The sequence below is a fragment of the Spermophilus citellus genome (assembly GCF_964194105.1).
Source record: "Spermophilus citellus genome assembly, chromosome: 14".
In the NCBI taxonomy this organism is placed as follows: Eukaryota; Metazoa; Chordata; class Mammalia; order Rodentia; family Sciuridae; genus Spermophilus; species Spermophilus citellus.
In genome coordinates this window covers 4,426,943-4,499,031 of record NC_138194.1, presented here as the reverse complement: position 1 = coordinate 4,499,031, position 72,089 = coordinate 4,426,943, and the positions used below count along the sequence as shown (strand labels likewise).

Genomic DNA, 72,089 nt, shown 5'->3' with positions numbered 1-72,089 from the left:
TTTCATTTTTGTTTTTTGATAGTTATTTTAATGGGGGCAAGTTGATATTTATTTCATTGTGGTTTTGATTTTGCATTTCCCTGATGATTAGTGATATTGTGTATTTTTTCATGTACTTGTTGGCCATTGTGCGCATTCTTTCAAAAAATGTATATTCAGATCATTTTTCCCCATTTAAATTGGATTATTTACATTTTTGTTATTCAAGTTCCTTGTATATTCTGGATATTAATCACTTCCAGGTAAGTAGTTTGCAAATATTTTCTTATTCTACTGGTTGTCTCTTCACTATGTTGCTTCCTTTGCTGTGCAAAAGCTTCTTACTTTGATATAATCCCTTTTGTCTATTTTTGCTTTTGTTGCCTGAGGTTTTAGGATCTTGACCAAAAAAAAAAATCTTTGTATACATGTAATCTAGTGTTATCCCTATGTTTTCTCTAGTAGTTTCAATATTTCAGGTCTTACATGCTGGTTATTAATCCATTTTGTATTGATTTTTTCTTGTGATAAAAGGTTAAGAATCTAGTCTGTGTATCCAGTTTTCCTAGCACCACTTACTGAAGAGCCTGTCTTTTCTCCAATATATGTTCTTTACATCTTAATAAAAAATCATTTTGCTGTGTGTGCATGGAGTGATTTCTGAGCTCTGTATTCTATTTCATTGGTCTACACGATGGTTTTTAAGACTTTACTTGCTGCTTTGGTTACTGTGGCTCTGAGGTATGCTTTCATGCCTCCAGCCATTGTTTTTCCTCAGGATGCTTTGGCTATTCTGGGACTTTTGTGGGTCCATGTGAATGTTTGAGATTTTTGCTTTTTATTTCCATGAAGAATGAGTTTGGAATTTGGAAGGAGGTTGTATTGAATCTGTAGATTGCTTAGGATGGTGTGGTATTTCACTAATATAAGTTCTTCCAATCTTCGGATATGACTATCTTCCCCTTTTTGTGTGTCCTTTTGACTATTATTTCATTGGAGTTTTATAATTTTCATTGTAGAGGTCTTCCATTTCCTTATTTAAATTTATTCCTAGATATATAATGTTTTTGTAGTTGAATGAATAGGATTGCTTTCTTGGTTTCTTTTTCAAGAAAGCTCACTTTTGCTAAGCCATAAACCCAGTAATCTGCCAGGCTACTTACCCTGGTTTCTTAGGCCCCAAGAATGTTCTCTTGCCTTTCTCTCCATCCGGACTTCATTCCCCACTGATTTTTCATATCTAAACCCAAGTTTTTTGGGGGAGGTACAGTCATCTGCCACTCCACACATGTGTACTTGGTTTTCCCCAAGGCTATTTCTAGCCCTATATAGTGTTTTGAAAGTATCTATCATGGTGTATCCTGTGGAAAATGCGGGAGCCATTGACTTCACTGCATTATGCTCCTCGAGGGCACACATCATGTATGATTCTCACTCAAACCCAACAGCACCTCTTCCAATCAATGTCAAAAATTGAGATGAAGACGAGTTGAGAAAAATATTTGCTAAGTAAATGGACACATGGGTTCTTGATAATATAACACACTGAATCCTAACCAAATAAATAAGTCTTTAAAGGAAGAACTTGAGAAACAATTTCAAAATGTGAGTATGTAGGGGAGGAGAGAGAGTGAAAGACTAAAAATAGAGACCCCACCCAGGAGATGATCTCTACCAAATGAGTACCTCTTTATATATCCAAGTCACAGTCAGATGACATATATTTTGTGTGTGTGTGTATATGTATGTGTGTGTATATATATATATATATCTATATATAATATATATAGATATTTGTTATATATATATATATATATATATATATATATATATATATATATAAATAAAACAAACAGCCTAATGATTTTAAAAGACATCACTTCTAGTCACACCTGAACCATTTACTAGCTTTATGAACTTGGGCAAATCATGGAATTTCTGAGTTTCAATTTCTTTGTAAAATGAGAATAATAGCACTGATCTTTTACCCACCCAGGGATGCACAGACCAAGATAATAATGTCCTGCATGAATATAAATTATTTTCTATTGTGAGTTGATCCTCTATGTAACTTAATTGTAACTACTCCTTCATAAACATTTAGAAATGCAAATATAAAATGTAGTAGATATTTACTGAGTATGTGATACACTCAATATGATTTTTTTCTTATTCATTTATTTATTTTGTTGAAGCTTTAAAGCTACACGCAGTAGTTGGACTCATCCCAACAAACTCATAGATGCTTGGAAACTGATTTCAGTTCATGATCCCAGCCTTTCCCTCCTATCCTCCCTCACCTCTCCCCTCTCCCCTTCTCCTTCCTCTACTCTACTATATTTCCTTTTGCTCATCAATTAATTTGTATTTGATTTGTTCTTTATGTTTTTCTACCTTTCCATCCCCCTTTCCTTTATTTTATTCTAGCTCCTGCATAGGAGAGAAACATTCATCCTTTGAATTTCTGAGTTCGGCTACTCAATATAGTTCTTACACCACCATGATTGCAAAGAGTTGAGGGTCAAGGCAAAACGAGAGAAAAAGCAAAAGAGCATAACTAACAAAATAGCCAAACGAAGTCCTAGCAGCCAAATAAACAAACAGTGTGTTCTCCCGGAATGTTTAGAGATCTTGGAGAGCAACCATGTACAGAGCCCTGAAGCGGTTCTAACTTGCCACATCAAGCTTCTGCGACTGATTCACCCAGCCTTGTTCTGGGTCAGAAGGATGGATAGGTCACTTTTTTTTTCTTAATGGACAAACTGTTCTTGAACAATTCATAAGACATAAACAAGCTATTGTGACATACAAATTAAAGAGACTAGTTTTGTCCTCAAAATCCAGTGACATAGACAAGCAAAAACAAACAATCACAACCAGGCAATCAGATGAGCAAACATACCTCAGTGCCCTTTACTTAGTTTGCAAGGGTTTTTCTTTGCCCCATACCCCCACATCTAAAAGAGTTAAGTCCCACATTAATAGGAAGGCTTAAGAGGCCTCAAAAATCCACTGGATGCTCTGTCAACAAAGAATTCAAGTTAAAATTAAAAATTTCAAAAAGTAAGAGTTCTCTTGAAAAATCAGGTTTTGTCCCTAAGGAGGCTCTCCAAGAAAAATGTCATTCCTTGTATTTCATTCACTTTGCTTCCTTCATTTCCTCAGATTAGGAGGCTGTGATGGAAGGCAATCCCAAATTGCACAGACTGGTGACGTTCTGGGCAGAAGTTCAGGCACCTTGCTATTTTAGTAGACCTGATTTGCCTGCCCGGAGTCATAATTTAGCTGAGTGAAGAACCCATTCCCTCCTCCTGCTTCATTTGGTCGGCTGCCTCTGAAGGTCTTTCATTTCTGAGCACAATAGATTTATTGCCCCCTTGTACTCCTCCAATGGAAGTTCCAGTCCTCTGAGTTTCAAGTTCAGTGAGCTCAGCCTTGGCATTAAAGGATTTCCTTATGTCTCATCCTTAATAGCATTTGTCCTGGGCCCATTTGCCAAGGACATGGTGGCAGTTTCCTTCCTGGCACTTGAGTCTGTGATATTATGCTGATTGCTATAAAGAGACCCATCCTATCAGTGGAGCTACCTCTCCAAGTCCTACTGGCACTTCCTTGGCTTAGCTGACACTAATGGTACAACTTCCTAAATTCACAGAATAATCAGCTCAGAAGGAAACTAGAACAGAAGAGGAGGGTTCACCAAATCAAAGGACAGCAAACGCTGACCAATGGACCAAACGCATTCACCTTCTCTTGTAAGTAAAGTTTAATTAGAACACAGCCGTGGTCATTCATTTACTTATGTCTATGTCTATTTTCATGTTCCAATGAGCAAATGGAGTGGCTGTGACAAACACGTGGCCTTCAAAGCCAAAGATTATTACTTTTGGGACTTACAGAAAAGTTTGCTGAACTTGATATAGTCCACAAAATCATTACACAGATAAGAAAAATAAGCTTCAGTAAGTCTGTACATTATTCTTACGGAGTAAGAAAATTTTTTGAAGAAAAGTGCCTTGAGTAATGTAGAGCATTCAGTGCTATACACAGTAAGTACTAGTTCTCTCTAGTATTTGACAGGAAATCTTACATTCCTGTCATTTGTAACTGTGCTGAAATGATTTTTTTTCCAAAGACAATATTGTCATCCTTGAGGAATTCATTTTCTAAAAGGGAGAACAGATATATAAACAAATACTTTCAACATAACATCATGTGTGTTAGTTTTTCTACTGTTATTGAAGCAAATTACCACAAACATCATTGTTTAAAAACAATGCCAATTTATTATCTTACAATTCTATAATTTAGAAGTCTGTCATGGGTATCAGTGGAATAAAATCATATCTTCAGGGATGACTTCCTTTCTGGTGTTTCTACAAGAATCCCTTTCCTTGCTATACTCAGCTTCTTAAGGTAGTCCTCATTCCTTGGCTTGTGGCCCCATCCCCCATTTTCTAAGCAAGACAAAGCTTCACTGAGTTTGTTTCTCATCTCTCCAGACTCCCTCCCTTTCTCCCACTTCTACTTTTAAGATGCTTGTGATAACACTGCCCACCCGCTATACTCCAGGATAATCTCCCTACCCTTGGTTGGCTGACTCACAGCCTTAATTCCACCTGTTCAATAAATCTCTCCCTCCCATGTACCTAACATGTTTACAGGCTGCAGAGATTAGGGCACAGCATCTTTGCAGGCCATTATTATGCCTGCTACAAAGTGCCATAAAGGAAGGAAGTCTTCACAAAGTGCTAGAAGGTTCAGAGGAGGAAGAATTCATGAGTGTGGGGCTAAGAAACTCTTCATACTTCAGCATATTTATCTAAATTTAAGCCTATTCCTTAAAATAGTTTCATTTTGTACTAAACATATTGTTCTTTTCTTTTTATAACTATCATCTTCCTACCACAATCAGGGGGGAAAATCTCTATTAGATATTAGGTTCAGGAATTTCAGCAAGCAAGTTTGACTTGGTATTTTAACTAAGCTAGTTACGAACTCTCCCCATGGGATTAATTTTCTTAGCTCCACTTTATGGATAAGGAAAATAAGACTCAAAAAGATTAGGAGGCTGTCCATGATGGCCTACACTAGAGCTAAGGCCTGGAGAAAGTGCATGTCTTTGAACCTTATAAAGAGAACTACAAATGCTAGTCCAGGGCTCATGTGATGATTTACATAGCAAGACCTTAAAAAGAAAGGTGATATAATCTATTATATTGAAAAACATGAACGTCAGGCTTTAGCATAAAAGGGTAGTGCTCTACACAGCATATGCCTGAGATGACAGAAATCATTTGAAATTTATTTAGCTCTTCAGACAAAAATATAACTGATGTTAAAAGATAGAAAGTTATGAGCCTCTACAGTTATGATACACAAAGAAAATTAAATATTGTTTGGAAAACTATAAAAGTTTCACAGAAACATATTAACAGAGGCATATCACTAGAGTATAACTTCATTTACAAATCCTCAGGCTTAACAGTGAAAACACAATAAAAATTACCTGATTTGAAAATCTGAGAGTGCCAAGTAACTGGAAGTATTCAAGTAGAGGCAAGAAGATTACTTCATATGAATATTATAAAAGAGATTCAAGCTTTATATATGCAAAGAACCCATTTAATGGCCTTAAAAGGCCCTTTCAACACCAATGGTTTATGATTCTATGACTCAAAGTACAAGAGACAATTAATGGCTATAGGAGGCTCAGAATTATTTTTAATGCGAATAGTCAGAAAATACCCCCAGATGCCATGACAGGGCAGTTACCCTAACTGCAACAGGCACTTACTGGATTTTAACACAAAAAAAAAATAATTCTCTAGGCAAGATCAGGCAAAGGGCAACCTAAAATGTAGACAGTATCAATAACTGACCCTGACTCCCACATCTTGCTGCCACATTGAAAACTGAGCTATTAATATTCAGAAATTCCAAAAGAATGACATTCTAACTGCTATGGCTATAATTCTCCCCAGGTCAAATGAATGTTCACACAGCAGTCTAAAGGGGAGTACCTAGAATTTGAACCCTTGCAAATTCCCCCAGGAATCCCTAAACTTGCTACATGGAAGTTGACTTACAGGGTATACAAAGGCCTTGTAGGAAGGTCTGAAAACAAGTGAGAATTGTCTGACCCCACCATTGTTAACTCAGATGGACATGATGCAATGATATTTCTGAAATGAAAGGTGTACACATTTCCACCCTTTACAATAAAAACCAAGTAGAATACCAAATTACCAAGACGGAAAATTCCCACTGTAAACAACCAGAGCTATGCAGAAGAGAAAAACAAGACATCTAGTCACAGGAGCTCCAAGCCCTCCTATTAAAAGAAAATATACACACATTCCCAGGCAGAACCCTTTCCTTCTGAATAGAGCTAAAGGTGCAGGAAATAGTTTGATAGAGACATTATATTACTTAGACAAAACTGAACTAGATTATCTGTTTGTTTATTAGCTTATGGCTTTAGGCACATTGTTCTAAATTAAGAGCTCTTGACATGAGCCAACACACACATTCTTTGGAATGAAGGCTTTTGTGATAGTATTTTATGGTACTTAGGCTCTTGAAAAGGCTTGTGAAAGCAGCCACACAGGAGGATTAAACCCAATCTTTGGGGCAACCTCATTAAGAGGGTCCGGTTTATTTCACACAGACTGAGCTAGGACATGTGAGCTTTTTTGCACATACCAAATGGCCCCAACTTATTCATTGTGGGATTTCTCATATTAACCCCCCACCCACTCATCTTAGTCACATGCCAAATACCAGATCCTGGGTGCCAATGGATGAAAATGAAATTGGGTACTCTAGAAATGGAATTCAACTAGGTTTCACTTCTGTCTGAACATTCTCCTGGCTTTATTTCCATTTAAATCTTGGTTAGGGACATTCTTAAAATAATGTTCCCAGAGCTTATCACACCATGATTCCATATTATACTAATTCAGTAGAAGCTTACCACATCTACTTGGGTACTAGTTTTCTGTTTTATCTTTTTTTCCTCTGAAATTAGACCAGTCTGTGTAACTCAGTCTCACCTTAAGCTTTCCTAATTTTTAAAGACTCTGTATCTCAATTTATAACAAACCAATATGGATATAAATATGGAAAGACCACACATTTTTAGAAAGAACTCCCCAACAACTCATCCAAGTACTTAACAGCCCTTGTTTCTCTGATATTTAAGGTATGGAACTATAGAATGCCTCTTAATCCTATCATTAATGAAACAGGTATAATAAGTATTGATATATCCTTTTAGTCAATAAGCGTATGTTGATTAATGCCCACATAATCATTTAAAACCTTGGTACCTCAATGTTTCATCAATTATCAATGTTTTAAAGGAAAGATTCTTTGCACTCAAACTTATAGAAACCAATGAGGCACACTTCAATACTTCATCTTTTTTTCTAAATCACTTTTAGAATTATTTAGATCAACAATGTACAGTAGAAAATTTGCAATTTTGAAAATGTTCTGTACTGTCCCAATATTTGCAATGTATGGCTATTGAACAATTGAAATGTAGCCAGTGAATGACAGGCTAACTTTTATTGTTTTATTAAATTTTAATTGATTTAGATACAAATTCAAGCAGTCATACATGGCGACTACCATATAAGATCTCACAGATTTAGTCATGTTACATACATATGATAATTCATTCCACCGCATTCCCCAAAAATAATTCTGCTATAAAAGCCAGAGATCCAACTTCATCTCTTTTTAAAGAATTCAATAAAAAAATAAACTTGATAAAGATTTTAGATTAAAAGCTGCAGGACTGGGGCTGTAGCTCATCAGAAGTGTACTTCCTGGCATGCATGAGGCACTGGGTTCGATTCTCAGCACCACATATTTTTAAAAAAATTAAATAAATAAAAATCTATCAACAACTTAAAAATACATGAAAAAAACTGCAAACATAATTATATAAATATATTTCCTTTTGCTAAAATTGAATAATGTCTTTTACTTAAATAGAATAATGTCTCTGGGGTAAAGAACCAGGCCTACTTACTCTCAAAGCCCCAAATCAAATACAGTTGTAGAACCCATTTAATACAAGGGACAGTAATTACGACAATTTTCTTGGTATAAAGTGTAATAATGTAAGGAAAAAAGTAACACATTAAAAAGCCCCAAGTGCCCTGTATGGGTGTCCTAAGGACCAAAATACGTGAAAGCTGCAAAGGTAGCTCAGGAGAGCCTGGTACAGAACAGGCGATGAACAAAGCTGGCTAAATTTCCATTCTCAATGCCACCCAAAGGGAGAACACCCAAAGGGGCTGTAGAGGTGGGAACAGTTCTTCTCAAGTCCTGGCGTTGCCACGACTAGACAGCATAACAACATTTAATACAATTAAATAAGGCATATTGAACCCCTATGCATCCTCTTTCTTTTTTAAAGTTATTGCAAAGATGGCCAAGAAAATATTAAAAGAAACTCGCAGAGGAAGTATCAGACATTAATGGAACAAAACATACACGCATACATACTAAACACACAGCAACAGAGATAGCACAAATTAATGAGTAAATGTAAGCATATTCATTAAGTGGAATTGGAAAAACTGATTACTCATTTAAAAATCAATTTAGATCTTCACCTTTGACAAAATGAGTTCCAGTTTGATTAAAAGTTGAATAATTTGAAAACGAATTGAAACTAACTTGTATATGTGTTTAAATTAAAACAAACTTAAAAATAAATACCTCTGAAAATAATAATCTCACACACACATGATATAAGAAGCATATATAAATTGGCCAAACATGCTAACACAACAATATACAAAGAATTAAAAAGAAAAGATTGAACAAAAAAATAATATGCCTGTGAGAAGCAAGAGAGGGTCAGATTAAAGGGTGTGGAAATGGAAGAAAACCCAAAGATGACAGTAAACAGCTCTAGTGCATTGCACCTAATTATGTTACTTTGTTTCTGTTCATCAGTTTCCTCATCTGAAACATAATGATGACAATTACAATTATAATTACAATAAAATTACAATAAAACAATACATTTTAAAAGTCAGTTTTAAAAAGTTAAAAAATGAAATATTTAAAGAGAATTTAGCACAGTGACTGACAATATGTACCAAATATATAACTGTTTTGTGAATATATGAAAAAAAATGTTGCCACATTAAAGGTTCAAGAAAAATAGATTCTTATAAAATTAGCACTTATTTTCCAGGTGCTTTGGTGCAGGCTTATAATCCCAGTGGCTCAGAAGGTTGAGGAAGGAGGATCACAAGTTTGAAGCCAGTATCAGTAATTTAGCAAGACCCTGTCCTTAAGGAACAAATTTAAAAGGGGTAGAGATGTGGCTCAGTGGTTAAACACTGCCCCCACAATGCAAAAAAAAATTCATTATGATACATATATGAAAATATAATATGTTCAATAAAGAACATAGCTATTTAAGTCTGGCTCAAAAAAATGAAAGCTATAAATTAAAAATATCTGATAAACTGCAACGTTTGTTGGTGCACATCTGTAATCCAATTAACTTGGGAGGCCGAGGCGGAAGCATCACAAGTTTGAGGCCAGCTGCAGCAACTTCAGAAGATCCTGCCTCAAAATTTTAAAAATGTACAAACTGAGGGATGTAACTTAGTGGTAAGGTTCCCCTGCATTCAACCCCCAGTACTCCCCCCCAAATAATAATAATATTATATGGATCCTTTTATATAAAGTACAAAACAGACAAAACTAATCTAAGCTCTCAGAATTCATGGCTTTTGCAGGGGAAAGGAAAGACTCTGGATGACTGATAAATTTATGTTTCTTAGTATGAGATGAGTGTGTTTTACACTTAAGTGTTAAACATGAAAAAAAATGAATTAACTGTATACTTATAACATGCATATTTCTATGTTTATTTCATAAAAGGTTTTTAGAAAATACTGAAATTGTAACAATTATCAAATGATGAGAGTATATCTTATATTTTCTTTAATCCAATGTCCTGTTTTTCCTTTATACTTCTATATTTTTGGGTTTTATTAGTGCATTATTGTTGAACATAATAGTGAGGCTCACAAACACAGAGAACATAATCTGCTCCATTTCAATCCCAGTACTTCCCCTTTTATGATTGTTTTAAAGGACTATGAGAAGTAAGGAATGAGAGGCAGCTCATCAAAATGCCTTGGGTTGCAAGTAAGGTCATCTAGTAAAACCACAAACTGACCTTTGGACATCTTGGCATTCTCAGAAGTCACTAGGCTAAGGCTAAAAAATCCTCTAATGGAAGTGAGGATCAAGTGGGAGAGAGGAGGGGAGGAAAATGGGAAAACTGGGGAATGAGGTTATCCACATTTTGCTACGGGCATGTATGAATCGACCACAGTTCATTCCAATTTTATATATAACTATAATGCACCAATTTAAAAAAAAATCAATAAATAAATACAAGGAAGACCAGTAGAATAGAGGAAGGCAATCAGGGGAAAGAAGGAGAAGAGGGAAAAAGGAAGTGGTGGGCATTGAGATGAAACAAACTAGGCTAGTATCATCTACAACTATAATGCACTAATAAAATTTTTTAAAACACTCTAATGGGAACAAGCTCACATTTCCTAAGGTAACTCATTCTGTCCTCCTGTCACTTTGTCATGAACTGCTTTCATACATTAAATGGAAGCTGATCTCTTCTTGAGTTCTGGTTTACTTCTGTTCTTTGGAGTCCTGCAAAGCTTACTCTGGTACCCCTGGTTACATCTTTCTAATGTCACATCATAAGAGATCTTTGTAAGATACATCTCTCTCCATCTTTCCTGGCCTTCCCCATTAACCACATCTCTTTTACAGTGAAGTGGCCAGAACTGACCACCATTTATCCTAGTTGAAGTGCAACTAGGAGAAAGGAAACTTAGACATGAGGCTAAAATGCATTCCATTAATGGACACTCCTAGCTCTATATTGCTCATATCAAGTTCACCCAAAGAAAATATAACTAAGCAATTTCAATACCACCGACTGGCTCTTTATCATCTTAATAATGTTACTTATTTACAACACGTCACCAATGTTCCTTCAAAGTATAGATGTGAAGAAATAAACCTATATAGGTGGCTTCAGAAATTAAGTACACATTTCCTGAACTGTTACCCTGTTTTATAAGTCCTAAATGAAGAAGCTGAAACTCTACTCTCTTGCCCTAGGAATAAAATCAATGTTGATCATGAGGACAAAGGACTAAGGAACACCTGTTTTACAAAGGCAGCAACCGACGCCCAAGGTCTCATCGCTGATTAATGTAAAGACTTTCAACTGGGTCTCCATTCTCCACAAGGTCTTCATTCAGCTACTGAGTAAAAACCCAGAAGAAAAAGGCTAGCAGACAACTGAGTAGTGAGTACTGAGTAGTGAGTGCTGAGTCCTGGGAGCTGAAGGGACTGCATTTTTCTTGAATAAATCTGTCACCTTGAGAGTCTCCCTTGACCTCTTGCCCCAGTTACCAGAGGGAAAGAAATGCCGGGCACTGCGGAAATAGGAAATGTGACTCGTCTGGTACATTGTCTTTGGCAAATGGATTACAGGAAACATTGATGATTTCTGATGTTGTTTCAGCCCCGTTTGGGGACAGTCTAGAATTGTGGGGTGGACCTTGGAATATTACATGTGTATCAGAGTTCAGAGGTTTATTTGTTCTTGTGGAGATTCCAAATACTCTTGAATGTGGCACAGAAAATGAATTAAGAGGGAACAGGGCAGCTACAGGTACTCAGAGACGTGAGGAGACTAAATAAAGCTTCTGTTGAGATGAAAGGACCTCAAACTCCATCAAGGGTATCCTTGGGAAAACACATCAACACACACACACACACACACACACCCCTCACCTGTGCACTTGCAAAGCAGGACACCCTGAAATGGCTGTCACTGGAGCAATTCACTCCAAAGACTTTGCACCTAATTGAAATTAATGTTGCCTCTGGCAGCCTAGATGGAGTCCCCAGACCTCCCACCTACACAAATGCAACTGGCCAGACTGCTTAGCTCAGAAATTTGGTTTTTACCTGGCTTCTGAAGTTTAGCATTTAGCTTCTCTGCTTATCCACATTAGAGTATCTTCCATAGAGAAATCAAATTTACTGTTAAGAATATCTGCATGAGATAAGACAGGACCAGACCCCAGGAAAATTGGGAAATTCCCTGAACTTATATTTGGCTAAGCCACCTGTTTCTCTTCTAAGGGTACGATTTCTGAACTGAAATATATTTTTGTTTGTTCACATTTTTACAACTGACAGGTGCAAGAGATAGTCTGGAAGATGTATATATATATATATATATATATATTTTAAAGCAACATATATTTATTTAATCATAGAAACATGGAGCTGGAAAAAAAAGAGCCCCTTATTTGGAACATATAAAAATTATATTAGCATCAATTATTTTAATCATTTTTTGTTAAAATTTATCTTTCTCAATTTCAGTTCATTGGTATTATAAACCAGTATCTCTTTTAGTCTCATATTCGTTCATTAATATTCATTGAAAGTATCTGCTACTTCAATAAACCCAGACTAACTTTTTATAACATATTCATAAGTATTACTTTTAAAGATTTTGAGCTACTTTCACCTTCAGTGAAAATAATAATTGGTGCTATATAGTAATTCATGTGACTACTCAGAGATGGGCTAAAGCAATGATTACAGATGCACTTCAGCTCATCTTAGCAAAGACCTACACCTCTGCATTTTGCTGAGGAACAGTCCATTGTCCTTTATTGATCAAAATCTTCTTGACTGAGGGAGGTCCAAGAATTAATCCCAGACCTACTTGACTCCAAAGCAAGGTTTCCTAATACAGCATCCTTGGAAAAGCTTCAGAAATTTTGAGAATTGCTTACAGTAGTACTCAAGATTTGGGGTGCAGGAAGATAGAAGCATGCATTCAGGTGAGGAAGTCCACAGTTTTTCTCATATTGTCAAAGGAAGCTTAGATGATGGTAGTAGTGGTAATGATAAGAATTTTAAACCCCTAGACTAGGAAATGATATTTTGTCTGGATTTGTTTCAAAGGGTAGAAAGAGGCAGTTTGTAGGAGCTGATAATTGTTAAAAAATCATTTAGTGAGTATATGGAGGCTCATTTTTCCATAGAAGAAAGTTTTTAAGAGTCAATAAATAAATGCCACCTGAGTCCTGATTCACCCATCTCCTGTGCTTGTGAGACTCAGTCACAAGGCTTCCAAAGCCAACTGGTAGACCTCTAGTTAAAAGGAGAAAAGAGAGAGAATAAACACTACTCAAAACATGACCGAAAATGTTCTGCAATAGTTCTGGACTATCACTCAGAATAGTCAAATGTAGCCCAATGGTGCCTCACATACACACAAGTGAACTCAGGCATTTAAGGCTTTCTGTCCCCTCTCCAAACAAAGTAGGCAGTCATGCAAGTCAGTTTAAGAAACTCTTGAACCACAGATGACCCAGACTTCCTGCTATGATTTGAATATAATCCAAGCATGTTCCCCAAGTTTTCACATATTGAAATTTAATTCCTACTGGGAGGTAGTAAGAAGGTAGAAACAGCTGAGTGTGGTGTTGCAAGCTATAATCCCAATGACTCTAGAGGCTGGGGCAGGAGGATTGTAGGTTTGAGGCCAGCCTCAGCAACTCACCAAGACTCTGTCTCAAAATAAAAAAATAAAAAGGGCTGGGCATATAGCTCAGTGGTAAAGCACCCCTGGGTTGAATTTTCAGTACCAAAAAATAGGTAGAAACAATAAAATCATAATATTTTAAGGGGGGAGGTGATAGGATTAGATAAAGTCATCGAGGAGCACACTCATGATTGGATACTGACAGAAGAGGGACAGAGATCAGAAGAGACACATATATACAGGCATGATCCCTGTCCTTTGCCATGTGCTGCCCTGTAGCACCTGGCAATTCTTCCAGCAAGAAGGTCATCACTAGATGCAGCCTCTTGACCTTGAACCTCCAGAACCATGAGCCAAAATAAACCTCTTTTTATTGAAGCTTGCACAGTCTGTGGTATTAAGTTCTTGACAACAGAAAATGGACTAATCCATGGTCTCTTTTCAACTCACTAGAGGGGCCCAGGATGCTCTAAGGCTTGGATCAAGCTGCCTAATGGAATACCCACAAATAAACCCTACAGCTTTCCTGTAGAATGTGAAACTGCCAACACAAAAACCTCTGTGGCAACTGGCCAGGATGCTGCCTTCACTTTGTCCTTCTTGCATCTGATGTACCAACCTTGTCCCTATTCACCACCACCTTCTAGCTCTGGGTTGGTTCCCTGTCTACAGTGTCACCTTTATAGTTAGTTTTTCTGCTCCATTTTCATTTGGGCAGTCACTTATTTATTTGCTTAGCAAATGCTGACCATTCCCTAGAAAGCCCTGTCTAGAAGCTGTTGCAATTATAAAGAAAAGCAACAATCCCTTTCATCTACGAGGCTCATGCTCCAGGCTCTACATCCCTGAATATTTATATATCAGGCCAGCCTTAAAAGAGCCCACAACTCCTGAAAACATTGTCATAAAATTAGCCTTAACTCTAAAGGTCTTCCCAAAAGGAGAGTCACAGCCCCAGCAGCATCACACTCCTGATCCCAACCTATCTGAGAACAAGTCAATATCTCCATAAAGGACCGCTTCATTTTTCTAAAATGCATCACTTGTAGACAAAGACATAGACTTAAAGATCATCAGTATATTTTTTTAACACCTACAGAGCATGAGGTCAAATGCCTCAACCCTACACAACTCATTTAATCCTCAGAAAATCTCTAAGAAATATTAATTTCTTCTTTGGGTTGGCAGTACCAGGGATGGAACTCAGGGGCACTGGACCACTGAGCCACATCCCCAGCCCTCTTTTGTATTTTACTTAGAAATAGGGTCTCACTTAGTAGCTTAGTGCCTTGCTTTTGCTGAGGCTGGCTTTGAACCATTTCTTCTTTTTTGAGACATGAGGAATTTCACAAGGAAAGCAGGTGCAAAGTTAAGACTGGGCTTATGAGATTTGTTCTATGTGTCTTACAAAGTATTTTGTGAACATTATTTTTTTTCTGTAAAATTCTCTTAAGATATCTAGGTGAAATGCATATATGGGATTGAGCCTTTGGGATGTTCCAAACCATCTGCCCACCAAGCAATACTTTACTGTGACAGGTGGCAAGAGTTAGAGAAAAATACCAAGGAATATTTTTTTCAGAATTAATTTATTCATCCAATGCTATTGAACACCTACTATGGATCACAAGCTACTGAGAAACCAAGTGGAGATACCACCTTAGCTCTTCCCTCCAGTGTATGGAAAGGTGTTGGCAGGGGATAAACAAATGCTAGATTCCTATGCTTAAGTAGCCACATCAGGTGCCTCTTCTTCCTATGGTTTTTGGGTTTTACAAACTTGTTTTCAGGTACCAGGAGCTCAGGTACCTCCCTCTCCTCTCCCTGACCCATCAAAATCTATTTTAATGAAGACCTGCCATCAATCATTCACACTCCAGTAGGAATTGCTTCTCTGAAGGGCATCTCCCAAGGCTTTTGAAACTATAATTTTCAATGGGAAAAATAAATGAATTCCTTGTTAAAGACATTCCAAACATCAGCAAGCATGCCTGAAATTAGAAATAGCCAAACACCTTCTCAGAATCATATTTATTCCATGAAGAATGCACATTTGAGAAATGATCAATGAAAAATAATTATAACCCCAAACCCATGATTCAACCCTTTCCTTTATCTTGACTTCTCTATCTACTAGAACAAGCTGGCTTCTTTTGCAGACATATCCAGCACGATCTTTGCAAGATCATTATTTTAGGAATTTCACCTGCACACAATTCCTAGGATATTGATTCTCTCCCAAGAGCACATTTCCTTAAAAGGATGAATCAAACTCCCCATATAGGAGCTAGGAACAGCACATGGTTTGAGAAAACATAGTCAATAATATGTTTTATAGTGGAAAATAATAAACATATCATTATTTTCATACATGATAACTAAAGTCTAAAAAATACCCATAAGACACTGATCTGAAATTAGAGTGACAGGGAGGCAATGAAGAGTGAATCAAAATCTTGGCAGAATATTGGCCAAATTATATTGTTATATTGTGTGCATGTACAAATATGTAACAACAAATCCCACCATTGTGTACAACTATAATGAACCAATAAAAAAATTGGAAAAAATAAAAATAAATTTAAAATTAAAAAAAAAATCTTGGCAGGGAAGAGGAGAGTTTTAGTTATATAAAAATAAAGCAGAGGCTTTAAAATGCTGATAAACACTGACCTATTCCGTGCTCAATTTACATATTGAATGAATAAATAAATAAAATGTCTATGTAATTTACATACTCCTCTTGGTGGTTGCCTTGCCTTGAATGTTGTATCCCCACCCCCACCCCCAATACATATGTGGAAGCTCTAACCCCAGTGTGATGGCTCTGGTGGTGGGCCTTTGGGAAGTGGTTAGATCACAAGAGTGGAGTCCTCCTGAATGGGATTGGAGACATATCAGAAGGGATGCAGGAGATTATCTTTCCCCCTGCCATGTAAAAAAAAAAAAAAACCAGCAAGAAGCTAGCTGACTGCAAACCAGGAAGAGAGCCCTCACCAGAACGCAACCATGTGGTACACTGGTATTGGACTTCCAGCCTCTAGAACTGTAAGGAATAATGTCTGTTGTTAACATGACCCAGTTGATGGTGTTTGTTCTAGTGGTCCAAGCTAGTGAAGATAGTGGTTTTCATCTGTGTGTTGCAAACACAGAGCCCATCAATTAAATTCTCTGAATCTCTAGAGGAGTTAGCCACAGTGGCACTAATAATCATGGCTGAAGCTTGAACGTTTTAGGTCACTCAACATGTTTCACATTCTGCAGTATCCATCACCTCACACAGCAGTAAGGTGGTCCACAGTGTCCAATTCCAGGAGCTATGATGAATACAACCAATGCACCCCACTCCCTGAGTGGAGACCTGAAGCAATGACTTGAACCCATATGACCCAGGCACCCTGGAGCTGTGCCAAGAGTATATAAAAGAGGCTCCCTCTGCAGCCAGGCAGCTTCCACTATGAATAATTCTACAGAAAATGTGGGTGTCATGCCTATGACGTTTATGCTTCCATCTCCTCACACTGGGCTCTGAGTAAATACCTCTCCCAGCAACCCAGCCAAGCACTCCCCAGCAGCAAGGATGCCAGGCAAGAGCATCAGTGGCACCCAACAAATCTGGGTGATTTGTCACAAGAAGTGGAGGTGCCTGCTTCCTTAGTGGCTTCAGAGTGACACACTGTGGGAGTCAGATTCCATTCAGATGAGTGTGAACTGCTAAAACAATTCACAAAGAAGCAGAGGCTGAACATTATTGTTTCTATTATTGCATTTTGCCTTGTTTTTCATGAAGCCTGGAGACTTGGAGTGCTAAATGAATGGATATGATAAGCAAACAGCTAGGTTGGCTTGTGACTTCTCATGCAGGAGGAGACAGATCCCAGGAGGGGACTTATGAGTGGAAAGGCTGCACAGCTAGGTGCAGGTGAAGGGCCTCCCAGGACAGTAAGGTGAGTATAGTGAGCCCAGAGAAGGCAGCAGGATGTCAGGCTCAAAAAAAAAAAAAAAAAAAAAAACAGAACTTCTAGAATGAAGAGAAAAGAAATAAAATTTCCCTTCTGCATAGTTTCACCAAAGTTTGCTCCTCAAACTTGAAGGTGCATAATGATCACTTGGAGTCTTCTTAAAATATAGATTTTGATTCAGTAGGTTGCGGGGCTGAAACTCTGCATTCCTCAAAACTCTCAAGCCAGGCTGCTGCAGCTCCTAGGCCCTCTCTGGAGTAGCAGGGCAACATAACACACTCAGTTATCCAGATAGGTGCCCCTGAAGTGGTAGTTGGTGGAGAAGGAGGGAAGGAGAAGAGGCAGAAGAGGGTAAAAGTTTGCTTGATATTTATGCAACTGTATATTCTTCCCATTTTTTCCAGGGTGTCCTATCCTTGTGATTTTTAAAAAGTAAAATGCATAATTTGGGTTTTATTTATTTATTTATTTATTTATTGTAAGGAAAGAAAAAAATCAGTTACAAATATTTGCTGCAAAATCAGTATTTGCTCACACTCTGCCCAAGGGTGCTTCTACAGAATTCTGGGGTATGGCAACCTGACATTGCATGAATATGAAACTAGGAGGCTCTTTTTGAACAGAAGAGCCAAACACAGAATGGGCACCCCTCTGTGAGATCTGTGCTTCACAAAGCCCCAAGTTTGGGCAGTCACAGAACAAGTAGGTCTCCCTGGATATACATAGATTGGGATGGGGAGTGGTTAATATGCATAATTTAGCTAGTAAATAATTTAAAACTTCATATCAAAACAAACATGGATCTTTTATGTAACAGAATTCAGACATTAAACACATTTTTTTTCAGATAAAAGAGACACTTGAAAGAAACTTCCTTTTGCCCCCAGACCCAGCCTCTCCTGTGGCATAGACACATTTTGATAGAAAAGTTGGAGAAGTATTGACATGTGAGCCCCAGTGTGGCTGAGGCTAATGATTCCACAACTACCTTTAGGGGTACGGCCCCAGCAACAGGCACATTCCCCAAACCTACAAGACCCATTCAGTCACCTACCCTGACTCCTCTGAGTCACTCTTTAGCTCTACAATCTTACATTTCAACTGAATGAAATATCACTGACTACAATACATCTACAATTAAATTCATTTCAAAAACTCCTGGGCTCTACACCTCACTCCTTCCAGATTTGATCTTCTTCTCATGTTCTATTCATCTTCTCTCACCTCAACAGAAACTCTGAACATCCACATCTTTTTCTCTCCTTTACTTTCAATATCTAGTCTTTAAATCCTATCATTTCTGTTGAAGCCAATAACCACCCAAGTCCACTCCCCCACCCCAGGTTGGCCCAGCCCTCATCTTCCCTCACTGGACTATAGCCATGGCCTCCACATCAGTCCTCCGCTTTGGTTTTTCTCACCTCAATAGACTTTCTACACTATGGCTGGTGGAGTGGTCCCCCTGAAACATGAGCCCAGTCATGCCCTTCCATTTAAGGGCTTTAGCTGACTCCCATCCCTTCTCTCCATCCTTTCCAACCCTCCAACCAAGCTTTATAAAATCCCCAATGTGTTTATCCAACTGCTGCTCCAGCCTCATCTCTTGCACCCTTCCACAGTTCCTCTCCTACCCTGTCATTCTCCGACCATGGTGTCTCCCAGGACCACTACTTTGCACACAGCACTCCTCTGCCTAGAATGAGTCTTCACTTCTTCCATCAGAAGAATCCCCCATCCTCCAAAGCCCAGTTTAAATGTCACAACTTATAAAACACTGTGCAGATCACATGGCCAATCCAATCTCTCTTCCTCCTGGCTCCCACAAAGCTTGTACCTGCTGCTATGACTCCCCTTGTCTTAGCATCATGGTTGCTTGTTTATTGAGAGCCCCTCACACACAAGGGCCCTCTGCCATGCATTACTTTAGGACCAGAATCTAGCATATAAAAACCCTTTGATAAGTATATGAATGAGTGAAAGGATTCTTTTCTACCCAGTGTTCTGTTTTACTCCTTGCTTTCTTCCCCAAGCAGGAGTCCATTGACCAGTCTTGGGGAAAGGCAGGAGCAAGGGACCATGAATAATAATAATATTATTATTATTATTAGAAATGCCATGAACCACAGAGTCTTTTATGGAGACCTTGGCCCTGCTTGGGTTGGTTTCTTCCATCAATCCCAGTTGAGACTCTAGCAATGGGATGGGCACAGAGTGCAGATACATTTCTGGGCAAGAATTCAAAATAGGGAAATTGAATGCCTCCACCCTCCCTAAAATCAAGTTCTTGTCATTTTGAAACACTGTGAATGAATTCTCAGGATGTGAAAGTATTGAATTGAAAGTCTAAGTAAATTTGATTAGCATTGCCTATGCTAGGCCACATTAGGTCTCTATCCCTGATGTCAACAAAGTCCAGTTCTACCTTAAATTGAAATATCAATGATTCTGCTATATGACATAGCTTTCTAAACAAAGTATACTGTGAGCATAAACTATGTTTTTCCCTACACAGAGTTAACTTTCTGAACTTAATGCTATCCTTTTAATACAGGAGAATTTCAACGAATACTTAATGATCAAGACATATGTGTATGTCTACATACACAAAATTATTTTTTTCTCTCCTACTTCACCTACAACTTTCATTTAAAAACTGGAAAGAGATGGATCCAATCAGGTTTTACAAACAAAACAGAAATATGGGCCCGTATGGATACCTAAATGGGTTTTGCTCTTGGTCCTGCTAGAGGCAGAGGGATAGATTAGTTGACTCCTCCAGGGTTCTTCCAGCGCTGTAGATTTGCTCCACATTTTCTTCCTGCGAGAGTCTATGTAGCTGACTATATAACCAAATGCAGAAGCTTCACTATGGATTGGATCTGGCATCAAGAAACCGCACTGGTGAATCTTAAGTGTGTTAATATGGATAATTTAAACCTTATAAATATCTTTCCATAATGTGTTTCTTGCCTGAGGGGGTCTTTTGGTTGGAGTGCAGTACAATCAGGCTTGTATTTGCAACTTAAAAAGGGAAACAGAATATGAGAAGTATAAAATTTTATGTAGCTTTTTCTTTCATAAGTTCATGTTTATTGAAAGAGCTGGTGGTAAGTCAAGTGAAAATGGAGTTGTAAAGGAGACATTGTGAGGCCGTTTAAGCTCTCTGTGGGTTCTTCCTCATTAAATCGGTGTGGCTGCTAAATGAAAAATTCTAAGTTCTCTCACCTGAGGTGGGAAGCCTGTCTGTGCCATGATGGTTCACACTGGATCTTCAATGATCAGCAGGTGAAATTTGGCTGATAATATCTGCAGAATGAATGAGCAGGAAAAAATAGGTAAAATACTACGCTGCTCATAACCTAGGAACAAGCAAAAATATACACTGGGCTTTAAGTTCTAGTTTGATCATTATTTTCACTTCTCTTATTGTCTTTTAAAGTATATATCTTTATTACTTTCTAACAAGTACCAAGATTATAAAAGAAATTTTAATTCAGAATTGTTCTTGTATTTGCTGAGAATTTTTAGAAGCATAGAATTTTCTAGAGAAGTTTTACACCCAGGAGTCTTTGTGCAAAATGTTTGTGGTGGTCAGCAAACTTGGAGAGCCCTCTTGTGCTAGCTCAGGGAATATTAAGCAACTGACTACATTCTTAATTGGCAGTTCATTTCAGGCTATCAGAGAAATCAAATAGCATAATAATTCCATGCAATTATTTTTGAAATACTACTAAAGAGGTAGAATAACAATGTTTGAAATCACAGGTTCTAAATTCAAATGTTAAATCAAAACTATGCTTTACAGAGGTTATGGCCTTGAGCTTGTCTCTTTGTCTATAAAATGGGATCATAATAGTAGCAACTTCATATGGTAATTAGAGAATTAAATGGAAAAAAGTAAGTTCTTAAACATGGTAAGCTCTCACCAGTATTTATTTTAAATATGTGCTATGAGTGGTTCCAGAAACCTAATTCCCAAACAGTTTATTGTTCTTAAATTGAGTGAATTTACAAGACAGAGGGGTTGGACAAAAGGAATATCACTGCATCTAAAATTAATTCAAATATTTTATAATAAATTGCTTCGCTAAATCCCATGTTTTTAAACAAACCACATATATTATATATGTGTGTATTTGTATCTATGTTTATATATATATATATATATATATATATATATATATATATATATAGAGAGAGAGAGAGAGAGAGAGAGAGAGAGAGAGAGAGTTCATTTCAGGCTATCAGAGTGTATATATGTGTATACACACAAATAATGTATGTGAAAAACAATATATAAAGTGTGATTTTATTTGTACACATGAACCTTGTGAGCAGGACCCAAGATTTCCCTGGGAGACTTCTAGCCACCACCACCACCACCTACCCTCACCCCCTCCCTGTCAAGGCTAGATGTGGGTTCTTGTCTCTGACTCAACCCCATGGTGAACAAGAATTAGACTGAAAGGCAGAAAACTGGAGCCTGTCATTAAGTAGCCAAAAGATCTTGACAGAGTCACTTCTCTTCCCTCACCTTTAAAATGAGAAAAAAAAACTGAATGGCTCTCTCGTTTGTCATCTCTCAACTTTTATACTCCTACCCACTAACAACCAAGTACCCTAGTTGAATAACTGAATGTTCAATTTGCTTGATAAATAAGTACAATAGATGGATTGCAAATGCTCAAGAAAGAGGTGTTCATCAGTAGTGACTAGAGCTCACATTCAAAACAACACCATGCATGACGGACTCTTGTCTCAATTGTATATTTGCATCTGGTAGCACCAGAGGTTCATCATCAGAGAACCAAACCATAAGGCAATACTACCAAGCATATCTGCTTTCTTCTACATACAAAACAGGGAAAGTATCTGTCCAGCCTATCTCACAGGATCACCATTAGGATCAAAAGAGATAGCAAATATGAAAAGACATTGAAAAATAAAAGCCACCATACTGATATCATAAAGCGTTATTGTGCTCTGTCAAAGAAATGGGGTGAACTGTTAACTCAGCATGCTGGTTCTATGAGATAAGAAGACCCGCTGAGTGACTGGAGTATCTGAATTTTCCAACCAGATGTTCACTGCCCTGTTGATTCAGCCTAAGTGATTTTGAAGGCCATAAACAACAAAGACTCTCCACATTATTTAGATTCCTGGATTTTAATTACACACCAAATCTTGACCCATGAAAAGCAAAAAGGGGATGTGTAGAGAGAGAGAGAACCATCTTTCAAACCTACATTCTTACCATTCAGAAGAATCAGAAAGAGAGCTAAGCATTCTCAACGAGTCATCATCTATGAACAGGTACATGTATATGTGTGTACTTGAAAGGTTCTGGATCCTGATGTAACAAAGTATCTCATTCATTTTACTATAAAGCTTAGTATGACCACAGCTGAGTCTTCTTTCTGACTAGCCTGTTGCTACAGGCTTTATTGTATGACCATTTTCCTATCTTGATTTTTTTTAGCTAGAAGTAAGAAGCAGTATTTTGAGAGTGTTGTACACATTTCATAAAAAGGAGGCGGGGAAAGAAACATATCAGGAGATTCTTCTGTAATCCAGAAAAACAAATTAAATTTATGAGGACTGAACACCAGTGAAACAGCTGCAGCAATTAGTAAGGCCAATAGCATTGGACTTGTAATGGTCTAGGATCTGCAAAAGTGCCTTCTTGGGAGCATAGGCTCCTTTTCCTTTCTTAAGTTCATATCCAGGGTTTTGAGATCATTGTCAAACATTGAACTGGATTGACTCAATTGACTGGCTGGACTCTGAGAGCTCAAAACCCTTCTTAAGTATAAAGTTATTCAATTAACTCATTTTCAATTAGCACAGCCACTGCTAACCTGGTATAAATTAAGTCTCCTCAGACTCAAGGAAAGGAGAGAAAAGGAGGCCAATGGGACTGAGATTTCTGGTGTATATCTCATCCTGTTGGACGTTTCCAGTTCAGGTCAGACCCATAAGATAATGTACTTTTTGTGTTTAAGTGTTAACTGCAGCCAGGTGCTAAGAGAGTGCTGAATCAGCCCAGAAGAGGGGGAGGAAGGAAGAAGAAAGTTTGGTTTATAGGCTGAAGCCAGCAAAGGAAGCAGAGCCTGGCAAGAGTTATATATTGCTCAAGGCGGGCACAGGTGTATGGAACTGCAGGCCAGGTCAGAAAGAGAGAAAGATTTATGTTCTGTGCAAACAAAAGGGCAGAAGAAAAATCACCAATCCGGTTGGGCAGCACTGGAGTGAAGGAAACAGCTGTTCATACCGGGAAGGAATGGTCAGGTAAGACGGGCTGGAAATAGTAATCAGAAGGCCATCTGCTGACCTGGGACAGCACGCCCTCAAGGCACGGAACAAATCCTGTCCTCCAGGAGGCCATGCAAAGGGGCCATTGCTGGCCAGGCAAGTAAAGAGTGCCAGGACAAGGCATTAAAGTTACATGAGCCTCATGCAAGAAATTGCTCAGTAAGTTTCCTTTCAAATGTGAAGTCGACTGGAAACACAGTGTTTTCTTATTCAAAGACTTGGCAAGCCCACCCCACCCAGCCTCTCTGTGAGGCAAGAATGCAGAGAGGTAGTTTATCAAATGTCAAGGTTCATTGCCCATCACTTTATCCTGAGCCTGCTGCTCCGCCCCTCATGCAATGGGTGGGAATAGCCATCAGACTTGCAGTTGGGGCAGCTGCTGGTCTGGGGAATGTTTCCATAGGACCCGGAGAACTTGCAACCCAAGTGAAAGGAGAGTGAGAGAGGGTGGCCTGTGAGCATGGAAGGCAGTCCATCGGCAATAGAATGGGCAAGCCAGAAGGGGCACAGAGAGGAAGGAGGAAACAAGTGCAGGAACTGGCAATGACCTTGCATTAATGGACAGCACACCCACTGAAATAAAGACCCACGTGAGTGGAGTTTCGCTCTAAGGAAGCCAACAGCAGCTGGGTCCTACCAATACTAATGAGCGTCATTATATTCGTCGTACAAATGAGCCAAGTTTCAGACAAAAGGTGGGGGGGGGGAAGATTTATGTCATAATACAAAATACAAAATGTAAGACCAAATGTCACTAAAGAACCAACTGATAATTAGTGAGACAGCCATGGTGATCAAAAGAAAGCACTGACTGTCTAGAGCAGTGAGATGAATGAGTGAGGATTGTGACATTATTAGTGACCAAAATATAAAACTAAAGTCCAATCTCTTGTCCTCTCTCCCTTTTCTTTCCCTTACTCAAATATTACCCTATCTCTTTCCTCATGGTGTTATAATTTACATACACACAGAGAAAACATACAGACATAGATGGGAAGAGTGGAAGTAGAAACATTTATTGAATAGTTATCATATGCCGGAACCTCTTCTAAAGATTTTTTTTTTTTTTTTTTTTTGGTACGGGGATTATTGAATCCAGAGGCACTTAATCACTGAGCCAAGACTCCAGACCTTTTTATTTTGATTCATGGTCTTGCTTAACTTCTAAGAGTCTTGAAAAGTTGCTGAGGCTAGCTTTGAACTTACAATCCTCCTGCCTCAGCCTCCAAGTCACTGGAATTACAGGAGTGCACCACTGTGCTCAGCCCTCTTTTGAAGTTTTTAAAGGCTTTAACTCATTTAATCCTCCCATGCCTGTGAGGCAGAGACTATTTCTACCTCCCTTTAAAAATATACATTTGTGGTTCTGTTGTTTGTCCTGCCTTCATTTCACAGAGGAGGAGACTATGTGAGATAAGAGCACTAATAAGCATCTGAGTTGAGATTTGGGTCCAAAGCTAGTATCCTCACCCACACTGAGATACTGGACTCTTAGACCAGACACTGGTGGTAAAGAGGTTAACTCTCCATGCCAGCCCTCCCTTCCTGTTCTCCATACTCTGGCCCTCGTGCCTGCTGCTATATAGGATGCCATCCCCTCCTCTGTCCATTCAAATCCTGCTGTTTTTTCATGACCCCACTGGAGATTCAAGAGGTTAGTTAGAAATGAGTCAAACCCTTTTCTTCTGGTTCCTCGGCCCACAGTTAGACTATATTTCCCAATCTCCCTCACATGGTGACACTTCCAGCCAACAGAATGTGAATGGAAGTGGTATGTACCACTACCAGCTCAGCTTATAAAACTCCACATTTGCAATCCTCCTTCTGGTTTGATGAAGATAAGCAAGAAGACCTGAGAAGCCATGTGAGGAAGACAGTGAAGCCAAATGATAGAACGGTCAGGATCCCTGACACCTCCTTAGAGGAGGGCCACCCATTAATCAGGAATTCCTACCTGGATTGTTACCTAACTGGGAAATGAACTTCCATCCATGATGTTGGGGTCATGGTAATTGCGGGTGTGTTTACTACAGTGGCCATCAACATCCCACCCATAATGAACTTCTACAGATCTAGCTATGGAGAACTGGGACTGTACAAGTTACTGCTGACCCTAAAAAAATTACATAAAAGAGGAAGGAGAGAGACATGAATAACATACATAAAGAACAAAATTATGCAATAAAAGGATGACTAATATTTCAAGGCAACACAGCCAAACGCATGTAGTCTGGAAAAGCCAGTAGAATCATGGAAACCCCTAAGAAAGAAGTAGAGTTGGAACCCTCTGATAACTTTTCCTAGTTTTTCCAGCCCAGCCCTGCGTGTTCCCTTCTATGTCTTGCCAGCTTGTGTTGTGCTTTTTATATCATCTGGAGAAAACTGTACTAGAAAAGTCCATCATGGTGCCTATCACATTCACTGTCCCTTTCCAAGGACATGTCCCTCTGGCCTCCATGCTGAAGGAAGATGCCCAAAGCTCTGCCTTGAGCACATATTTACTCCTAACTAGACTAAGGGCAGCCCAGTCTCCAGGTTGAGTGGAGTCCTTTGAGGTTGTCTGATGTCACACACTGCCTGCGTAGTGATAATTTAAAAAGCCAAACTATGAGAGCCCCCACTGGGGAAGTGGAATGGGACCACCCTAAAGGAATGAGCCTGTTGGAACAGGATGAAAAAATAGTCAGGAAGAAAGGACCAGAAACAGAAACTCTGCCATGGCCTCAGAGTATGAACCCTGCCACTGTTGGTCAGCTTCTTACTGAGAAGCACCAAACAGATGCTGGCTGACAGAAGCAGAAAGAAACTGGTTAAAAGGAATAATAGGAAGTAGTTCACAGAAAGCCTGGTTTAAGTCAGGTCGCTATCACACAATACCTTAGACTGGGTGGTTTAAACATTTCTTTCTCAGAGCTCTAGAGGTTGGAAAGTCCAAGATCAAGGTGTCAGGAGATTCTGCCCCTTGTAGGAGCCCGCTTTCGGGCTTGCGGAAGCAGACTTCTTGCTGAGTTCTCACAAGTCAGAGAGAGAGATCACCAAACATGAGCAGGCACTCTGGTCTCTCTTTCTCTTATAATGGCACAAACCCCATCGTGGGGACTCCATCCTCATGACCTAATCTAAAACTAAATACCTCCCACAGGCCCCACTTCAAGTATCATCATCTTGGGGTTAGGGCTTCAACATCTGGATTGTGGAAGGATACAAACATGCAGTCAACAACATTGTTGGAAGAAAAGCTAGGCTTGCAGGGGGGTTAGCTGCCAGGAACCACACCCAAAATCCCTCAGTAGAGCTACCTCACGAGGGCACCTCCTCCTCTTAACCATCACCCTCAGTCTCTCTATGGAGGGGCTGCTTCCATGAGCAGCACTGCACCAGACAGGGCCCCAGTTCATCTTGCACAAAGCCTGCCACCTCCCACCTTGTCCCTGCTCCCCATTATCTCTGATGCAAGGCAGAGAGCTCACCTCCATATGTCTCTCAGTAGAATTTTGAGCATCATGGTCAAATGAATCCATCAATATCTGATGAATGAAAAAGAATCTCTATGTATTAGGGAAATGCCTAAAGCCAAAAAGTTGTAATAATAGTACCCACAATGCATTGGTTATTTACTGAGGACTAGAAACTTCTTCAGTGCTTTATGTGCACTCTTTCAATCATTACAATAACCTTATTTTTATAATAAACCTTTCCAATATTTTATAATACTTTATAACTTTATAATAAATCTTTCTAATATTATCTTGTGAGAAAGGCATTAGTATTAGCTCCATTGTACAGAGGCAGCAGCTTGGCTTACTTAAGAGAGGTAAGTAAGTTGTCCAATTTCACTCACCAGGTAGGCTGTAGGAACCAGACCCAATCTGATGCCGATTATATATCCAAATCTTGTGCTCATTACACTTTTAGATCAGCTGAAAGAGACACCTACCTGCCCCCTGCCAATGCTCATGTTCAATGCCACCAAGATTTAAAACAAAACAACAACAAAAAAACCTTCTTATAGCCTGTTTCTTCCCACTCATCTCTTCCCTCCTCCCCCCCAAAACAGTTAATAATGGAAAGACACATGACATATCCACCACAGATTACTGTGTCAGTCCATTCAGCTAATTTCAAAAAAGATGATGCTAATTATTGGAGATAATGAAAACTTGCTCTTCAACCACAACCCAAGGGGAATAGTCCAATTGATTAACAGGGATTTCAACCCACGCATTCAATTTCTCTTGCTCGTTTTGTAATGGATGGGAAAAACTGGTTTGTAGATAGAGATTTTTGAGAGCTAAGTGTCTAAGACACTGAAGGGAGCCACCTCATTAAGTCCTAGGCCTGGGTAGGCAGGCTCTCAAAACCAGAGGCAAAGCCAACGGCAGGTAAACTCACTACAGGCATTATTTAATGAAAGTTTGTGCTGTATCAGAGTGTTCTTTCTGAATCCTTCATTTTTTTCACTTGCTTTTTAACTATTCATTTGTCTTTATAAAACACAGCATTGAAACAGTTAAAAATAAATCTCAGATTTGCAGAACAGTAAGAATTTAATCATGGCAGCAAACTAAACCCCAGAGACAATTTTAGTCTCAAAGTTAAAATATGGTGTATCTGACTCTCAGTAAATTGACTTTTCACAGAATCCTCTAACATAATGCATAATAGTCATGCACTCCAAGAGAAGCTCCTGGGTATTGGTCCAGAGCCCACAACCAGCAGGAAGATCATAGTGTATGTTGAATAAAATTACCCATTCTAAAGGTCCTCAGCTATCTTGAATATTTTATTAAAAACCTTTCTGTGGTAGAGACCAACTGGGACCTCTTTCTCCAAGGAGCAAGCTGTCAACGGTAGTAGAATTGAAAACCAGACAGAGTCAAGCTTAATTAGATCTCCCCCCACCTCCAACCCCACATTTCTGGTATATTCTTCTCTGACCATGAACCTTGACAAATAATAGTACAATGGGATTCATTTCCCCAAACCTTTCAAAAAAAAAAAAAAAAAGCACGATCATGGACAGGTGGAAAAAGGAAATAAAAATGTCGGCACAGATTTCAGAACCCTATTATTACCTGAACACCACTAATAATATAATCCTAATAACATAATCAGAAAACTCACAGAGGTACCCTAAAAGTGGCATCTGGCAAAGAGCAGGCTGCAACACAGGTTCTAAACCTGTACTTTGAGACCAGTGCTTTGCTGGCAACACAGGAGAAGTAAACACACTTTCCTGAATTTTATGAGAAGGTTCAAGGTCAAGTAGCTTCTCCCCAAATTTCTGCAAATCCATATGTGTTCTTTTTGTTGTTGTTTGGGTTTTTATTTTGTTTGGTTTTGGTACTTCAGATTGAATTCAGGGGTGTTTTACCACTGAGCCACATCCCTAGTCCTTTAAAAAAAAATGTTGAGACAGGGTCTTGCTAAGTTGCTGAGGCTGTCCTTGAACTTGCTATCCTCCTGCCTCAGTCTCCCAAGTCACTGGGTTCTCAGATGCATGCCACAGTGTCTGATCCATCTGTGTTTTTGTTGAAACACATGTTCTAACTCTGGGTTAATAAAATTTTATCACTGAAAGCGTGGTAGCCTTTCTCACTGGGCACAAGGAGTTTGTAGTTTAGTTACTGCAATAAGGAAATAAAATCAAATACAATAAGTGAAGAGGCAACGTTCAAATCATTATTCTTTATTCCAAGCCCACGTTTTTGGATAGCTATTTTCCATTTTGTGGTTGTAAAATTATCTACATATTTAAGCATGACAATTTCTCTTCTCTAATATGACAAAGTGCAGGAGTTCATATAACTTTTTGTTTGTCTCATATTTTAAGGTGACTTTCTATTAATACCAATATTCATGTTGGTGATACCTCATCAGTTAACCCACCCTTTACAATAAATTTTATAGTGTTGTATCTCACAAATAATTTAATATGAGCCTGGTTTCTTTTAAAAACCATGTGCATATCCAATTTTCCTTAGTTTCACAATACACAACACATCTGTTATTTCAATGATAACAGATGTTATACTGAAATTGTAATAACTTGTGAGTTAACTGTATTCAAAACTTTATAGTTACACACGTTCCAATAACTTAATCCTCTGCCATTATCTCTTCAAATTGATTTAGCCCTGCAGAAGTTGGAGAAAATCAAATATTCATTGTGTTTGCTTTGTGCATATATACAAAAATCACATCATGATTTATATCTCCTGGTATTAATCCTGTCTTCCTTGGAAAGATGAGGTAAAAATCATAACAGCATCAACAATCCCTCCTCTCTTTACTCATGAAGATAAATTTCATAGCCAATTCAGGATTATTATGCATGCATCTGTGTGCAAGCATTTTTTATGGATTTGTAGGAGCCCTATAAATCCGATCTGCATTTCTAGCCATTTACTGTTTAAATAAATGACCTTTCCTCTTATCTCAGGGGCACAAGCCTATCCCCATTTGGCCATTTTATCTTTTATTAGGGAAGCATCTCTCTTCTCCCAAAGCAAACCACTTTTTTCCCCCTCAAGCTTCTCTTTTGTCTTTTTTTTCCAAATCCAGGGAATACAAACCTTAAACTGAAATGTATAAAATACAATCCAAATTCTCTATCAGACACTGGGCCAGCATAGTGGGGGTTCTTGGGGGGCATGTTAATAAGGAGACAGACATAATTTTCTAATATTTTCCATACTAATACAGAGAAAAAATATTATGCAACAAAAATAAGTTGAAATAACTCCAAGGAGCTCTTTGTTTCTGACCACGCATGAAGGGGTTCAGAGAAAGGAGAGGCAGGGAGGACTGGACAGCCAGGGGGACATCGCCAAGGAGCACAACACTGAGCCAGGCCTTTGCAGGTGTCTGGAATTCTGGCATGCTGAAATGCAGTGAGAGGGTGCCCCAGTACAGCTGAGGTTCAGCAGGGACTTCTGAAGACTGCATGTGAGGGAGAGTGGCAGAACATGGGCAGAGAACACTGGCCTCTCTTTTGGCTGATCTGCCCCAAGTAGAGGACCATGTTCTTTTTCAATTTCTAATCCTTTTCCTTCGTGTCCCTCTGAAAAAAATATATGGAGCCAGGCATTGTGGTGAATACATGTAATACCAGGAGCTGGGGAGGCTGAGGCAGGAGGCTTGGAATTTCAAAGCCAGCCTCAGCAACTTATTGAGGTCCTAAGCAACTCAGCAATATTCTCTCTCTAAATAAAATATTTTTAAAAGGGCTGGGGATGTGGCTCAGTGATTAAGTGCCCCTGGGATCAATCCCTGGTACCAAAAATAAAATTATGGAAACACTGGTCTTTCCTCATACATGTGTCACCAAGCACACGGCCACTGTGTACAGCAGGCTATGAAACCAAGCCAGTGGATTCAAATCCTAGTTCAGCAGCTTTCTACCTTGGCAAGTCTTTGAACTTCTCTGTTCTTCAATTCCTTCCAACCATGAAATAGATATATCTATTTGTACTTGTGTCCTTGGATTGTAAACAGTTACAGGACATAAAACATGTAAAGTTGTTAGAATGGTACAGAGCATTTGGCATTTATGATTATTATTACTGTGTTATTGGGATCCTGCCCCTTCATTGGTACTGGTTTTAATGGGTTAGAATCCTTTCAGCCCATCAATGGAAGAAACTTTATCTAACTCAACAATCCCTTCCCATCCTTAACCTGAGGTTGCTCTTGGCCTTTACCCTGATCCTCTTGCTCTGATCTTTAATCTTTAAGGAGTGATGTGTTAGATGACAACTTTTATCTTGCTTATTTATTAACTTTTGCCATATTTTGAATACTGCTCATTTCTCCAACCCTTTTCTATAAATGCAATGCTGAGCCCAATATGTATACAAGGAATGTCTAGCAAATCGAAGTGGACCACTCTTGTTTTCACCAGTGGGCTCCTCCTCGCCCACAACCTGTCACTGCTAAGGACTGGTCAGCAAACATTTTCTTCACTTCTTATAAAATTCCCTCACTTGTTTTAAAATCTTCATGGAATGTGATAGATTTTGTGCAGTTCTTAAGGACACTAGAAAATAAGATGAGCTGTGCTTTTGTGTTACAGGAGAAACAATATCACACTTTGAAAGAAAATGGAAACAAGAGAAAACAATGATGAGGTACATATTGTAAAGAAATTCTCCTGGAAACAGAAAGACTCCAGAAGTATTAAGTTTAATTCTGTATCTGTTGGTGCTCAAAGTTGGATTTGCTTGACTATCCATTTTAAACACACTTGAGGAGTGGGAGCTCTCTCTGGACACACCCCCTGTGATATTTTGCTTCATCTTTCATGATATTGTGAGGAATGGCTCATTGTTATTTTTTAAAATAACAGAACTAGAGCTGGGGTTGGGGTCAGTGGTAGAGCACTTGCCTTGCATGTGTGAGGCACTGGGTTCAATTCTCAGCAGCATATATAAATATATAAATTAAATAAAGGTCCATCAACAACTAAAAAATATTTTAAAAAAATAACAGAACAAGGCAAGGATGTCCAAAGAGCACCACTAAGGGGCCAAGGAGTGAGACAGGATCATCCAGGGGAAGTTTGATAACACAGAAGTAGAGATAAAACAAGGGACCAAGTGGTAGCCAGGTGTGACTGGAGAAGGGCAAGGAACTGGCCATGGGGGGAGATTAGAAACCTGAGTGAAGATGACCATGGCCCTGTGACACACTGCAGAGCTGAGAGATAGGCCTCCCTATTATCCTTATAATGCTCAGACACTCTAACTTATCATTTGGGTACCACTTGCTCAAACTCGGCAGGAGACATGGACTCTTGGGGGCCAATTTAACCCTTAGGAAAGCCCAGCAATTTACCTTGCATAATGTCACAGGGATTACAAATAATTTCTACAGACATCTAGACATTCATATGAAATTCTAAGGTGACATTTTAGAAAGCCTTAACCTGAGCAGATTGTCCTTTCTGGATTTGTTGTTTTTTGTTTGTTTGTTTGTTTTTTGGTCCACATTTATTACTTGATAAATTTACCCTCCAACATAACCTGGTTTTGATTCTCCAATTTGATTGATGCTTCCTTCAGATCCATGGGTCTTCCTGGGGACATCAACCACTTAAACTATTCTGATTTGTAGCAGAAGCCAGGGACATCCTCCCACCAGAGGACACTAGCTGCGAGGATCATGAGTGAAAGATATCTTGTGGGAGGAGAGACACACCCAGGAACCCCAGCTCTACTCCTCCTTCCTCATAAGCCAAGCCTGTTTCATATTGTCTCCCTGCTTCAAACACTAGGCCTGATCTTCTGCAGACTGAAGAGTTCTGGCATGCAGATTCTGTAGAGGCAGAAGACTCCTGGCCACCTCTGTGGGTATCCAGGCCAACTTTGACCAATTTAACACAGGTTTCTGTCTTTGTTCTACCTTGCATCTCTCTCCAGTCAGCTAAGTCCTCTCTGTCTTAAAGAATACAAGCTTCTCTTGGCTCTGTGCTCAACTGAGGCCTGTGTCATCTTAAGCTTGGCGTTCATTCCTCCCAGGGCCTTGCTAGATGACTTCCTGGAGACAGATCATGTCTTTTGAACTTCTATCCCTCTTTCTCTGATTTCCGGCTCCATCTCACCACATGCCATTTGCCTGGTTTACACTTCTAGACCCAGACCCCTGTCTAGCCCAGGTTGTCTCTCTCACCATCATCCTGTCTCCTGCCATCAGCCTGGCACATCTTCACAGAAGTATTCTCAAAATTCACAGCCACCACTGCTTCTGTCTAACAAAGAGGCGTGTGAAGAATAGCAGTTTCAATCCTTCACAGAGGACTTAAAACATGCCAAGCACTTTTCCAAAAAAAGGAAAGGGTCATCATCACCCTTCAGGGGCTACCATCTAGTGGGAGAGATAGAGGATTAATAAAAAGTGACCACTCAGTGGTGAAAATGCTAAGACACAGTAGAAATAGAATACACAGAGGGGAATCCTGGCTGGCACTGGGAAAGAGGCTTCCTCGAGAAGAAAGTAGCTGAAATAAGTAGACTTATTGAGGATGAGGGGTTAGCTGGGCAAGGGAGGGGGCAGAAAGAGGGAAGTGGGTCAACAGGTTCAAACAGCAGGATGGAAAGAGAGCATGCAGCACTCTGTGACCTGTAGGGAACACAGTTATAAATGGCACAGAGATGGCCCAAATGGAGACCAAAGACACAGCCAGAGCTAGGCCATGAAAAGTCTTAAAGACTTGGTCAGGGACTGGGAGATTTATTGGGAGATATTAGGAAGCCATTGAAGCTGTTTTAAGGAGGGGTTTGATTTGATCAATTTGTTTTGGAAAGGTTTGATAATCATAACATTGACCTAAGTTGGAGGGGAAGCTAGACTAGAGGCCAACTCTCTAGGTGAGTAGTTGTTTGCAGAGATGCCAATGGCCTGAGCTCCTGTAGTAGTGATGCAGGAGAAGAGTGGGTGGCTGGGAAGCACCAGGCACTGGATGAGGGAGAAGCAGCAGAGAGGGGTAATCTGCAGGTTTCTAATCTGGACAACAGGAAGGGCTACGATTCCTTTAGTTGATTCAAGGACCTAAAAGGGACAATAGATTTTCAATATAAGTTTGAGGAGCCTCTGAGACATACCAGTGTAAGTGTGGGCTAGTCATGGATTTAACATGTGAACACTCTGCTTCATGCAGCTCAACCTGCTCTTTACCTCCAGGGATATGAATTCCACACATTTACCACTCTGTGTCAAACAGACTGTCTTACTTATCAAGCATCACCATCTTGCTCACATGAAAAAATCAAAAGCAAAACAAAAAAAATCAATCTCTCTCTCTCTCTCTCTCTCTCTCTCTCTCTCTCTCTCTCTCTCTTTCTCTCCCTCTCTCTCCTCTCTCTCTCTCTCTCTCTCTCTCTCTCTCTCTCTCTCTTTCTCTCCCTCTCTCTCCTCTCTCTCTCTCTTTTTTTTAGGAAAATCTTTTTCAGAGGCTGGCTCCCTCTATGCATGACTGCCCTTAAGTCTCATGGGCCTGAACTTGGTCACATGGCCAGCCCTGAGTGGGAAATTCTCTGGAACACGGGACTGGCTGTGCCTTGACTGGCTATGACCTGAGGCTGGGGTGGAGAAGGACTCTGCCTGCTTAAGCTTATCACTGCTCAAGAATAACTGAAAAAAAGTTATGAGTTAGGTTATGCTGTGAAGCTTAAAACAACAAATCTTATTTTTCCTTCTCGCTACATGTCCAAGCAACATGACAAGAGTCTGTGCTTACCACTATGCTCCCAGGAGGCCAGGCCAATGGAAGCTACACCTATACTTATGCTTCCTCGATTATACTGGCAGAGAAGGAAAACCCTTGAAGTCTCATGCTGGTGATTAAATATTTTGGGATCTGACTAGAAGTATCCATATGGCCCCATCCACCACCAGGGGACCAGGAATTCAAGTCCTGCAAGGGACAGGAGTGAGAAAAGAACCAGATATTAGGCAACAGTCCTAACAACCACCCAATCTTTACTCTCCAACAAATTCAGGCATTACCCTGGCATGGGGAACATAGAATCTGCTGGGATAATCCCTTTCGCCTCCCCACCCCTTCTTTTTTGCTCATCCTTGATTGATAAACAGCCCATCTTTTTAATGAATTAGAAACTCCCTCTGCAGCATCTGTCTCTTGTTCTACACCCTCACAGCACCGTGTTTTTCATCTTTCCCATGACAGACTTTCTACTATTTGAAGATAATTATCATGCCCTCCCAGGTCCTCACTTTAACAAATTGAATCAAAATTTCAATTAGTAGTTCAAATTTTCAAGCATCTGAAAATAAAGTAATATGAAATTGCAAGTTTGGAAAAAGTACAGCAATTTGGATGAGCTTCAGAGGAGATCCAAGCTGACATGCCGGATCACACACAAAGATAATGGATAGGGAGGCCAGCTTCTATCTGAAACTGAGGATGGAGGACCAAATAATATAAGATGTCTTGTTCTCCCTTTGACTCAAATTAAATGTGAAATTCTCATCTTTCGGTTGCCACTCGGTTCCAGCCTGATAGAGTAAAGATATTTCTGCAGTTACGTTCTTTGATTGCTGGAGGTAGCATCCAGGAAAACATACAAAGCAAGCTCAAAATTCCTCTGATTCTACTAATTGACTCATCTTATGTTTAGACAAGTGTTATTTGAGGCTGAATTACAGAGTCTTAATTCAAACTGAGACTCTTAGAATCTCCAACTAATGAATCTTTCTCTTTCAGAAGTGTTTCTTAATACAGCCACTTAACTAAAAAGCCAGAAGAGATGGCAAATACAACTTCCCTTTTTTTCTTGGGTGTGCTTATGAATTGTGGGTTAATTGCATAACAAGGCAGCCAGTTAACACCTGCCTGTAGATTTACATACTTCCAGCCATATATCATCCCCCACCTGATACAGACTTTGTTGAAACCAGAATGTTTTACCAGGACTGGAAGGTCAGCTCCATTTGTCAAAGCAGGGACAGTCCCTTTGTCTTAGACAGCCTTATCTGGGTTGTGGAGTCGCTCAAGGAGATCATCTGCCTTCCCATCAGTACAGCCTTGAGAAAGTTGAGCCGTGGGAACAGCGGGTCTTCTTACTCATTTATTTCTAGCATCTACTTTTGTCCTTATTAGCAGGCCAGAGTTTACAGGCTGATAAGACAAAGAAAGCCATCCTTGCCAAGGACCTAGGAATACAAGTCCATGAGACGTTTGCTAACTCTACCAAAATTTATTTCAATGGGTTTTTATATGATCCTTCATCAAAGTAGGTACAGGCAGTCTTGTGAGGTCAATGAATGGGGCGTACTGTCATGGATAAAGGGAAATATTGGTTAATGTCTAATAGGGGACACAAATAGCAAATTCACATATTTGGTAATTATTTATGAGCACTTACTATCTACCAGGTACTACAATGAGTGAGCAAAACAATCCTGTATCCTGTTTTCCAGGGGCTCCCTTTCCAGCAAGAAAGCTGGGTGTAATTTCACAATTGCATCAATTCTAACATCCAGGGAGTGAATTCTTATGTGCACAGCCCTTCTTTGCATACTTCACATTTAATCCTTATTTAATCCTATGAAGCAATTGCTATCCTCATCCCCATTTTACAGATGAGAAAACCGAGTTGCAAAGAGATGGAGAAACTGGCCAGCAAGTGGCAGAGCCAAGAACAGAACCCAAGCAGGCTGTTTTCAATGCCACACTATCTCTCAGGGGATGCAAAGGATTTCAAAGACTTTGAACCACACCTCCCCAGCAGAGTGACTATCCCTCTCTCTGGAACTTTTCTCAGCAGCTGTCTAACCAACCAGCACACTGAATTTAATTGCTAACTTGCTTCATCCTCATGTACACATAACTACATCTTTTTCTAACACTGCTGATCAGAGTGCATTCTAAAATTGATAAGCCAAATTTTAGGGGTAGAGTTGTAGTGGATTTTTTTTTCTTAGTGGTAAATGGTGCAGCCTGTAATTCTATGTGAATTCAGTTGGATGGAAGATGGGGCTTGCTGTGTTGTCCTGTCTACTACCCTGGTAGAGCTCAGGGCCAGCCTTTGGCAGGACTAATTATTGGATACAAGAGTAGTTACTTTTCATGCTGTCTTATGATAAAAAGAGAAACCTAGAAAACCTAGATACAGAGTCACACTCTTAGTGGTAGAGGGAGCTAAGGAAAGCACTGCTCCATATTAAAGGAGAGGAAACAGGCTTGAGTGGGAGCTTCCACTCAAGATCATGCTGAAGAGTCCATTCTTGACATAGGCTGACCAGCCCCGGTCTCCTGCCCTCCATCCAGCTCACACTCCTGCTCACCAGCCAGAATTCTCCTCAAAAAAAAAAAAAAAAAAGCTAAACCTCAAGACAACCAAAGCTAGAGGCAGCCAGCAAGGAATGTCCTGTTTATACTTGTGTGTTTAAGTAGAATCCTTTGTTCTAACAAAAAATCTCTTGCCTTTCACAAAGGCATTCATAACAATAAATGCATTATTTCCTCCGAGAAAAGTCTGAATTTCTCTTGTTTACAGTAACTCAGGCTCACTCCATCTTCTCTTCAGTTAGACTCCTAGCAAAGATGTGTTATCACTCAGCCTCCCCCTCCTTGAGCTAGGAACTGATCCCTCCTGACCCTCTTAATCCACGGATTTGCAAATGGTTATTTTCCCCCCTGCACAAAACCCCGGCAGTTTTGGAACCATACAGAATATGTACAGATACATGAAATCTTTGAACTAAGGAAAATGTGATTGTGAAACAGCCTTCTCTCCACTCTTGGTTGGACAAAGAGGGGAGGCACTGAGGGGACTTCAGTCGCCTTTCATTAGAATGCTGCCTGCCAGCACTCCCCCTAAAAATAGTTGTCACACCAGTGGAGTCCTCGCTCTGCACACCATTCTGCACCAAGATCCTTTTTAGCTGCTGCTTAAGTTACAGGAATTTTAACTAAATTAGAAAGTTTGCCACTTTGTTCCTTCTGAAATAAAAGCTTTTAAATTTCAGAGAGCCTCAAACATAGGTCCAGCTGTTTGGAAAAACAGGGAAATGTCTCCTTTGCTTCTGGGACATAAAAATGTTGAAGTCTGAGGACATTTGGAACAAAGGGAACCTTCTACTTATGGATGCTCCGGTAGTCAATTTCTTCACATGGTTATTTCCTCAGTGCCGGACCACAGGATGATGAATGCTATCCTGTAGAAAAAGGTAAAGATGCCTTAAAAACTCATTCTAGTGTTTCAGAGCACTGCTCCACTTGCTAAAGTGTTTTTTTATTTTTTCACGTATAAGGCTCTAATGATTCTAGAACAGACAGTAGGAATGCCAAGTAAATAAACAATTTAAAAATCTGCTCAGCCAGATCCAAAAAGGGTTTCCTCGGCATCCATTCCAAGTTTTTCAGGCTTCTCCTCTGAGCCTTTAATGGAGCCTTAATTTCCATGTATCTGGCATCAGCTGTTGAGAAGTTTTAAATAAAAATTCTGTGTGCCTGTCTTAGTCTGCTTTCTTATTTATCTTACATTTTGAGGGCATTTTCATTCACATTAACTCACTGTGGTTTCTCATACAAAACAGACTGACTGGTATGCTTATGAACCATGTACACAGAGACTTGTCTTTGGGTCCCCAGCAACGGGACCACCAATTACTTTTCCTAAACTACTGTGGCTCTAACATTGCTGCCTTGCTCAAAAAGCATTATTTCACTCTCACCAATAAAAATAATTTGCAGATGCCTCTGTGTGTGTGTGTGTGTGTGTGTGTGTGTGTGTGTGTGTGCGCGCGTGTGCATATTTCTGGGTACATGTATGTGAACTCATGTTTCTGTGACAATATTTGTTAATATATTAACAAATTATAAAATATCAACAAAATATTATTTAAAATAGAGGCTTATAAATCTGAATATGATTTTAATATTTTGTTGTGTTATACCTGACTACATGGTACATTCCTGGAAGGAGTGGTTCCTGTTCTGTAGATCCCAGTTTGAGAAGCTTAAGTTCTGTTTAATGGCATATAAAGACCTCTATAATTCAGTCCCACACCTTCTTTCCAGAGCAACCTACCTCTGTTCCCTCACAATCAGACTGAGCTGCTGGTTGCCTGCAGGTCCCTAGGCTTCCAAGCTTGTGTGGGGACCTGGCTGTATGTAGGATAAAGGTCATCCTTATTCTAGCTATTAGATCACAGGTAAGTCACTGGTTCCCTTTAAGTTTTGTCATGTGAGGAATAAAAAAAGTAAAAGACAATTTTGTCAACACTGTGATTGTGAAATCAAGTGAAAACACACAGTGAGATCACACTGGGTAAAATAGTAAAGTATGACAAAAACTTATGGATGTATAAATCCCTATAAAAATACAGTTATGCCTAAAGTCCTAGGCATAAGTAAAAAATGACTTTAAATGGATTGCCTTACAGGTATAAAATATCATCTTCTACCAGACCTTTTATTTAAATACTATTGAGTCAAAAAGCAATGTTGGGGGTCTAGGTTGTGGCTTGGTGGTAGAACGCTTGCCTGGCACATGTGAGGCACTGTGCATCACATAAAAATGAAATAAAGGTATTGTGTCCATCTACAACTAAAAAAATATATATTAGAAAAAGCAATGTTGGAGGCATCACCATCCCTGACTGACTTCAAATTATACTACAGAATATAATAACAAAACTGCATGGTACTGCCATAAAAACACACATAGAACAATGGTAGAAGAATAGAAGACACAGAGATAGACCCACACAGCTACAGTCACCTGATCTTTGACAAAGGTGACAAAAACACACATTGGAGAAAAGACAGCCTTTTAACAAATGGTGCTGAGGAAACTGGTTATCCACATGTAGAAGAATGAAACCAAACCCTTATCTCTCATTCTGCACAAAAATCAATTCAAATTGGATTGAAGGCCCAGGAATTAGACCAGAAACTAGGTAACTCTTGAAGAAAATGTAGGGTCAACACTCCAGCATATAGGCACAGTCCTCAGTAGGACCCCTGATGCTCAAGAAATAATGCCAAGAGTTCATAAATGAGATGGCATCACATTAAAAAGCGACTGCACAGCAAAGTAAACAATCAAGAATATGAGAGAGCCTACAGAATGGAAGAAAATCTTTGCTAGTTACTCTTCTGGCAGAGAGTTAATATCTAAATTTTATAAAGAATTCAAAAAACTTAACACCAAAAAAAAACCCAATTTGGAAAAATGAATTCAACAGATGTTCCTCAAAAAGAATAAATACAAATGGCCAACAAATATATGGGGGGAAAAGTCCAACAAAATTAACAATTAAGTAAATGCAAATCAAAATTACATTGAGATTTTATCCCACATTAGTCATAATGGTAGTTATCAAGAATACAAATAATAATAAATGCTGGAAAGGATGTCGAAATAAAAGGAACACTTTTATACTGTTGGTGGGACTGTAAATTAGTACAACCCCTATGGAAATCAGCACAGAGTTTCCTTAAAATACTAGGTATAGAACCCCCACATGACCCAGCTATACCACTCCTTAATATTTATTCTAAAAATTTAAAGTCATCATACGAGAGTCATACACTCGTACCCATGTTTATAGCTGCATGATTCACAAAAGCCAAATAATGGAACCAACCCAAGGAGTCCATAAACAGATGAATGGATAAAGAAAATGTGGTATACAGACACAATGGAGTTTTATTCAGTCATAAAGAAAACTGATATTATGTCATTGGCAGGAAAATGGATGGAATTTGAGAACGGTATGTTAAGCAAAATAAGCCAAACTCAGAAGGTCAAGATTCAGAGGTTATATCTCATATTGGAATTGAGAGAGGAAAAAGAACTGTGGTGGGGACATCTCAAGAAAGTCAAAGGGAGATCCCTAGAAAAGAGGAAAGGGAATAGGGAGTGGGAGGAAGGGAGGGAGGGGAGAGTGCTGGGGAGTGACGTGAGCCGAATTATATTGTTATATTGTGTGCATGTATGAATATGTAAGAACAAATCTCACATTGTGTTCAACTATAATACACCAATTAAAAATGTGGAAAAAATAAAATAAATACTAGGAGTCCCTATTAACCATTTATCAGTTTCATGAGCATATAAAAAATCTAAATCTTACCCAACTGTAATCTACTAACTACACTAAGTGTGGCTTGAGCAAAATGGAAAAGAGGTAGATTTAGGAGAACTAGAAAGTTCCGGACCAGCCAGAATAATGGAGTGCCTTCACTGAGATGAGTAATACTAGGGGACAAGCCCAGTTTTCAGTGATAAAATCAAAAGTCTAATTGCAGACATGACTAATATGAGATGCTTGTGTGATATCTGCATGAGGATATGGACTAGGCCATTGGACACATGAGTCTGGGCTCTTGGGAAAGATGTGGCCTAAAGAGAAAAATTGAGGAGTGATGTTCTTCTCAACCCCAAGCACCACTTCAAATGGTTCCTCCTCTATGGATCCTTCTTTGGTTCCTACTAGTTTCACACCTCTCCAAGCTTGGGTATTATAATACTTTCTATGTATTTCTGTTAGCAGCCACCCCACCTTTCTTGTATTTTATTATCTGTGAACTAGACTGAGGGTACTCTCTGAGGGTAAAGACTGTCAGTTTCATCTTTCTGTCCTCTCAAAGTGTGGTACTGTGCCTTGTCTATATTTGGTTCTCTATAAAGTACTGATTTAATTAATTAATCTCCCCAGCCTATAATAGGCTTAGCATAAGTCCTTGAAAAAAGTAAATGAGTAATGTTTGATGAATGAAAAGAATGAATGATCACTTGATTCCTGGAGTCACATTGTAATATTTGGACAGAATTAACCCTATGCATAAATAAGTGAAAAATAGTATCCTCCATCCTGCCTTACCCAGTGCTAAGAGATCCCAAACCTTCCATCATAGTGCTCAACTTAGGTTCATTTTCACCATCCCTGTGAGATGTAGCTATTCATTCTCTTTCCTTTCCAATCCCAGTGTGCCAGCCCCAGTCAGCTATCACCTTAGAAGTCAGATTGCAAGGTGACAGCAAGCCAATGTTCTAAGTCATGCTGGTGTGACCATAGATCCCACTGTCTGCATATCTTTCCTCTCCCACACCATAGAGTTGCAATTTTTTTTGCATTTTAATGAGGATCTTGAGAGACCCAATGTCTTAGAGAAAAGGTAACTTTGAAAAAGGACATGCCACATGGGTAGCTAGCTGTCTGCCCTCACAAAGCCCCCAATTCAGGTCTTCCTCCAATATCCAGTGTCAACCAAAGTCTTAAGAAATTATTAAGAGGAAGCAACTCTCTGGGAATATGTACAGTCAGCTGTGCCCTAAGAAACTGCCCTTAGCCAGGTGCCCTGCCCCAGATTGATAGCAGGCAGTCCTTGCACTCTTAGCAAGTCCCTGGACCCTGGGTCTATGAATCTCTATGAATGCAACCTTACAATACAGAGCTGAACTCCACAGATCCCTGCAGTTCTATAATTCAATCAAAAACAAAATTTGATTTTCAAAGTTCTAAAATTTTTCTACTCACTTATCAAGATATTTTCATTTTTTACAATTCATAACATCCTCCTATAGCAAGGTCATAAACTTCCATTTCTCCTTCTATACAATGGTGATAGTAACATTGTTACTCTCAGGATTGTTGGGGAAATTTCATTAGAAAAGTATCTGCAAATTCTGACTTGTACTAAATTTAGTTATTGTTATTTTGTTACTGAAGCATCTCCTATATTTTCCTTTACATGTAGAAAGCTAAAGGTGTCTACCAATTCTCCTTGAAGTGTGTTTTGTTTTGTTTTGTTTTTGCTTGTTTGTTTTTTAAGATTAGGTAACCTTTGTCTGAGGCAAGTATCCTAACAAACCTTCATATAGGAAGCAAGGAGAATGTCTGAACACAGGATTCAAGGAAATCTCAACTCATCTTGTGATGCCAGGTCACCTGAGATCATCAAAGGGCAAGTGAGTGTTAGAAAGCCACTCAGTGCTCGTAAGTGTGGAGCATTAGAATTCTTTAGCCCATCCACTCTACAGTTTTCCATACAAAACTTCTTATAAAAGTACTTCCCAAGACAGTGAGTTAAGGGCACTATAATATCAACCAAGTCCTGAGCCTCTCATATTTGCAGATTACTCCTATGTGGAATAAGAAAATATTTTTTAACAGCAAATAAAATAGACATATCAATATATCCTAAAAAGTATCTAAGGGCATGTTTAAAGTTAAGTGAATAATATGATTTCTTTGTTACTCAATTTTTTAATCAATCTAAATAGCATTGAAAATTGAGAAAGACAAAATTGTCCATTTTGAGTCTCAAAATTAAAATACAGTAAAATGTCACCAATTCAATTATACTGATTAGAGAGAATGTCTGTATTGGGATCTACTCTGTAAACAAATGCAATTGCATTATTTTCAAGAAGTACAGGGAAGACAATAGTAAATCTAAATGAATATGGCCAAGTCAAGATTTTAGGAAATATTTTAGTAGTTTATTAAAATACAACCAGGAATACTGAAGTCTAATCCAACTTTACACACTGTCCACATATCCACATTTCTCCCTAGCTCTTTTTATCAGGAAAAAAATATGAGTTTTTATGAAATACTGTACTTTGGGCTTAAGAAATATCATCATAGATGAGAAAAAGTAAGAGACTGAATAAGTATACAGAACCCTGGACAAAGAATATTAATCTTGGCATATGAAAAACTAGAACTATAGAATAAAAGAAGGAATATCTAAAGCTTTCTGTTTCACCATCTTTGAGCACACCTTTAGCTCAGCTCTTTCTCTGCTCAGCTGGTATAGTAATGTGAAGCCAAACAATTTGGTTAACTCTTCAGAGTTCAATGGCACATTCAACCCTGAAATGTCAAGGTGACCCTAAAAAATGGGAAAGTAAGTCCTCTGATTTCTTAAACCTCTTTATTTCTACTAAGAAAAGAGTGCTTAAGAAATATTGCCTTCTGCTAGCACTTGCCTAAAAAAATCACAAATTATAAATTATAGAAATCTGAATAGATGGTCACAAAATTGACCATTTGAAACAGGATCTGTAACAGATTCCTCTCCTATACTTTACCCACAGAGGTTAAATTTTAAAACAAAACAACCCATCACTGTTGAAGACAACACATAATCAATCAGTGACTCTGGGGTCTGAATCAAGATGTTTGGTGATGATAAAAAATGAAATGCAATGGACTCACCCTCTTGAGGCAGCACGTAAATCACCACATCACATAAAAACCCATGCAGGGAAGAAATCAATGCTTCTAAATGGGGAGGGGGGACTCCCAATATTAAATCTATAGAGAGCAAGCGGTTGGCTTGCCTTTTCCAAACTCTCCTTCATTGAAAGCATTTTTAAAATTATCATGCCAAATTCAGAATTTAAGTCTAAAAGTCCACTTGTGCTTTCCTAGTAGAAATTATTTTGCAATACTATTAAATATATGTATTTCATGATCTTAACTCTTAATATTTAGTTACTAACATATATTTTTATTTTTAAGGAGGGAGAGGAGGAACAGCCATTATCATATAAATGAGACTTGCTTTCAATCCTGATGGAGTTCTGGTGACTAGTCTTCCTCCTATAACTAACTCTCAAACTAGACAAAATATATGTCAAAGTTATTTGAGTCACTGACAGCCTAACATGACAGAGGATATCATCCCTAAGAAGCATAAGGCTGTTGTGCCTGAGAGAAGTCAGCATAGGACCATCACCTCTTAGAGATAATCACCGCTAGCACCCCACATTTCTGTTCAAAGTTACCTTCCAGGTCACAAAATAAGGAGATGGTGTCCAAGCAGAATATTAAAATCTTTATGAGGTGGAGAAATATAGATTAGAATTCAGGACCTATGATGGGATTGACTTTTAGGACAGTCATCACAAAGGAGGAAGCTACTCAGAAAAGGAGCTCTAGAAATCCATGTAAGGATCCCCTTAATTCCTTTGTTGGATGCTAATTTGTACATTCTCAGGGCATATAGTAAACTGAACATGCTCCAAAAATATGATCTAAATTAAGATCATAGAAATCCCATTCTGCTTCAAAAAAGAGATTTTCAACAGTTTAGAGACCTTGCTGAGCACTGCCAGTTATATAACTGGGAATCTAGCACAAAGTAGTAGGTTTGCTCTAACCAATTGTGCTAATAAAAGCTCAAAAGTATCAAAAAATTCACAGTCTGTCAAAACAAAATGAAACAAAACTCTTTAGGAAAAGGCAAGGAAGTCCAATCACTCAACAATGTCTACTACGTAATCAAAAAAAATAGATACATAAAGAAGCAGAAAGAGAAACCAAACAAGGGGATACCAATCAATAGAAACAGACCTAAATACAACAGAGAAGTTTAAATTAGCAGAAAAAAAAAATTCTAAACAGTTATTTGTGTAAAGACTTTTTGAAAAGATGTGCATAATAAGTACATACAGGTAATCTCAATAAATAAATAAAAGCTTTTTAAAACACTATAAATTCTAGAATTGAAAAATCTAATAACAGAAAGAAAAAATTCACTAGAAAAGCTTACTAATAAATTAGATACTACAGAAGAAGCCCAAGTAATAGAAAGTATCATAACTGACATGGAGAGAAAGTTAAAAAATAATAAACAGAAACTCAATAACAGGTGGGAAAACATCAAGGTACAATACATGTAATTAGGGTCCAAAAGGCAGAGTCAAAATAATGGCAAGAAATAATAATAATAACTATTATTATTTTGCATTACAATTATTAATACACCTTTATACCACAATTCATCATATCTCTGTTTGTATGTAAGGTATGTTGACACCAAATTCACATCTTCATTTTGTATAATGATGACCGTCTCCTTCTACCATCCTTGCTATTTTATAAAAAAAAAAATACAAGCCAACATATATAAGAAGTCCAACAAACCCAAGTATGATTAATGCAAATAACCATGCCAAATGGTAACAACCAAAAGTAAAGAGCCTATCCTAAAAGCAACCATAGAAAAGCACACATTACCTACAACAGAAATAGCAATAGAAACAACTAGTAATTTCCCATTATAAAGCAAACCAGAAGACAACGAAATGCTATCTTAGAAGAGCAAAAATAAAACAGTCTGTCACCTAGAATGTTATAGTCAATAAAAATATCCTTCAAAAATGGAAGTGGAAATAAGAAGAGAGAATTTATCACCAGTAGACCTGCAGTACAGTAAATATTAAAGAAAATACCTTAGGTTATACCAAATGGAAACTTGAATATACATGTAGAAATTACAAGCCACAAAATGTGAATATATGGGTAAAATATGAATCTTAATTTTCTAAGTTGTTTAAAATATAATTATTTTTAAAATAGCATACACAATAGTATCTATTACTAATAAAGACATAAAATATTCCAACAACAGTATAAGGATTGGATGGAACAAATGAGAGTATGCTATCAATTTATTAAATAAAAAGTAAAATGGTATAATATTAATACATGATAGTTTATAATAGGTTAATGAAGTATATCATGAGCCCCAGAGCAGACATGAGAAAACAAAAACAAGCGGTAGAGATCAAAAGTTCAATGGAAGAAGTAAAATGAAATACTCCAACAGTCACATAATCAAAAAGTAATCAGGAAAGGATTTAAAAAAGCAACAACAAAGATGGGAAGAATAGAAAACATCAAAACAGTGGACATAAAGCCAAACACGTCAATAATTCATGAACAATAAGTGAATTAAGAATTAAAGACAAGAATGTTGGACTAGATAAAAAGTCAAGATCAAACTGCATGCTGCTTCTAAGCAATGCACTTTAAATATAAGGACACATAGGCATTCAAAGTAAAAGATGAAACTACTATAATTTGCAAGAACTAATTATAGGTGGCTTTACAGATAACACTGTAGTCTCCAAAATAAGAACAGAGGTAGAAACAGACATTTTGTCACGATAAAGAGATGAAGTCAAGGAGAAGACATAAGAGACCAAGATACCTAAAGCAGAAACTGAGCAAACTTAAGTGGGCAGTATATCCATTGAAAGAGTGACGAGTTATAACATGACCCTCTTAGTAATCAATAGAACAAGTAGACAAAAATCAGTTAAGAACAGAAATCTGAGTAACATCATCAATTACCTTAATCTGAGTGATTTTTTAGTTCGTTTTAATTAGATCTATATGACAGCAGAATGCATTTCGATTCATTGTACACAAATGGAGCACAACTTTTCATTTCTCTGGTTGTATACCATGTAAAGTCACACAATATGTGCAGTTATACATGTACCTAGGGTAATGATAAATGTTTGATAAATGATAATGATAAATTTTGCTATAGGGTGGGTGCAGTGTTCTACAAAAATTACTCAGTTTCCATAATGGGGGTCGGGGGGACATGGGGAGAATGGAGAAACCTGGGTGATTTTTGTAGAATACTGCACCCACCCTATAGCAAAATGCACATTTATCACAAGCCAATGTGTAAAGAATTCACTGAAGTCAACTGTATGAGAGCTATAAAATAAGACTCCATCAATTTAAAAGGACTGGAATCACATAGGGTATGGTCTCTGACCACAATGGACTTAAACGAGAAAATAATACTAAGATACATGGAAAATTCCAAAATACTTGGAAATCAGGCCTTTCTAAATAACCCAGATAATAATAATCTATTATAGTCTTATAGAATAGATTATGAGTCAATTAGAAATTATTTACAACTAAGTAATAATTTTAAAATGCATCAACTGAAAACTTGTGGAATATAGGTGAAACCCTGCTTAAAGGTACATGCATCACACGAAATGAGTCTACCCGGAAAGAAAAAGTGACACAAAACCAATGATTTGAACTTTCTAAGCAAAAAGGAGCAGTTTGAATCCATCAAGTGAAATGATGAAGAAAAGAGCAGAAATCAAAGAAACAGAAATCAGACAAAAGAGATCAAATAAATGTAAACAATATTTGTTCTTTGAGAACATGAAAAATGTTATCACCCCTTTGACTAGATTTATCAAAAATAAAAGAGTAAAACATAAGTTACCCATCTCTGGAATGAAAGACAGTACGGCATTACAGATAACACATTGTTTAAACTGAGAAGGAAATATGATAAGCAACTTTATATAAATAAAGTTGACAAATCAGATGAAATGTACAAATTCCTTGAAAGGTACAAATTAGCACAACTGGCTGTTTTAGACAGCTTTTTTGCTGCTGTGACTAAAAGACCTGAACAGAACAATTTTAGAGGAGGAAAAGTTTATTTTAGGATACATAGTTTCAGAGGTCTCAGTCCATAGGAGGCTGGCTCCATTCCTCAGTATCCAAGGTGAGGCAGAACATCATGGTTGAAGAGTGTGGAAGAGGGAAACAGCTCACATGATAATCAGGATGGAGAGAGAGAGAGAGAGAGAGAGAGAGAGAGAGAGAGATTGAGACTGAGACTCCACTCACCAGATATAAAAGATATACCCCAAAGGCACACCCCCAATGCCCACCTCCTCCCCCTTCAGTTCCCACCCAGTTAATCCCATCATAGGATTAGTTCATTGCTTTGATTAAGGCTTTCATAACCCAATCATTTCTCCTCCAAACCTTCTTGCATTGTTTTATACATGAGCTTTTGAGGGACACCTCACATCCAAACCATAACACTGACACATGAAGATACAGAAAATTCAAATAGCTCTCAGCTGAACAAATTAAATGAAAATTTAGAAATCTTTCCACAATGAAAAATATAGTCTAAGATGGCTCTCAAGTTAATTTTATCAAAAATGTAAAGAAGTCATACCAGTCACACACAAAATCCTTCTGCAAATAGAAAGAATGAAAATTCTCCAAATCATGTCATGAAGTTAGTATGATCTTATTATCAAAAAAAGAGTTTTAGCCAGGCACAGCAGCACATGCCTATAATCCCAGCAGTTCAGGAGACTGAAGCAGGAGGACCAGGAGTTCAAAGCCAGCCTCACCAACTTAGCAAGGCCCTAAGCAACTCATTGAGACCCTGTTTCTAAATAAAATACAAAAAAGGGCTGGAGATATGGCTCAGTGGTTAAGAGCCCCTAAGTTAAATCCTCATTACCAAAAAATAAAAATTAACAAAAATTAAAATTAAAAAATGAGTTTTATAAGAATATCACAGACTAGAATCCCTCATGACCATAAAGAAAAAAAAACTTAATAAAATTTTAAGAAGTCAAATCCAGAATTATATGAAAAGGTTAATACTTCATGATAAAGAGGGTTTCACATAAGGAATTCTGGGCCAGCTCTGCATTTGAAAATCATAATGAACATAGTATAACTCTTTTTTTTCCTTTCAATTTTCTTGTTCTCCGCAACACTTCATTGTTTTCATTACAGAGATCATGCACATCTTTCCTTAGATTTACTCTTAAATATCTTATTTGGGATGCTATTGCACATTACAATGATTTTTGAAATTTTTCATTTTCCAATTGGTCATCACTAATATTTAGAAATAGAACTCATTTTTTAATATTGTCCTGATAGCCATCAATCTTGCCAAATTCACTTGTTAGTTCTGATACTTTACCTACATTTTGTAAGGTTTTCTATGAAGATAACCAAGTCACCTATGGACAGAAACAGTGCTGCTGCTTTTCCAATTTCTTATCCCCTCCTTTCCCCACCCCCCTTGCGTTTTGAACTGGAAATAAATGATGGGAAAAAAAGTTGGGACAAATTTAGTTATAGTTGGGCCTGACAGACAAAATGAGAGGGAAATATGTGGTGATATGCTGTATTTTTCTCATTGTGCTTGAGCAATAACACAGCAATTCTTCAAGGAGAGCAAAGACTTTCCCTGAACTTAACTGCTTTAAAAATCTCAATGTTTACAGATATTTTTATCCACAAAAATCTTATTCAAATTTCACTTTTTATATCGTCCTACCAATCCTGAGGGTCTGGTTTTTGTTTGTTTCATTTTCCCAATTTTTTTCTCTGTTGTTCAAATTGAATTATTTCTATGGATCTATCCTCAAGTTCACTGGCTCTTTTATGTCATGTCCATTCTGCTATTGGGAACATCTAGTGAATTTTTAAAGAGATTGTATTTCTCTGTTCTTAAGTTTTGTTTGGACCATTTTCACATCTTTTATTTCCTTGCCAAGAATATTTGACCTTATTTCTTAAAGCATGGTTTTAAGAGCTGCTTAAAATCTCTCTGATATTTCCAATACCTCTGCCTTCTTCTTAAGGTTCACTCCTATTGATTATCTTTTCTCTTGAACATTGAATTTTTATGTTTCTTCAAATGTTGAGCAAATTTGGATTGTATCCTAGACATTTTGACTATTGTTTTATGAGATTCCAGGACTTCTATAAGCCCTGCAAAAAGTGCTGATTTTTATTTGTTTGTTTAAATAAGCAATCAACTAGGTTAGGTTCAGGCCACAAGTTCTAATCTGCCTTATATGAGCTATGTCAGTACAGACTTCAAAGTCTTGGCTGTGCTATTCTGATCTGTCTTGCATGTGTGACAGCATGGCAAGTCTGGACCTTGATGACCATCTACACTGAAGTATACCGTTTAGGGTCAAGATTCACACATGTACAATTCAGAAGTGAACCCAGAAATTCATACACAAGTTTGTTCAATCACCCCCTTGACTTTTTTCTTTTCCACAATCTTTTTGCTCTTTGGGTCCTCTCTCCCCAGTCCTCCAATCAAAAAACTTGGGTTTTCACCTTCCTGTTCTGCCATGAGATTCCCACCATTGTATCTGCAGGAGGAGATGAACAAAAGCAATGAGGATTCATCTCCACCTATCTACTCTAGCATCCCAGGTGTTCTGGAGGGAAAGCTGCCTCCCTTAGATTTGTAGGTACCTGTCAATCACCACTGTTATCACTGGGGTATCATCTAGGAGTGGGAGGAGGAAGATGGAAGACAATGGAGACTTGAAGGGGTCCTTTCCCTGCTCCTCAGGAGGAGCATTCTCTTGGAGTTTTGCTTCACACCCTGTGCACACTTCTGTGTTTGAGGCTAGTTTGGGTCCAAACCAGTAGATCCAGACAGAAACAAAAAATAGGAAACTTCCTCACCTCCAGTTTAGCAGGACTTCAAATTCTGCTCCCTTCCCATTTTGCCTGCTGCCATTTACTTTTCAGACAGCAGCTTCATGCATCATGTCCAGGATATCTCCTTGCTTTTAGTGGCAGAGACAGCAGAGTATGTTACTCCACTTTACGCAGAACCAGAGCTCTCAAATCTCATTTAAAAATAAATTTCCATTTAGCAAACAGTTGTAAATTGTGTTGATATGTAAATGTTATACCCTAAATATTAACATAGAGGAAAACATCAGTGTATTCATTGAAGCTGCCAGGTCATTTTATTTTCATTCAGCCCTCAGAATAAAGCTTTTCTTTCGCCTTTTATTTTAATTAAAGAGCATTCTGTGGGAATAGGTAAGCTATTAGAAAACTTAAAACTGGCAATTGATGACCTATATGAATATGACCTTTCTCGATAATATGAAACCCAATTTTTTAAACATAGGGATAAAGTGGATGCTGAAACTGATAAAAGATTGCAGCCATCATCAATCACAGCAGGTTCAAATATCTGCATTCCTCAAATACTTCCCTGCTTTCATTGATTAAATGTCAATAAGTATTGAACTTAGAAAATACATTTCAATATTAAAATACCTATCAACTTATCAGTTAAATAGTTGGTTTCTTCTGAGATTTTTGATGATGAATCTCTGCTCTAAAAGAAAAAGAAAGCCGTGACCCTAGAAGGAGGCACAGTTTTGTTTGGGCTTAGAGTGCTCATCCCCAGCCCACAAGCACACAAAAATCCCTTACACACCCAGATGTACACATAGAATGTCCAGATTTCTGTAAACAACATACATTTTACCAGTCACTGATTCTGCCTTTAAAAAATCACTCCCCTGGATTGAGAACAAATAGCTCCAAGTGCTTTCTCAAGTTGAACTACACCTATCATTCCTTTCAGCCTGGCCCTTGGCTCAAGAAACAGGTACCCCAGGGGATTCAGAGTTCAGGGGAATGACAATGTCATCAACAAACTACATCAAACATAGGTGAATAGGTCTATAAAAGATTAATCATATGTTTCCTACAGTAACTCCTAAGGTAGAATTCTATATGGTGAGAAGAAAATTAAAAGAAAAATGACAGGCAAGTCATATTGCCAAAAAATGACAAGAGACAAAGGTGCTGTACTTTACATAGATGAAGGTCATGAAACTGGATTTCCTTAATGTATCTCGGTTCAGGTTGTTTTCTCATCTCTGTCTAAATGCTGGGTCATGTGCTCTGTGCTCTGGAAATGCTCTCCTGTGAATTTAGACTTGAAATATGCCCAGTAGCTCTCAGAAGGACAGGGTCAAATACCTGGAAGGTAAATGCAGGCTCTTTCTTCACATGTCACGTGGCCACATCCCTTTGCTGGAAAATAAACTGGTTGACTATCACTCTGTCCACCAGTGTGAAGTATGGACACAGAGGGAGCATTTATCTTCCCAAATGACCTTTATCCAGGACAAAGCCCTGTTCTTGCCTAGCATCAAAGTCACCTACTTAACACACATTTCTTTGGGAGTCAGAGCCTTTTGCCTAATAGGGGCAAAGTAAGTTGACTCTGAAAGTTAACTTGCATGGTGTTGCAGTTAGCATTTCCTGAACATTTGTGGACACATATTCTTTGATTTACTTCTCAGGAGAGCATACAATCCCTAAAAGCATTAGTGGAGCTTGCTCACAGTAATAAATGCTGAGTACAGATTCCTTTATATACTACCTGTCGAGTTAAAAATTGGTATTAGGCTGGTAAATAAGAACGAAACACTATGTATGGAGTGGAATTGAATTTTCCACCATGTCCCCCATCTATTGAAACATTGTTTATTGATTATTTCTCTAACAATCCTCTTCAAGGAACTTTGCACAAATGCTACATTTTCATACCATATTATGGGCCACTGACCATGAATAACTTGGTTCAGAGAAAATGCCTGTGGACCTGCATACAGGGGGCTGCTTTGTAGGACAGTGCTGCTGTGTGGCAGAGGAAGGGAGAGAGGAGAGTAGGAGCCCATGGGGGAGATACCAAGGTCTGGGGAATCATTAAGTTTCAAGGAAGGCCCAGTCCATCATTCTAACAACCTCACTCCAGGAGAGCTCCTTCATGCTCTTTATTCAGGAATTCAGTCTACTGGACATTCCTATGTACCCCATGAACACTCAGTTCAACTGTATTAATAGGAACTTTGCTGAATTATGGGTGCAAGTGAATGAAAAGGACATGGGCCCCACATTCATAGACTTTGGCTTTTGATATGCAATCCTGAAAGATCTGTGTTCAAGTGATACATGAATTGCCTGAATGAGGACACACAGAAGTGTCATGCCCAAAGAAAGATTGGAGGAAATCCTTCCCAGAGTCGTGGTGTATTTGAATAGTCTGGAAAAGTGACTGGGTTGGCCAATTGAGGAGTGGAGCAAGGAGATTCCTGATGTAGTGAAGTTTTGTGTAACCCATGATGCAAACAACTCTACAGTGAGGTTAGAGTGCACAGGGTGTTTATGGGAGGGTGATGGTGAAAATGAAGCTCTGCCTTTTAATTATATTGAGATTTATTGAGGCATAATTTACATATAAGAATCTCACCCATTTTATATGTATAGTTAGTTGCCTGAGGACTGACAGATATATAAAGTCATCTAACTTCCTTCACTGTCAAAATATAGAAAATTCCCATTTCCCTATAAAATTCTCTCATCTTTCTTTGAAGTCACTCCCTTCTCCTCAACTTGGAAACCACTGATCTAATTTCTGTATTGCCTTTACAGAATTTCACATAAATAGTCATTTGTATGTAGTATTATGTGTGTTTTTTTTTTTCACTTAACAGTGTGCTTTCGAAAGCTCTCCATGTTGTTGCATGTATCAGTAGATTGTTCCTTCCTGTTTCTGGGTAGTCTTCCATTGTATGTGCCATTAGCTGTTTATCCACTTTCTGGTTGATGGACATTTAGGTGGTTTCCAACTTGAAGCTATTATGAATAAAGTTACTATAAACATTCATGTCTGTATAAACATTTATTTTCATTTCCCAAGAGTAAACATCCAGGAATGGGATTTTTAGATTGCATAGAAAGTATGTGTGTACCATTATAGGAAAATTTCAAACTTTTCTGCCATGCTTGTGCTATTTTTGCATCCCCACTAACAATGTAGGAAAAGTTGAAATTGCTCTGCATCTTACCAGTACTTTGTATTGTCAGTTTTTTAAAAATTTTAGCCATGTTAATAGCTGTGCAATGGTGTGTCACTGTGCCTTTAATTTGCATTTCCCTAATGAATAATGATGTTGAATATCTTTTTATGTGCTTATAAGATCATATCTTCGGTGAAATGTCTGTTTAAATTACTGACCCCTGTTTTATTGGGTTGTTTATTTTGTTAATGAATAATGAGGGTCTTTATATATTCTTAATGTGTCCATGATTACACAGGTTACAAATATTTCCTCCAAGTCTAAGGCTTGTAATTTTCATTTTTCCAACAGTTATTTCAAAAAGAGAAGTTCCTAGTTTGATAAAAAAAAAGGGGGGGGGAAAGTAATCAAAGAGGAAAACAAATCAGGTTTAGTAACATTAATAAACAAATATGGCTGGAAGAACAAACCATATCACAATAATAACCCTAAATGTTAATGGCTTAAACTCACCAATTAAGAGACACAGGCTAGTTGAATGGATCACAAAACAAGGCCCAACAATATGCTGCCTACAGGAGACGCATTTGATAGGAAAAGATATACATAGACTGAAGGTGAAAGGTTGGGAAAAATCATATCACTCATATGGACTGCGGAAACAAGCAGGAGTGTCCATACTCATATCTAATAAAATAGATTTCAAGCCAAAGTTAATCAAAAGGGATAAAGAGGGACACTACATACTGCTCAAGGGAACCATATACCAACAAGACATAACAATCAAAAATATATATACCCCAAATAATGGTGCAGCTATGTTCATCAAGCAAACTCTTCTCAAGTTCAAGAGTCTAATAGACCACCATACAATAATCATGGGAGACTTCAACACACCTCTCTCACCACTCGACAGATCTTCCAAACAAAAGTTAAATAAGGAAACTATAGAACTCAATAACACAATTAATAACCTAGACTTAATTGGCATATATAGAATATACCACCCAACATCAAGCAGTTACACTTTTTTCTCAGCAGCACATGGATCCTTCTCAAAAATAGATCATATATTATGTCACAGGGCAACTCTTAGACAATATAAAGGAGTAGAGATAATACCATGCATCTTATCTGATCATAATGGAATGAAACTGAAAATCAACGATAAAAGAAGGAAGGAAAAATCATGCATCACTTGGAGAATGAACAATAGGTTACTGAATGATCAATGGGTTTTAGAAGACATCAAGGAGGAAATTAAAAACTTCTTAGAGTTAAATGAAAACACAGACACAACATATCAGAATCTATGGGACACATTGAAAGCAGTTCTAAGAGGAAAATTCATTGCTTGTAGTTCATTCCTTAAAAAAAGAAAAAAAAAACAACAAATAAATGATCTCATACTTCATCTCAAAATGCTAGAAAAAGAAGAGCAAAACAACAGCAAAAGAAGTAGAAGGCAAGAAATAATTAAAATCAGAGCTGAAATTAATGAAATCGAAACAAAAGAAACAATTGAAAAAACTGACAAAACTAAAAGTTGGTTCTTTGAAAAAATAAATAAAATCAACAGACCCTTAGCCATGCTAACGAAGAGAAGAAGAGAGAGAACTCAAATTACTAGCATACGGGATGAAAAAGGCAATATCACAACAGACACTTCAGAAATACAGAAGATAATCAGAAATTATTTTGAATCCTTATACTCCAATAAAATAGAAGACAGTTAAAGCATAGATAAATTTCTTAAGTCATATGATCTGCCCAGAATGAGTCAGGAGGATATAGACAACCTAAACAGACCAATAACAATAGAGGAAATAGAAGAAACCATCAAAACACTACCAACTAAGAAAAGCCCAGGACCGGATGGGTATACAGCAGAGTTTTACAAAATCTTTAAAGAGGAACTTACACCAATACTTTTCAAGCTATTTCAGGAAATAGAAAAAGAGGGAGAACTTCCAAATACATTCTACGAGGCCAACATCACCCTGATACCTAAACCAGACAGAGACACTTCAAAGAAAGAAAACTACAGACCAATATCTCTAATGAACCTAGATGCAAAAATCCTCAATAAAATTCTGGCGAATCGGATTCAAAAACATATCAAAAAAATTATACACCATGATCAAGTAGGATTCATCCCTGGGATGCAAGGCTGGTTCAATATATGGAAATCAATAAATGTTATTCACCACATCAATAGACTTAAAGATAAGAACCATATGATGATCTCAATAGATGCAGAAAAAGCATTCAACAAAGTACAGCATCCCTTTATGTTCAAAACTCTAGAAAAATTAGGGATAACAGGATCATACCTCAACATTGTAAAAGCAATCTATGATAAGCCACAGGCCAGCATCATTCTGAATAGAGAAAAATTGAAGGCATTCCCTCTAAAATCTGGAACAAGACAGGGATGCCCTCTCTCACCACTTCTGTTCAACATAGTCCTCGAAACACTGGCCAGAGCAATTAGACAGACGAAAGAAATTAAAGGCATAAAAATAGGAAAAGAAGAACTTAAATTATCACTATTTGCAGATGACATGATTTTATACCTAGCAGACCCAAAAGGGTCTACAAAGAAACTATTAGAGCTAACAAATGAATTCAGCAAAGTGGCAGGATATAAAATCAACACGCATAAATCAAATGCATTCCTGTATATCAGCATCAAATCCTCTGAAACTACTCCATTCACAATATCCCCCCAAAAATAAAATACTTGGGAATAAGGAGAAAGCCAGAGACTGACAGGCTGAAAATAGGAGAGGTTAAGGCACTATATGACACTATAATGGAGAATATGTTTCCATACATTTGTCACAAACAATTCAAAGAGCAAACCCTAATGGAGACTATGGACTTTAGATAATAAAAACATATCAATATTAGCTGTAACAAATGTGCCACACTCTTGCAAGACCTTAATAATAGAGAAAACTTGGGAGTGTGCAATGCAGAGGAACTCCATATTTACACACTATTTTTCTCTAGTTCTAAAACTGCAAACAAATAAAACCTATTTTAAAAATTATGCAACTTAGTATTCCTTTGAAGCTTAGATGTTACTGAATTTGTATGATGATTTTAAAAATCAATCAAGTTATTAAGATGAATTTTACAAATGTCCTTTAAAAGGTCAACCTAACAAAATATCATAGTGTCTATAATACTAAAGTATAAAGAAGTTATATCAAAGAAATAAAGAGAAGGTAAAATTGGATATATAAGACTAAAAAATTATTTTCATATTTAGTTTAAAAATTCTCTGTAATATTGAAATGTAAGGCCTTAATGGCATATGTGATACCATGTATAGTACCCATAGGTATTTTGCAAAGTATGTTACATGCATTATCTGTGTTCTTATCTAATTTTACTTTCCTACTTAGGGTTAGGGTTAGGAAAGTAGAATTCTCAAACTATGCTGGTTATATTTGGTATCATAACTATCATAACTATTTCATTTAATATCCCCAGGAAAGAATGAGTCTTTTATCAAACTCAGTGTGATTAAATAATAATAATAATAATAATAATAATAATAATAATAATATACTATTTTTCTTAAGTAGGTATAAACAGAACCAGAAAATATAACTGTTCCATAAGTATTAAAAGTTCTCAAATGAAAGATTACTCATATCAAATCCAGTTTCCTTTATGAACCTTTTTTCTAATTTATTTCAGTTGCCATTTTCTAGAACCTCTGACAAAATGAGTAAGTTAGTTCCACCTGTTTACATTGCAAATATATATAATTCTTTGTAGCATTTCTCAGTGTTTTTATAGTTCATTTAAGAAAAACCACTCAATAAGGAAAGAAGAAACTACTTTCTTCCCCACCAAATGACAATGAGTATTGTGACAGTAAAAACAATATCTTACTCATCTTTCTATCTTTGGGGATTTTCAGCCAGCTGTTTAATTATTCGGTAAGTTTTACTGCATGAATGTACAGCATAACAAATTCAGAAAGAGTATGTTTACGCTTATCAAATTGAATATTATGAACTCAGTGCCTTTTAAAGATTTCTGATGTTTTATCTTTCTTCTTGTATACCTGGTTATTCCAATGTATGAAACTTCCTGCTTATTTTCATTGTTCACCAATGAGAGCCCAAGACTGTGGAGAGACAAGGTAATTTCATGATCAGCCTGTTCCATTTCTTCTGCCTGCAGTGCTTTGGAAACCAAGGCAACATCATCGGATGTTTGCATCTGGATGTTTGCATAGTATGGAAACTGTCCACATTCATCCTGAGAAAAGAAAGACTTTTCATTAAGGCCACACATATTTTTTTTATTGGTTGTTCAAAACATTACAAAGCTCTTGACATATCATATTTCATACATTAGATTCAAGTGGGTTATGAATATTTTTTTTACTATTTAAGATCAAACGACAGTAACTGAGAAAAAATAGAAAACTGTTGTCAAACCCATAGTGTCCAATAGTGAACTTCATGAAGTCCCCTGGACTTAATAATCATCAGTTCTATGGAGTTTTTAACCAACAAGGAATTAATTGAAACATGTCTGAATCAATTATGACCTGCACCTTCAGTTCCAGCAACATTTTTTTTCTGATTTTAATATAAATTCAAAAGAAATTTCTACATTTAGAAAACTTTAAAAAGCATGCCCATAAAATGGAAAACACTTTACCAACAAATTTATAAATAAAACTATAATCTATGTTAAAATGTACCATTTTTTCAAACAATGACAAAGATTAAGAGTACTTAGCACTTTTATATCTTAGTTTGTGTTGTCCAGTTAATGCTCAAAGGGCACTGAGCAGAAGCAAGAGAATCCTTTGCTGGCACCAATGCCACAAGATAATTACTTGTCTTCAAGCTGAAGAACAGTCTAGTTCAGATGTTTATTAGAAAAGCAACCTGATGCAAAACTAGCTTGATCTATTTTTATGTTTTAATAATTTATAACATAGCAAATATTTATGTAAATCACACTGCTAAATAGTCTAACTATGGTAATCAGTTTGAACTAAGTTTAAGAATAACCTTCGTGGCTAAAGGTTTTATATAGCACCTAAAACTATGAAGTTTGATTGGTTAGTGTTTTAGGAGACTAAATTTATATATTATTAATAAAATCCTTTTCAAAATTTTTATGCTAAACATAAACTTAACAGTTCCTTTCAACAGGCAATAAAAGTTCCTATTATGTGCCTTTTCACCTTGTGTTTTGTTGGGAAAAAATAAAGATTTTACAAAAAGCACATTTTGTTATTGTTTAAATTTTATTATTACTTTAAAAATATGTTGTATGGCAAAATTAACCTGTCCAATTTTTTTAATGTAATATTCAAATTTTCAAAGATGCCTATTAATAAGATGAACTCTTTGCAAACTATGAAATTTGATATGTATTTTAGTTTCAATCTCAAATTATCATTCCAATGTTCTGTTTTCCATCTACATTATCTGTTAAAAATTAAATGAAAAAAAAATAAATAAGGTATCTTAAACTCCAAAAATGTGTTTAATTAACTTCTAGCATTTTAATGCAATGTTATTCATGGGATGAATACTTGTGGTGACCCCTCATTTTCTGTCATATTATGACAATCCAATAGTTGTGCTTTGGATTATAGTTCATCAAAACTAAAATGCAACAATTTGCCATATTTTTTACTTCTGTTTGCCTAATAAATCTTCACTATCTTTTCATGCTTAAAATTTTCTTGTTGGTTAGGTTAAGGCAGATTTCTTGTAATTAGCACATAGTTAGATACAATATTCTTTTTAAAGAAACACCATCTTACTGTGTTGCCCACACTGGCCTTGAACTCCTGGCAAGTGATCCCCTTGCATCAGCCTCCCATGTAGCTAGGCCACAGGCACAGGCCACCACAACTGGCTTCAGCGTTACATACTGTTTTTTGGGTTTTTTTCCTTTTTTTTTTTAACTTAATCTGAGTATCTTTGTGACTAGAAGAATTTAAAGCATTTTCATTTACTGAAATAACTGCTGGGAAGCATGGTCTAGAAGGAAAAGTCTAGGACTATGAAGCCAGACAGAGCTGATTTTGAATCCCAACTAGGAGTCCTAAGTTATTACTATAAAAATTAATGATAATACATGAAAAGTATCAAGATATGATAGGCACTCAATAAAATGTTATTTGTCACTTACTACACACTTTCTTACACTTCTTTCTTAGAGCAAAGTTTTCTTTAGTTTTCTTCATTGTTTTAAAATCCCTTAACTCAATGATTTTTTAAAAAAGACAATATTTATTCCATAATTTCTCTAATTAAAATTTAGGATTAAGTGATATACATATTCTATGCACACAATATATTGTTTCCCACTCTGTTTTCATTTTAATCTGTTGTCATTTTTAAAAAAATTTGTCATATCTTTATAACTTAGTTGAGGAGGTATGGCATATATTTTGAAATTTTTCTTCTGTTAAACAAATTTTCTAAGGTCTAACTTACCTTCTCAATATGTATGATAATGATTCATTTTTCTTGTAAAGTTTTTTTTCCATAAATCCTATTGATTTTTTTCTGTTTATTCATACTCAGTTGAGGAAATATCTATTTATTTACTTTTTTTGGGAAAGATATGTTTATACCTTATCTAAGTTTGTCAACAATAAATGGACTTTCTTTGGACTCCCTTTTCAGGACCACTTATACCTGGGCAGAACTCCCTTCTCACATCAACTTAGTGGACAAAGAAATGGTCCATTTCCTTGTTTCTAGATCACTTTTCAAAACCTAGTAATCTATCTACTGAGTAGTACCATCTGCTTTTTCAACTGCCTGCTTCACTAACAAAAAATAGAAACATTAGAAACTGAAATCTGTTTAGAAACTGACACTGTCCCTGGGCTTCTTCCTAGACCTGCCTCTGTACACAGACCTTCATAGCCCTCTCCATAATGCTTCTGCCACCTTCTCTCTGTGTGTTCATGTTAGTTCCTAAGAGTTGTGGTTGTTAAGCAGTATCAAATTTCAGGAGAGACAAAACAATCCCAGATAAGCATAGGGACTCCTGGTAGAGTTCCTGAGCATGAGTCAGAAAGAAAAAAGGATGGGGCAACTAAAGTCTTGTTCTTCCGCTATAAACCTGAGAATTTGTTATGAAAGTAAAGCACAAGCAAACGAACAGAGTGCCACCAAACTGTCTCAGTGAAAATCACTCCAAGAATCTCATAACATAGGAACTAGCAACCTTATTTTTCAAAGATTGATTCTTTATCTTTTATAGGCATCTCAGACAGAATATAGGAAAAGATAATCCAGTCACTGTTGCCCAATTACAACTTCAAAGTAAACATCAAGAAAGCCTTCTTAACAACTAGCATTACTGGACAATGGAATATGACACTATATGAACCTTTCGTCATGGAATATATCTCTACAGAAACTGGATAACGTATCACGAATGTAAGAGCAATTCCAACATCAAATAGGAGGCTGATAGATGAATTCTTAGGTTCTTTCCAGAGTCTTATATCAGAAACATATTTGATTAATTTAGCTATCTCAATATTACTTCAACAAATATTTCTTATGAGATAATTTATATGCTATCAAACTCCACTGATTTTTAAAAAATAGAGCCTTATTTAGAAAAACATGCTGAAAAACCTCAGTTAACAGTGGTATGGATATGTTTAAAATAAAGTTGTTTTTCACCAATCTTAAAATTCTTTCCTTTTAAAAAAGCTGAGAAGGTGCTTTACTTAACTTGGACAGGAAGGAACAGAACTACTTTTTAAATTGTAAATTTAAATTATTTTGACTCATCTACAATAAAATATTCAGTATGAACTGTTTGCAATCTAAAGTTACAAAGTAACTTATTCTAAAAATATTTCCAATTCACTTTTAGTTCAGTAAGGACCAAGACAACCTGGTAAACTAGCTTGTTTACTTCCCAATCATCAGGAAAACCATATAGCACCTGATCCCATCAAATGATACCTTTAACAGATCATGTTCCCCAAGATTTGCTGCATATCTCCATGTAAGTTTTCTTGTGCCAGTAGGATCTGCCCAGGCAAAAAGTCGAGCTTGTTTTGGCAGCAATTCTACTTCCTCCTGTGATCCACTAAAATACAATCAACAGAGGGAAAATTAGAATATTTTGGCCTTTAGAATCCCAGATCTGTAGTTTATTGAGAAGGGGATTTGCATACAAGTACTATGAAAGTGCTTCAGTTAATAAACAACAACTCTACCTAAAAATAAATACCTGAAAATGTCCAATAGACTAATACTTTTGAAGTTTGGGGAAATGGAATACTGTAGTATAATTTTCTTTCTAAAGGTTCATTGAACTATGAATTCATCCAAGAAGAAACATACCAATGAAATCCATTAAGGTAAATAAATTGGTACATAAGTGTTCACCTACAGAAATGGCTGTGATAGTAAATATCTTTAGTAGAAGAACTTCACTCAGTGCTGAAGTTTAAACTTATGTTAATCAAATGCATACTTAAGATGTATTATGGGTCTCAGCATTAAAAAAAAGAAAGGTCCATGTGAAACAGCAGCATTTCCCAGGGACTTGCTGGAAACGTAGCCTTGCAGCCAACCCATAAGTTTAGAAACTATTGGTCCATATAATACAAAAACATTTAGAGAGAAGTGAAATAAAAAGTAATCCAACCAGATTTTGATCCTTTCTGTACTTGTAAATCTGTTCCTGGATTCATATTATGAGAAATAAGAACAGGGAAATCTTTAAGGAATTTACATATTAAATACATATACATATGTGTGTGTGTATATATATATATATATATATATATATATATATATATATATATATATATGCATGAATGCATTTATAGAAGTATTACTATGTAATTTAAAGGCTTAAATTTATTTGTTATAGCATTAAAGAAAGACATGAAAATGACAACATAAAAGTAATAATAAAATTCCAGATATAATAATAAATTCAATTTCTCTCTCTACTCACCGACCTCCATTTAACCTTTTATTATCCCTAACCAAAAAACTAGATTTCATTTATAGGACAAGACTAACTGAGCATTACCAGATTGCAAATGGAAGGTAATACTTTAAAGAGTTTGTAAATATACTTTATATACAACCAGAGATATGAAAAATTTGTGCTCTATATGTGTAACATGAATTGTAATGCATTCCTCTGTCATATATAAATAAAAAAGTTAATTAAAAAAAAGAGTTGCACAGTTCTTTATCGGCAATTCTGAAATTCAAAGGCTCTAAAAGCCCAAAAACTTTTCTGTAAGTTTGTTGTCAAGAAAAGTTGGCAGCAGAAAGAGAAATTAGGAAAACTACCCCATTCACAATAGCTTAAAAAATAAATAAATAAAATGCTTGAAGCCAGGTGTCTGTAATCCCAGCAGCTTGCGCAGCTGAAACAAGAGTTCAAAGCCAGCCTCAGCAAAAGCAAAGCACTAAGCAATTCAGTGAGGCGTTGTCTCTAAATAACATACAAAATAGGACTGGGGATGTGGATCAGTGATCAAGAGCCCCTGAGTTCAATCCTCAATACATCTAAATAAATAAATAAATAAATACATAGTTAAATAATTAAATAAATAAATAAAGTACTTGGGAATCAATCTAACAAAAGAAGTAAAAGACTTCTACAATGAAAATTACAGAACACTAAAGAAAGAAATTGATGAATACCTTAGAAGATGAAAAGACCTCCCAAGCTCCTGGATAGGCAGAATTAATATTGTAAAAATGGTCATACTACCAAAAGCATTCTACAGATTTAATGCAATTCCAATTAAAATCCCAACAACATTCTTCATAGAACTAGAAAAGGCAATCATGAGGGGCTGGGGTTATGGCTCAGTGGTAGAGTGCTTGCCTAGGATGGTTGAGGCCCTGGGTTTGATCCTCAATATCACATTAAAATAAATAAATAAATAAATAAATAAATAAATAAACAAACAAACAACAAAAAATAAAGATTAAATTCTTAAAAAAAGAAAAAAGCAATCATGAAATTCATTCAGAAAAATTAAAAACTCCAAATAGCCAAAGCAATCCTTAGCAAGAAGAGTGAAGGAGGAGGCATCACAATACCAGATCTTAAACTATACTACAGATCCATAGTAACAAAAACAGCATGATATTAGCACCAAAACAGACACGTAGACCAAAGGTACAGAATAGAAGACACAGAGACAAACCCACATAAATATAGTTATCTCATACTAGACAAAAGCACCAAAAACACTCAATGGAGAAAAAAAAAACCTGTTCATTAAATGGTACTGGGAAAACTGGAAATCCACATGTAACAAAATGAAATTAAACCCTTATCTCTCACTCCACACAAAACTCAAAATGGATCAAAGACACAAGCACTAGACCAGAGACTCTGCACCTAATAGAAGAAAAAGTAGGCCCAAATCTTCACCATGTCAGCCTGGGATCTGACTTACTTAATAAGACTCCTAAGGTGTAAGAAGTGATTGAATCAATAAATGGGATGGATTCAAACTAAAAAGGTTCTTCATAGCAAAGGAAACAATAACGTGAAGAGAGAGGCTACAGAATGGGAGAAAATCTTTACCACACGCACCTGAGATAGAGTATTTATCTTAAGGATATATAAAGAACTCAAAAAACTTAACACACACAAAAATCACAAATAATCTGATCAATAAATAGGCTAAGGAACTGAACAGAAACTTCACAGAAGAAAATACAATCAATCAACAAATATATGAACAAATGTTCAATATCTCTATCAATTAGAGAAATGCAAATCAAAACTACTCTAAGATTTCATTCTCACTCCTGACAGAATGGCAATCATCAAGAACACAGGCAACAATAAATGTTGGCAAGGATGTAGTGGAAAAGGTACACTCATACATTGCTGATGGGACTGCAAATTGCTGCAATCACTATGGAAAGCAGTATGCAGATTCCTCAGAAAACCTGGAATGGAACCACCATTTGACCCAGCGATCCCACTCCTTGGTTTATACCCAAAAGACTTAAAATCAACATATTACAGTGTTGCAGCCATATCGATGTTTATAAGCAGCTCAATTCACAATAGCTAAATTATAGAACCAATTTAGGTGTGTTTTAATAGATGAATGAATAAAAACAATTTTGGTATATATATCGTATGTATAGTACATATACACATATATATATATAATATGATATGTGTGTATATGTGTATGTATATACTATATATATAATATAATGAGATATTAATCTTAAAGAAGAATAAAATTATGGCATTTGCTGATAAATGGATGGAGCTGGAGAAGATCATGCTAAGTGAAATAAGCTAATCCTAAAAAAAAACAAAAGTGGAATGTTTTCTCTGATATGAGGATGCTAATTTGCAATAGGGGGGTCGTTGTGAGAAGAATAAAGTTACTTTAGGTAGACAGGAGTAAATGGAGGGGAGGGTGTATGGGGTAGGAAGAACAGAATGAATCAGACATGATTACCCTATATACATATATAACTATACAACCAGTGTGATGCTACAACATGTACAACCAGAAGAATGAGAAATTATACTCCATTATATATGATGTATCAAAGTGCATTCTACTGTCATGTATAGCTAATTAAAACAAATTTTAAAAATTAAAAAAAAAAGTTGGCAGTAGAACCTAATTTGAATTGATGTGAAACTATTAATAGTTTTAATTTATCCCACCTGGTGTGAATATTCCCAAGTTTTCATGCATAAATATTAATGTGTTTCATTATAGAATACTGTCTGTCTCAAGACAGGACCAGGGTATTAATAAGAAGCAACACATGCTCCATATGACCTTTCTAAAATCTGAGACCATCTGGTATGTGAAAGCTAAATGTATCTCAGAAGGTACTGTGGCCCAATAAAAGCTAGAGTTTCCATCAACCCCCTTTCATACCTTTGTTTATATGTGAGGATGTCCCATGGTGTATGGTTTATTATCAGGGCGGGTGCAGATCCCTCATGGTAATCAGAAAAGGTTATGACAGTTGAATGTTCAGCAGTGTTAACATCCACCAATATACCTCCATTCTGTTGTAGAGGAAAAAAGTACATATGTCATGTATTGGTTTAACCTCACTTACATATGTAATTTCAATCAGTTATGTAAATACAAAGGCTTTTTCTTAAGTTCTCACTGAAAAGCAAACTGGCTCTGATTTCTTACAAACATACATAAGGCATTATATATTGATATAGCAGCATCTTCAAATAATTAACACTAAATTTTTATAGCATGGTTCAGTGAAATGTGTGAAGCAAAAATTTTTAAAAAGACATTTTATTTTAAAATATAAAAACTTACAAGATCTTCTAAACTCAACAAAGTGCCATTATCCTGTTGGTTATAAAAGAATGGTTTGGAGGATCCTTCACAGCCCACCACTCTCACACAAAGTTTGCCTGACAAATTTTCGGGCCAAAATGGAAGGCACTGAAAACACAAAAATTAATATCAGTCTTAAAATAATGCTGTGATATAAATAAGATATTGGCTAATTAAGTTTTTACCTCTGAATCTGATCTTGACTAAATGAACACCAAGTTCCTTAAAACATTTCCTCTATATCTCATATTAAGACCATTGACAACATAATGACTATTATGTTCTATTTATGACTATTAACATTTATATATAATGTCATATATGTCTATATATAATGTCATATTAACTCTATCATATTTATATGTTAAAATATGACAGCCAGCTATCCATCCATATGTACAATATGAGAAACCAAATAGCATGTTCAGTAAGCATATCTCAAATATCTTGAATAATTAAAAATTATAATATTCATAACATTTACTTTTGTGCATATCCCATTTTACTTTATTAATGCATGAAGAATTCTTTCATATACTATTTTATCTGAGATAAACCAGAAAGAGAATAGAAGACAGAGATCATCATTAACTTACTGAAAGTCCTGATATCACCTTCCTAGCTATTTGAACTTAATCAAAAAGTCATATAGTTCTTTGAGCCAGTTTTCCTATCTATAACACTGGGGTTTTCATTCCTAACATCACAGAAAATGTCCTTCTGTTATAGAATACTGGGTAAATTCTGCTTCTGAATAAAAAATACTACTGTTGTCAAATCTACATCAAAGACAAAAAAATAAAATAAATAGTTATTGCTAATACACAGAGATCATTTGAAGTGTCTTGAAGAGACCATGTATCTTAGAGCTCTAAATACATTTTTTACTGAAATAAGAATCCTTCCTTTTGAGTCTTTTGCTAAATACTTTAAAAAATAATTTCAGAATATTTTTTGAGCAGTACTAAAAATGAACTTCAGCTATCCTGAAGGTCAGTTGGTTTGACTGAAAACTGGGTCAAAGTCAAGGACTACTGCTCATCTTTGCAGTAGTACCCTCTTCCCTCACTTTATCCCTCATTCTTTTCACCTCATTAAATATTACTGAGCCTGCAAAGTTCAGTTCAAATCCCAACTGTTCCACAAAGCTCAATCTTTTGATACAGACCACGAATGCCCATCAATTCAATTATCAATGACCTTGTTGATCCTGGAAAAGTGTTAACCTGATTTTTTTTCTGTAAAGTGAGAGAGCTGAATTGCAAGAAAATTCCATCTTCCCTCCTCAGAAATTCTAAAACCACTTATAACTTTGTTTATACTATATTTCTCTCCATTTGTTAATTGATATACAGCTTAATCCTTGCCTATAAGATTATAGTTTGAGTACAGAGACATCATCTTGACAACTGAGACTATATAGAGTATATTATCTCTGTGTACTTTTCACAATACATAGCAATGGTTTATATAAGGACTAGAGAAGGACAATTAATCATTTAGATTGAGATATGGGCAAATATCAACAATTATCCTCTTTTTTAAAAAAACACATACATATAATATAAAAATCTTTTAAAGCTGGCCATCATATTTTAACACATAAATATGACAGAGCGAATATGACAAAGAGATACACAAAATCCTTATTTACATGTCAATACTGATTTCTATACTGTAGGAATATGTAAAGGAAGACTTACCTCTGAAGAAGCAATATAGTTCCATTTATTAGTTGGTATTGAGCCATCAGATGCAATTTCACCAACTTCTAGTTCTAATGATGACTTGTTTGTAATGGTACAAAAGGGAGTCAGAGTAACTATTCGTGAAAGATTAAAACTGCTCATTTTGATGCTAACACCAACCTGTGAGAAGGAAACAAGTTTATTTCCCAATATTTTATGCAATCTCTAAAACCTACACATATTCCTTCATTCACACACTGATTCTTAAAATATTTTAAAATAAGAATTCTTACATTAAGTAATGAACATAAGCTATGAACATAAGATACTGAGTATCTTCTCACTAAAAAGAAAATTTTTTGTTCCCTAATATGACTCTATCAGAAAGCAATTCAAGAACTTCAATCAGGAATTTAATGACACCTTGCAAGGACAGATTTAAAGTGTCCTCTGTTATTTATTAGACTCTTTAAATATTCCAAACACAGACTGATTTATAATTAGTGGAGAGGCTCAAGTTTTGTGGCTTTATTATCTGTCATAAAATAAATAAAATAAAAATTTTGAAGTAGTCATAAAACAGTTCAGTTGGTATCCAATTATTCAAATTTATGCTTGGCAGGGACTGTACAGAATGAAGATTCTACCATGCCATCAATATTTACCAAACTACTCACTTGGGTAGATTCAATCCACTGTATTAATCTGTGACAAATTCCACTTCTGCTTTATTAACAGTGATCGAAGAAACTGGTAAGAGAGACCTCTCCACATAATACTTTCAATTCTGATATCTGTACTCTTTAGGACCTAAGCTGTTTAACTGAATTGTGGGAATGGTGAATGGAGTCCAGGGTAAATAGGCAAGTCGACTCTTACCAGGTATTCCATATTGTTGGCAGGACACTTCACACACCCATAACTTCCCACTGTATCCAATGAGAAACTATTGGACCAAGAACTAGTTGAAATTTTTAATTGAACCTGTAACAGAGAATAAAATCATCATATAAAAAACCTGAAAAATGATATTCATTTGATTTGATGGAAAGAACTACAAGAAATTTCTTCAGTATCATAGGACACAAAAATACAATGATAGCCATACTGCAAATGAATAACAGAACCACAGAAAACACTATGGGATGACAACCACAGCACAGCTCTGATTTTCCCATTTACCTAAGCAATGAGTATAGTGAACTGAAGAGACTTTTTTTTTTGAAGTTGTAATGCAAAATGCTATGTTCCAGTGTTAGATTTATTATATAGAGTTAACATATTCTTAACAGTTTGAGAACTCTGAGAATTCATCTTTAATACTATTCAGCAGGCACTAAATGAATGGTATTGTGAAAGTAAGAATGGGAGAAAGGAGGACCCAGTTCCTGTTTTCAATGAGCAACTGGACCAAACAGAGAACAAGAAATACAAACTAGTAATTATGATGTAAGACTCAATGTGACAAGAGCACAAAGGTACAAAATGCTATCAAGGAGAAGATAATGACGCTAGGATTTAGAAAATGTCTTACAGAAGAAGACATACCTGTGCACAAGATTTAGTCTCACCCATATCTACCCAACTAGATTATTAAAAAAAAACTGAGGATAACCAGAGGCCAGACACATAAACAGATAAGCACCACTCCAAAACAGTGGATCTCAAAGTGGTCCTCAGACCAGCAGCATCAGCATCACCAAAGTATTTATTAAGGATGTGGTCTCTCAGGCCCTACTCAGAAAGACTGAATCAAACTCACTTTTGGGGACATAATTCAGTAAATAGCTTTAAAAGCCCATTCTAATGTACACTGAAATTTGAGAACTATTCTGAGAGAACATGAGTGGTATGTCCAGATTTATTTAAAATAGTCAGAAAATCTTCACACATATCAGGCCTAAGCAGAATGCCAAAGGTCAAACTATAGATAACCAGGAAAGATGAGGGAAACAGGAAAAGGGTAGGGGAAGAGGCTGTCTAGGCAGAAGGTGAGGCATATGCAAAAGCCTAGAAGTGAGCACATGGGAAAGTAAAGAAGGCAGATGTGCATCTGAAGAGGAAAGAAGGGACCAGGACATAAAAGATCAGGCTCAAGCTTTAGGTTTCTCTTCCCTAGCTTAATGCTTTGCCCACCGAAGACTCAGCTAATATAAATAAATTCAGTCACCGTATCTTTAGAAATGCCGTATCACCAGGAAAGTATATGAAATAAAACTATTTTATCTGTCATGAATTTAAGAACAGAAGTAATGCAACAGATAGGAGAGAAAGAGCAACTGAGTCTTAGCGAACTGCTGTTGTTCCTGCCATCCCACTTGATTTTGCACTCCTTAAAGTCCCACTGGACTTAATTCATACCAATGGTACTTAAATAAACAGGGAAGCATAGTGTCAGGTTCCCAAGTTTCTAGAGAAGAGATTCTCCTACTTAAACTTGCTTTATGAACAGAAACATACCTTGTTTTTACTAAAAATGTTCTTCTTCTTAAAAGAGAATAAAATAATGTCCCTAAAATCAGCTGGATGTTTCACGTGAATATCTTCTGAACGATACTGAAGAACACGAGAAGTCTTGTTGATCAACCAATAGGGACTAAACACAGAGAGCACCAATCGGCTGCCAATTCACCTGACATGTATGGACAGATCGACTGTCATCACATCTGTGGAGTCGGAAGAAAAGCACACAACAAAGAATTCGGGAAGTGTATCACATATGCGGAAATGTCCATTCCAGTTTTTGCCCAGGTATTTCACCAGGACTAATTCCATGATCTCTCCACTGATTCGTGAATGTAAAACATCAGCAGTACTGCATTCTGTTAGTTCATGAGTTTCTGCTGTTCCCTAAAAATAAACACACAAAAAAATTTGCTCAGCAATTTTTGAAACTTTTGAAATAGCAAAATCCATGTTTTACACAAATGCTAAATTAACTACCAACTCTTCAAACAAGAACCTTGTTCAAATATTATGACAACCCAGTAATCATTAAGGACAAAAAAGAAAACACTATGCCATAGCCACAAGCAGCACAGTCTTTTGGCCATTAATAGGCAAACAATCATAAGTTTTGATAAAATATTCATATCTATGTCAAGAATCCTGGGCTAGATTCAGAAATCCTGGCTATTGTCCACCAGAGCTACATCATTAAATAAGCCACTTAAGTGCTTCAGTTTCATCCTCTATTTAAATATCACACCTGATGGTTCCATAAGGATGGAATATGGAAAGTGATATTGAACTACTCTGACAAATTATCTATGGTGTAATTTTTTCAAAATAAATAATAGCAAAATATAAATCAGGGTTTGTTACTAAAACTGTCTTTTGTATAAATACTATTTAGTTCATTTAATTAATTTTTGTCTGCACAACTCAGGAATAGCTCATTGTTAGATTTAAGAAAAAATTGAG

At 37.0% G+C, this 72,089-nt stretch overlaps 1 protein-coding gene across 1 annotated transcript; it reads right to left on the bottom strand.

Annotated features, from left to right (window-relative positions):
- Window positions 1–34,227: 34,227 nt before the first annotated feature.
- Window positions 34,228–71,289, bottom strand: LOC308633215 (intermembrane lipid transfer protein VPS13C-like; the record flags this gene model as incomplete). Its single annotated transcript, XM_081265748.1, has 9 exons — window positions 71,127–71,289; window positions 69,546–69,650; window positions 68,682–68,846; window positions 66,958–67,086; window positions 66,550–66,683; window positions 62,606–62,732; window positions 58,702–58,898; window positions 51,008–51,146; window positions 34,228–34,449 (listed from the first exon to the last, which is right to left on the bottom strand). Exons 2-9 carry the CDS (start codon window positions 69,555–69,557, stop codon window positions 34,228–34,230), a joined length of 1,125 nt encoding a protein of 374 aa, XP_081121874.1. The 5' UTR covers window positions 69,558–69,650; window positions 71,127–71,289.
- Between the last annotated feature and the right edge of the window lie 800 nt (window positions 71,290–72,089).